Genomic DNA, 71,683 nt, shown 5'->3' with positions numbered 1-71,683 from the left:
GCGCTGGGGGGCAGGAGCCCCCGGCCGCGTGCCCCCCCCCCCACCTTGTCTTTTTAAACTGTTATGTAGTACTCCATAGTACAACTGTTCCATCTTTTGAGTAACTACTTTTCTAATGATTTATAAGTGAGTCATTTCAAATATTTTGCTCTTATGGGTAGTGCTACAATGAATATGGCTGTTTATGCCTCGTAGGCACCTGTGTAGTTAGATTTCAAAGGAATCATTGGTCATGGAATATATAAGCATTTTAAATTATAACACTGCCAGTTGCCTTTCACAATATCTGTACCAGTTTATAATCTCCTCAGCAGTGTATCATAGTAACTGTTTCTATATATTTTCACCAACACTTGATACCAAGTATTTACAACTTTTGTTGTTTTTGTTTTTATTTATGTATTTATTTAACTTAATGAGAAGCAAATGACATCTCATTACTGCTTTTCCGTGTATTTCTTTTGTCAGCAGTAATACTGCAAATCTTTCTGCAAGTATATCTCTCATTTGTACTTTTTCTTCAGTAATCTACCTGTCAAAGCATTTATAAGTCCTTTCTGGACTTCATTGTTTTAATCTACTTGTACTTTCCGACAAATATGCCACACTTGTTTAATAAAACTTATTTTTTAATAAACTTTAATATTTTGCTGGAGTGGAAATATTATTCTTCCCTTTATATAAATATTTTTACTTGAAAATTGCTTACTCAAGAAAATATCTAACTTCACATAACATTTGTGACCAAATGACAGATACTATTCTCCATATCTTAAAGATAATAAAATAAGAGCACAAAATATGTAAAGTTAGATTTAAAACTCAGATCTTTGGGTCTAGTGCAGTGCCTTTTCTTTTCTTTGTTTTTTTTCTAAATTTTATTTATTTGTTTTTGTTTTTGTTTTGAGAGAGAGATTTTTGGTAAAGGGCACATGTACTCAAAGGAGAGACAGACAGAAGGGAAGAAATCACTCCCCGGGCTGATGGCCAGCCCGCTATCCCCTTTCCTCCATTCTCCTCTGGGGATTTGGGCATGCACACAAATACTCCCAGCATGAGCTTCAAGCCCCCTAGTCCAAGGCTCAAACTGCAGTTGCCCATGTGGAAATCCAACACCTTAATCACCCTGCCACCTGCTGGTGCCCCAGTACCTTTTCTTCTGGACTAAAGTTCTGCAGTTATATCCAGGAGCTGTGGAAGTCCAGAATCCTAAAGGAGAAATAGTTTAGGCAATAATTATCTAAACTCCTCATGTTACAGATGCTCAAACTCAAGTATAAGGAAGCTAAATACCTGTGACCTGGTATTAGAATGCAAGTCTTCAGTCTTTCTCTTTGGGTGTATTTTCCACTAAACCATTTCTATAATGGCAACATTTCACAAACAGATTCTAATATTTTTCCCTGTTAGTCACTTGGAAGAAGGAAAGCATTCAGAAAAATTACCAGATCTTCACATTTTTTTTCATTCTCTTCTGAAATAAATTTCATTCTCTCATGAAGTAAAGAGAAATGGAATTTTTAAAGATGAGATTTGCTATGCTTGTGTTCTCCAGCAGTCCAAGTGTTGAGATTTGGTTGTGCAGGTAGTAAGAGGAAACGTAATCCCTTCATGGTGTCAAAAGGTGGGGTTTCAGGAGTGAGTAAAGGAGTAGGGTGGGGCCCCTGGGTGACTCCTGGTGGGCTTATAAGGAGGGAGAAGGAAAGAGGAGACATACCTGCATCACAGACCTTGCTCCCCTACCCTTCACGACCTTGTGATATAGTTAGAAGACCCCCTCAGAGGTGCCCCTGGCTCTTGGACCTCCAAACCATGAGCTGAACAAACCCCTGTTTTTTATAAATCACCCAGTTTGGGGTATTTTTGTTTATTCTCAACAGAATGGGCTTAAACAAGACTGGGCACATTAAAGTTCAGAGTCGGGTGTTCTTTACATGTCTTTTACTGACTGTGTAAGAAAGGCAAAAGAAGGAAAATATCCTGCTTTACAATAGTGCTTTCTGCTTATCTACTGCCCACCTGGTATGTAAGCATACCTAGATACTGTGTATCTCAGTATTTCATGTATGGCATGTGCGTCTCTAAGCGAGGATGGGGAAACATACTTGGAACAAGCCTATCTCAAGGCTTTCTCTGTAGCAGAAGATGATTAAAGCTTTCTCTTTGATTGGGATCTTTCATATCCTGGTTTTCAGAATTCTCAGCTAGGAAACACATGCACACTGTATTTCAATAGCCATCTTTTCTTACCAGATAGTACTTTTCTTTGCCAAGAAAGAGAGGAAAAGCAGTCAAATCTATGTCACAAATTTCAGAAGACTTGTAACTACTCCTGGAAAGTTAGAACACTGTCCTCACTTCAATATCTTTTGGACTTTGAACCAGAATGAATAAAAACCCCAGAGCTTAAAATTCTAAAAAAAAAAAAAAAGTTTGAGTCCACAGTATCAAGTTCTCCCAGATCCTCTGAGTTACATAGCAGGCAAAAGGAAGTCCATTACAGGGTCATGAGCCACATAACCCTGGGCAATTTGTGATTATTCCCGAGTCCCCATCTTGGCCACCACACAGCCTGCATGTGTTCCACCGTCGTCCTCAGGCAAATTCTTCAAGATTTTTGGTTGCATTTTCCATTTCAGTTGGTTGTAAATAATAGATCAGAACACATGTCTTAAATAGCCTGAGATAGAAAACATATGTTTGTGCAATAAGACCACAGAGGTAGAACTACGGAACCTGCAGCCAATTTTATTTTTAGCAGATACTTTACATGTCTGTTCAACACATTTATCTGAAAAGTAATTTTTGCTCATCCAATATGTCATGCTGTCAAGTAACATACCGAAGAAGAAGGCCAAGTTCCTGCCCTCCAGAGGCATATAACCTCATTCCCTTCCTCATGCACACAGAGTACATGTTTGAAGAACTATAGACATCCAAAAAAGGTATTAGGAGTAAAGTCAAGTTGAAGGGGAACACACTTTTCCCCTTCAGCCGGTCCCAAGTCAAAGAGGACAATCTACCAATATCCGTGAATGCTTCAATAGGCCTGGAGCACAGCTGTATGGACCTGCCAACTGTATGTGGTGGCCCTCTTCTAATTTATAAAAATGTTTCTGTTGGGGCTAGCAGGTGGCATGGTGGTTAAGGTGCTGGACTCTGACGTGGCTGACTGCAGTTCAAGTCCTACACACATATACACTTTCCTGGTTCTGTAGCAGAAACTTAGATTCAAATATCATTTCTCAGGCCAGACCATCTTCATCCCTGGTAAAGAAATTTTCCTCTGCTGATATACTTATCTCTTGAACTTCATGTCTTTCTTCACTAACTCAGTAGACACTTTTCTGCTCTCATTGGAGATTTCTGATCCTAGAACAATTCTACTTCTTTTTCCTCTTCTCTTTTCAAAGTTTATAGAAGAAAAGGGTCTAGGCCATATAGAAAAACTTTGAATTAAGATCCTTACTGTGCCACTTAATAACTGGAGTTTCAATGATCTTGACAGTAAAATAAATTAAAAATATTAATACCAACCTCTTTATTGATTAAATGATTCAAGTATTTGAAGTAGGTGCATCTGGAAGTGTTGCTTTCATCTTTTTTTCTTTATTAAAGAAAATTTCATCCTAATTTCATCCTCTAGGCTGCAGACTGTCCTTCTCTGACCTATGGTCACCTTTCTTACTATTTTTTTTGGAATTATTGATTTAATTTTATTTATTTATTATTATTATTTAACTTGTTATAAGACCCATGGACTCACCAGAGAAAGACAGAGAAAGAGAGAAAGTAAGAAAGCAAGCTGCCAGATCCAAGACTCAAACTGTAGTCAGCCATGTGGCCAATGCCTCAACCACCACGCCACCTGCTGACCCCACCTTTCTTACTTTAAAAAACATTTCTTTGGAGCCAGCAGAGGGTGTAGTAGTTATGTTACTGGACTCCCATGTGGTTATTCCTAGTTCAAGTCCCAGACCTGGTGACTTGAATCTCATGCCAGGCATGTGTGCATGTGTGCCCCCAAGATCCCAGGAAGAGAATGGAGGAGGAGGGATTGAAGCATGGCCATCCTCTCTGGAGAGTGATTTCTCACTTTTCCTCTCATTCTCTCTGTCTCTCTCTGTCTCTGTCTCTCTCTCTCTCTGGCAGGCACTTGCACCCTAAGGGAAAAACCTATATAAAAAGAAAATTCTTGGGGGCCAGCAGGTGGTGTGGTAGTTAAGATGCTGGACACTCCCACATGGCTGACCACGGTTTGAGTCCTGGACCTGGTGGCTTGCTTTTTTACTTTCCCTCTGTCTCTCCATTTTTCTCTCTCCCTCTCTCTGGTTCAAATTAAAATAAATGGATGAATAAATAAATAAATAATTGTTTAAAAAAAATTCTTAGCTCTAATCCCTGACTATCTCTCTGGACCAGATCTATCTATCCTGTGAGCCTTGCCTTCAATTGGCCCAACCAGCTTTATCACCAAGTGAAGCTCAGCTTTCTCCACCACTACCCTACCATAGAAGGGTGTCAAAAACTCTAAAGAACAACACCATCTTTTCAGATGGTCCTCCTTGAACTGCCCACAGGTCCTGTGGTAAGCTGTGTAGCTGCCTCTTTACTGAGGTGGGTAAAGAGGGAAGCCAGATATGCAGCAGGATGTGAGTATTCCTACTATGACCTCCTTCTAGCTAACAATAATTTAGCAATTAACTCAGAAATTTCCTGAATATTTAATAATAAATCTCACATGCTAGAAAGAGTTGGCTCTAGTACATGCCTAATAAAATTTTAACTAAATGTTCCTTCTCCTGGCTAAAGGCAATCTCCTTATATTTTGTAACCATCATCAACTTGTTTTTCCTTTTATTTTGCCAGAGGGCGTGTGTACTCACCAGAGAGAAAGACAGAGAAAGAAAAAGAGAAAGAGGGAGAATGAAAAAGCATCCCCTCTACCCCCTTGGGAACTGCCACATTGCAATCTCTTCTCTTCATCTACCATCAAACTTATAGGATCTTCTATTATGTTCTGTTTCCAGCCTTAGGAACACCTCTATTTTATGGTCCATTTGCTATGTTAATTGACATACACTTGAACTCAGTAAATTGCTTAGCCCTTTCTGGGCTAGATTACAAGACCATGTACTTCCCCAGATGGTAACCCTAGAGAAATTGATTATTGAAAAGTCTTGTCTTTTCTTTGTCTCTTTCCTTCCCCTCTTCCTTTCTTTAGTCTTTCTTTCTTAAAAAAATTATTTATTTACTTTATTGTATTTGTTATTATTATTTATTTTTAAAATTTTGATGAGAGAGTGAAAGGAAAAGTAAACAAGCATGCCGCCAGGTCCAGGACTTGAACTGTTGTCAGCCATATGGGAGTCCAGCACCTTAACCACCATGCCACCTGCTGGCCACTTGTCTTTCTACCTTAAATGTAATGTTACTTATTTAAATCCAGAGATACATGTGCTATAAACAGTTTGTGTCCCCATCCCAGATTAATATACTGAAATCCTAACACACTATGTGAGGGTATTAGGAAGTAGAGCCTTTGGGAGGTGAGTAGGTCATAAGAGCAGAGCCCTTTGTAAAAGAGCTTTTTCAAAGCACTCCCACTTCTTCCACCAAGAAAAAATAAAGCAAAGACATTTGTGGGGACCAGCAGTTGGCATAATGGCTATGTTGCTGGACTCCCATGTAGTCGACCACGATTAGAGTTCCGGACCCAGTGGCTTAAACTCACACCGGGCACGTGTGTGCGTGCCCAAGATCCCAAGAGGAGAATGGAGGAGAAGGGATTGTGGTGTGTCCATCCCCCCCTGGAGGGTGATTTCTCGCTTTCTGTCTCTCTGTCTCTCTCTGTCTGCCTGGCGAGCGCACAGGCCCTATAGCAACAACAACAACAAAAAAAAACTCTCCCCCGCAAAAAAAGAAAAAAAAAAAAAGACAAAGACATTTGTGAACCAGAAATCAGGCCATTGCCAGGCACCAAATATGTAAATTCCCTTTTTTGGACTTCTTAGCCTCCAGAACCAAGAGAAATAAATTGTTTTTGCTTAAAAGTCTGTGTTTTTTTTGTTATAGCAGCCCAGAGAGACTAAGACATACATGCATACAATTAATTTCATTTAGAAGCCAAGAAGGAAAAACTTCTCAAAATTCCCCCCATTTCTCAACTAATCTTGGAAAGAAGTAGGACAAGAAGAGAGGGAATCAAACTCAAGGGAGTTAAACAAGAAAAAAGCTTGTCCTGAAAAGACTCGTCCTACCACATGAAGAACAATGGTCTTCATAGTTTATCATCTGTGTTCCAAACTACATGACTACTCATAATTACAGATAAAAAGAATATAATATTTGTAATAATTTAAAAACTTTTCAATTAGTCACATAATGCTCCAAAAAGAGAAGCCATCCCCCCTTAATTTTTTAATTTATTATTTTATTCTGACAACTTTGGAAGACTAACAGGAAGAATCTCTTAATAAAGAATTCCAGTTGGCTTTAAATGAAAAAAATTCTTGAATCTATTTTATGCTAAGCTTTGAATTTCTGCGTTTTGTTTAATTATGATCACTTTTGAGATTCAGCAAAACTTTTGGGCTTCAAATCAAGGGTGTTAGATAACCTCATTGCAAATCTGTGCCTGCATATCCCAGTATTGCGGGCATAGTTGATCTAGTTCACTTTCCACGTTGACTGTGAACTTACCCAGGTAATTTGAAAATTTCTATCTTGCTTAGTGGATGGCCAGCTTCCGGTGCTCCTCTCCTCCTGGTGATCCTGCCCCAGTATAGCCCTTTCCTACACCGAATAGGCGTGACTTATGTAACTAATAGAATTTGTGCAGAAAAAAGACATCGCTGCTTCACTTTGCTCTCTCTCTCTTTTTTTGACTTTTATCTACATTTATTTTATGCTGACTTTATTCCCGTACCATAAGTTTTTGTTTCTTCAGTTTCTTCTGAGATATCTTTTTCTTCTGTGCAACTTCCTCTTATGCTTTGCTCTTTCTTGAATCACTCACAGCTGCCATGTCATGAGAACACTCAGCCCTATGGAGAGCTCTACACAGTGAGAACAGAGGCTTCCTGCCAACACCAGGCATTAACTGTCAGCATGTGAATAAGCCATCTTCAAAGTGCATCCTCAGGCCAACTGGTGGCCTAGTGTTTAAGGTAGTTGGATCCCACACGGCCGACTGCATAGTTTGAACCCCAGACCTAGCGACTTGAGAAACACATGGGGACATATATAAGAAACACATGAGGACATGTGCCTAAGATCCTGAAAAGAGAGATGGAGGAGAAGGAATTGCGGCATGACTGTGTCCCAAGGGGGTGGGGAAGAGTACTTTCTCACTTTCTTTCACTCTCTATCTCTCTCTATGATGAACTGACATACCTTCTGGCAAATTTTTAAAAATTAGATTTCATTTTTTATCATTTCAAAAAGGGAATCCTTAAGTGTCAATCAAGACTTGAGAATAGCCCCAAATGACACCTTGGTTGCAATCTCATGAGACATCTTGAATCAGAACCATCCAACTAAGCTGTTTCTGAATTGCTGACCCACACTGTGTGAAACAATAAGTGCTTATTTTTGTTTTAATTTGCTAATTTCTAGGATAATTAATCTATTCAGCAATATAAAACTAGCACACTCTGGTAGAAATTTAAAACCTAGCATTTGGAGAGCTAGTGTTTGTTATCCTCTCAGGGATGGTAAGTGCACAAAAGCTCCCTTTAATGCCTGTGATAGACATTATATATACTCTCTTGGTGAATTCTTCAACTGCTGGGTCCTAGTGAGAGGCAGAAGAACATTGTCTTCTACTCTAGAACCAGAAAACACAAGATACTTTTCCTCTGGCAGCTGGGATTTGAGCGAGTGGCCGGTCATGACTCTTCATGTGTACTTGCCCACCTAAGATCTTGACTCAAGAGCTAGTGGTACAAACAGGCAATGGGGAGTAGAGAAAGCATTCAATATCCAGTAGCAGTGATGGCAGTACTGTCAGCTATGGCATCTCCTATGGTCTAGTAACTACAGGAGTAACATCCTTCCTCATTAGATTGGTTTCTCCCTTCCCATCTCCCAGCACTGGTTTCCAGATACAGAAATTATATTCTTTATCTAATTTTTTTCTTTATTTTATTTATTTGTTTTCATTTTACCATAGAGGGATAGAGTGAGAGAGAGAACGTGAGAAAGCAAACCACCAAGTTCAGGGCTCAAACCGCAGTTGGCCATGTGGGAGTCCAGTGCCCTTAACCACCATGCCACCTGCCGACCCCCCCTAATATTTATTAGTAACTTTGTTTTGTACTTGCATCAGCCTCCACAGCATGTATACTATGTCATGACAGGTACAATGGAAGTCACCAAAAAAAAGAGTCAGATACATCAAAAGACTTCTGCCAACAGGAGCTGGATAAGAAAGAAAACTATTTCATTTTGGTCAGGTAAGTCTGCCTTCAGAAACACAACTGAACTGTCAGAGAGAGCTGGGTCACCATATGCAACATTTAAAGGGCACAGTCTCTAAGATCAGCAATTATAGGGATATCTTAGCTCACCAGTTGGGGATCCTCAAACACTGATAATGTATAAATGAAATTATTTTCAAAGTATAGGTTCTTTTCCTTTAGATGCTTTATATTTATATGTTGAATGAGTTACTAAAAATAATTTTAAATCATTCATGGACTTGTAGAAATAGAAGATTTCAAGAAATAGAAAATATCAAGAAATAAACATTAAATATACTTTAAAGCCATACTAGTTAAAGCAGGGACATTAGAAAATAAAATTTACACACAATTGAAAGTACTTGGAACTGAAACCAGTCACATTTATGGGACACTCCTAAATATCAGATTTTTCTCCTGTTTTCCCAGATAATTAAGAAGGCATACACATGACAGAACTTAGATTTAATGTTTTAGCTTTCTCCTCATATGCTTTTGATTAATTCTTGAGTTACACATTCTCATAAATTCTGGTACTTTTAGGCTTCTAAACAGATCTGAAGGAAGACCAGAGAAATTACCTATATGAAAAGTAAATAAATACGAAGCACTGTAGTTTCCCGTGAGTGGATTGGCCAGCTACATCCTAGCTTTATTTGGGTCTGCTCTTGGTGGGGGGCTCTTCAGCTGTAAAGCTGGCTTCTCTGCACACCCATCAAATCCTAGGACACTTTTCCTACCTTTGGGAAAAAAAGTACATTGGATTTTTAAAAATTTTTTTGGAAATTCTTATTTTTAGTTACATGGAGCATATGGAGGTATTCTTGGTACAAAATTCACACATTACAGATTAAGCTAAAGCCTCTCTTCACCACTATCTTCATTCATACTTGCAACCTTCTAGGTATTTTTCCATGTACATACTGAAATATATAGATACAGGTATAAAGCGCAGTCTCTAATCTTGTTTACAAGAGACATTATTAGCATTTAGAGTACTCATTCTAGTAGCATAGAAAAAAAAAAAATCCCCAGTCTACCCACCCCTTTTCTCTTCCCTTCCACTATAGTTGCATCTAAAGTTGATGGTAGTGAGGGAATATCTTGTCCCCCAAGTCATCTATCTTATAGACATTTAGGGGGAAAACAAACAAACAAAAAAATACCTTCATTACCATCGTCCCAGTCCTTTAAACTGGAGATCACCTTTGCCAAATGAAGACTGGAAGAGTAAAAATTAGCCTTCTACCTGTAGGGTCTGTTGAAGCAAGAGAATGTCAAGTTTTTTCTATACTGAAACTCCCTCTGGAAACTCGGCCTTTTCTGGGCTCTGCTCGAGAGAGAGGGCTTTTTAAAGGAATCCATACTTTCATCGTTTATATTTTTTGCCTTCTTCTCAGGTAAAGGCTTTTGTTTTGTTTTGTGTTTACAGTGTAGTGGAGGGGAGGATGGGCTAAAAGACAGAATTCTCCTTGTTCCTTAAGAGCTTTTATGCTTTTTTTAAAAAAAGGTATTAGAAAGAGGAATACAGGTGACATTTCTGCTTTCTGTCCACTTACGTTTTTCTTCTAAGGTAAAAGCCTATAATGGGCAAGTTAGAAATAGAAGATATAAGGACACAGTGGAGGAACCAGCAGGTGGCATAATGGTTAAGGCGCTGGACTCCCACATGGCCAACTGCAGTTCAAGTCAGACTTGGCAGTTTGAGTGAGCATAGCCAAAATTCCAGGAAGAGAGTGGAGGAGAAGGGATTGTGGCATGGCCATCCTCCCTGGGAGATTATTTCTCACTTTCCCTCTCACTATCTCTCTCTCTATTTCTCCAGCAAGCATACATACCCTATGGGGAAAAATTTTTTTAAAAAATTAAAAAGGACACAGTGGAACTGTTAGAATGATATTGCAAGAAAATAATTACTTTGTACTTACTGTATATAAATTATAATATCCTGTATGTATTGTTGTGTAACTTGCCTTTCTTCTTTTCAATAGGCCTTGAGCATCTTGCTATAGTGCTGCATACGGCTCCACATTACTCATTTGATAACAACTTATTGCCCCACTGTGTACCAGGCAGCAGGTGCCGAAGGCTGCGTATATGGCACTGGGAAAACAAAGTCCTTATTCTCATCAGCATTGCATTTTAGAGCAGAAGAAAGAACAGTGGAACTTACATACGCAATATACTAACATGACAGTACAACGGGAAAGAGATGTCCTTTAGCTCCCTTGGTCAACCAGAATGCATGCTGGGGCCAGCTCCATGGTGCAGGATAACATGCTGCTCGAGAAAAGCCAGAGTCCATATGACAACTGCGGCTTGAATCCCTAGCCTGGTCAGCCTGAAATACACCAAGCACATGCATAAGTGCCCAGGATCCCATGGCTGGAGAAACAGAGGAAAGGGACCATGATGTGACCAGACCATGTGGAAGGTACTCATCTCTCCTTCTCTCTGTACCTCCCCCCCTTAATTTCATATGCTCTAACACAAATTAAAAAAAATCCAAAAAAAAAAAAAAAAAAAAGAGGGGCTCCCCGCTAAGCCTCCCTCATTCTTTCAGGCTGCTGCATAGCATCAGGTTCTCCTAAAAAGGATAGGAGCTCCCTTTCCCTTTTGTTCTGTTTGGGTTTTGGTTTTGTTTGTGTTCTTAGTTGCCAGAAGGCACGTGTGTTTGTCAGACAGACAGAGAGGGAGAAAGCATCCCCCAAATGGGACGTAGTCATGCCACAGTCCCTTCTTCTCCATCCCTCCCCCGTGTCAGGACTTTAGGCACCAACACATATGTGCCTGATATGTTTCCTGAATCTCCTGGGCGGTGATTTGAACCTCACTTGGCCATGTGGGATCCAGCTCCCTTAACCACTAGGCCACAAGGCTGGCCCTCATTTCAAATTTTAGCTATTACAAATTATGTTGTAATATGTGCCTTCTTGTACACATCAACTGTAGTACTTGGAGTAGATACTGAAAGTGGAATTACTAGGTCAGACTTGCAAACTGCTCTTGAAATAACTGGACTAACTTAACTTCTGTCAGAAACTGCTTGTTCCTCATATCTTTTTTCGGCAGTTAATACTATCAAACTTATTAATTTTACCAATCTGAAGTGTGAAAACATGGTGTATTGAGATTTTTTTTTTTTTTTTTGGAGAGGTTTTTGCTATAGGGTGTGTGCACTTGCCAGAAAGAGAGACAGAAAGTGAGAAATCACCCCTCGGGGGGATGGCCATGCCACAATCCCTTCTCCTCCATTCTCCTTTTGGGATCTTGGGCACGCACGCACACTCATCCCATCGTGAGTTTAAGCCGCCAGGTCTGGGACTCGAACTACGGTCGACTACATGGGAGTCCAGAGTTGTACATTACACTAGCTGCTGACCCTGACTGAGATTTTTTTGAATTGATACTTTCTTGAATATTATTTAGCTTGAATATGATTTTATATGTTTATTAGTCATTCATATTTCTTGTAAAATGGTTATTCATATCTTTGCTTAGGCTTCCATAGAACTTTTTCTTTTTCATATGTTAGAGTTACTGTATTCGATGTAAAAATATTTTCTTGTATGTGTTGCAAATACTTTCTACATTCTTAATCTTTATCTTATGGAACTTTATTTATGCCTATAGTCAAATGTATCCATATATCCCTTTTAAGTTTATTTTTATTTATGATAGAGTATATGTACGAGAGAGAGAGAGAGAGAGAGAAATGCTATCCCCTTTCCTTGACCTTCCGGCTCGTCAGGACCTTGGGCACATGTGTATTCATACAGTGTGTTTGCAAAACAACTTGAGGATCCAAACATAGTCAGCAAGGTGGTTTTCCACCACTGCAGTTCTGTTTGCTACCAGATGTGTCACCAGGCTGGGCCTTCATGTATCCCTTTAATGATCATTTATTTCTATCTTTATTACTTTGAGTTTTAAAATTCGACATAAGTGCACAATTGTTTTTGATAAAAAATTGCTACACAGAAGACATGGCTAAGCAGTTTGGAAGACATCAAAATAAATGAGACCGTGGCATCTGCCCTCACAGATCTCGCAATTTAGTGTTGGGGACACATGCACATAAACACTTACAAAGACAAGTTCTTTTTTTTTTCTCCACTGGCTGGTCCGAGTTTATTTGGGCTGCCCCGGGGCCCCTGGGCCTAGAAGAAGGTGTTGGGCCTCTTGGTGGTGAAACGAGGCTCGTGCTGGCGTGGCAGGACGCGGTGGGGCAGCGGGAACTTGATCTTGGAGTCGTGGAACTGGCTGGCCGCGATCTCCCCCACCTTCCTGATCTGGGTGGAGTGGGCGCAGGTGCGGTGACGAGCACCCACGTCGCGGTAGCACTGGGTGACAGCGCCCGCCATGGTGAGGTCCGGGTGCTCGCGGTGCAGTTGTGCGTGCCGCGGCGGGAGTCGCAGTGCAGCCAGAGACCGAAGTTCTTCACCCTCAGCGGGACTTCTCCAACACCTGCCCATAGGAGACGATCTCCCCGGACTTCTTCATCTTCTTCAGCTGGGACAGGAAGTACCAGAAGCAGGACGTGGCGACCACGTGGTTCGGGGCGAAGACAAGCATGCAGTAGAGGGGGGTGTGCTGCACTTGGGGATGCAGGCAGCGCCCTGCCACCTTGTACTCGCGGAGCGTGCCGAGGCCCTCCTGGCGCTCTCTGCTCTCGCTGCCACCCACAAAAGCGCCAAGGTTCTTTCTTTCTTTATTTATTTATTTATTTATTTTTAAGAGGTTTTCGCTATAGGGCACATGCACTCGCCAGACAGAGACATAGAGACAGAAAGCGAGAAATCACCCCCCAGGGGGAATGGTCACGCCGCAATCCCTTCTCCTCCATTCTCCTCTCGGGATCCTGGGCACGCACGCACACGCGCCCGGCGTGAATTTTAAGCCACTGGGTCCGGGATGCAACCACGGTCCACCGCGTGGGAGTCCAGCGACATAGTCATTAAGCTAACTGCTGGTTCCCAAGCGCCAACGTTCTTAATAATCCACAAAAGAGTATCTTAAGACTATTGGGCCAGATGTGCGGCTCTGGAGTAACATTCTGCTCAGCGGAAGCGGTATCCCACGTGGTGGTCAGAGTTTGAATTCCGGGTCTAGTGAGCCGGAAGCACTCCAGGCATGCTAGTGAGTGTCCAAGGACTGACAGGCTGGAAGGCTAGAGAAAGGGGATTGCAGCACGACCAGACACTGTGGAGGGTCTCTCTCTCTCTCACTATCCTCTCTCTCTCATATAGCACACATGCACTTTAACATGAATAGAGAAGAAAATGTTAAAATATTTGGGGGGTTACTATGACAGGACGGTGCCTAGCTCAGAACAAAGCACCTGGAGAGGTTTCAGAGGCGCAGAAGCACTGAAGAGAGAGCAGCCTTTTGAGTTGGGAGTGATGCCCTTTGTTTCAGGAGAAATACCATAAGATAGAAAATGCAGAAAGAAGGGGCTGGAGAAAAATGGCCGGCAAAGTTGGGCAGTGGGTATGTGCGTAGGAGTAAAAGGAGCACGGAGGAGACCAGATTGAAAAGGTAAGAGTGCAATTATCTTAAGATTTAATCCATAATTTAAAAATATAGTAATACATTCAACACTTCCTAGTCTCCTTGAAAAGTAGCTGTTAAAGAAAACAACACGATGCATGATGAGGAATTAAGCAAGAATTTGGAGCGATTGGATGAACATAGATAGCCTTGCCTGACACGTAATGACAGCTGAAGACGGATGGTCGCACAGCCTGCCCAGTAAGTACTTGTGCATTGCTGGCTGATCAGCTGGCTTCCTCCTGGCCACAGCCCTTCTCCCAGAACAGCTGCAATTTGCAAGTCTTAAGTCTGTTTTACCATCCTGCAGAAGTAAGAGTTGGTTAATTTATGTATTATGGCTGCACAGTCCTCTGGGGAGGCTGCCAAAGAAAGCATGTTTTGGATGGAAATCTGGAAAACAGCAAAAATAAAATAAAATAAAAATGATTAAAACTCAAGCTCAGTTTGGCATAAGGATAAAGTTTCACATCCACATCCTCCCTGGGTTCTGCCCTTTAATCATCCTCCAGGACTCAGGGGTTATCATGGGTTGCTGTAGATAGCAGTCAGGCCTCCTTGGGCCTCATCGGCAAACACCTTCCTTTGATAGGCGATTGGAGAGTAACAGGATTTGAGTTTTAGTTTTAAGAGGATGGTGGAAAATGTTACAAACAGCTGACCTCCTCTGCCCCCACTGAACTGGCGTCATTCCTCTGCACATTTTATGTTGTTTTGGGGAGAATGACAAAAGACAGATGCTTCTCGCTGGAATGCTAGTTGTTTAATCATTCCTTCTAATCCCAAGACATTTACTGTAGCTTCTTGGAGCTGACATCTTCGGCCGCTCCTTGGTTTTCAACGTCTTGTAAATTGCAATTTTCATTTACACAAGATATGGGAAAGGGTCTTTTTTTTGAAGGTGTTATTTCTCAAATGATGTCCTTAGACCAAAAGACTTAAAATTGAAGTGCAAGAATTGTAAATAAATGGTGAACTCTTATAATGAGACACAACATACCTAAACTGGTCTTGCTGCCATCTCCCACCCAGCCTCATTCAGGTCTACAGAAGTGTTGTCCATTCCAGGGCTCAGCAGCAACATACGGGGTTAGTGTTCCTGCAGCAAGGCCTGCCACACCACCACCGTGGAGGATAGCTACTTCCTCTCCAGGTTCTGTGGCCCCCGTATCAACCCCAGGAAGCTGCCTGAAAGGCAAAATGCCCTTCAGAATTGTAATAAAACTCTCATCACAGTCATGGACTACTCTCCTCAGTTTGTCTCTTGTTTCGTGTTTTCAGAAAGATAGCCTGAAAGAGAAACTAACAAGTTGTGAGGTTCCCACGCATTTTCATCATGTAAAGGAGCAACAGTAAACAATTGATCTCATAGTTACATACAACCTTATTTTCCCAGGAGGGTATGGTCTACCAGGCAAATCATAACAATTCTGAAAATGATTTGCTTTCTCTTCCCTAAAACCAAACATCACAATTTCTCGTGTTTTTCAGTCTTATATCTTGTTCAGTTTACTTTTCTGAATTTAATACTGTGTATGCTTTTTGTCTCCCTCTTGTTAAACTTGCAAAGTCTTTTGATTAGCTCCATGACTTTCTTCTATCTGTGCAAAGATGTTCGTTTCTTTTCTTCCTGGTGAATACCATACTTCTGAAGAACCCTGTCCTTGGTGAGTGAAGAAGCTTTCTTGTGCAGGAGAGACAGTTTCAGGATAACACACCTGTATTTTTTCTATATATATATCTATCCCTGGGCATCCACAGGGAATTGGTTCCAGGAACCCTCCCCCCCATAGATACCAGAATTCGTGGATGCTTCCAGCCCTTTCTATAAAATAACAGTAGTATTTGCATGTAAATTAAATACATTCTTCCTTATTCTTTAAATCATCTCTAGATTACTTGTAATACTTAATATAATACAAATGATACATAAATAGCTATACTGTTTTCTTACTTGTATTATTTGTAATTATTATATTGTTGGGTTTTATTTTTTAATAGGAAAAGCATTGTGTGTTCCTTCTATGATTTTTATGATGATTTCTGGATATATTTGATGTACATCTTTGTAGAGTACAATATTTTTAAGGTTTTTAAAAGCATGGAAATATATGTAAAATCAAATCAAGGGTATACTCATAGTCATCTTCGATGTTGAACATTACATTGTGTTATATATATTTCATAATAGTTGTACTAGTTTGTTTTTTGAAATATGTATTGAATCATCCATATTTTCACTCTGTTATGGTGCACCATTCCATAACTTCTTCCCCTTATTCACATGCCATTTTTATGTTCATTAAAAATTTTCTCCTGAAGCCCTGCCCCCAGCCCCATGCAATTTCTGGTGTCTACCATTCCTTGCTCTAGCTATCCTTAAAAGTCCTCTGTTTCTGCAATAGACTACAGACATTTGGGGTATGTTAAGTAGGGACATACAGTATTTATCTTTCATAGTCTGGCTTATTTAGCTAAGCATTACATCTCCTAATCTTGTCCATTATGTGTTGGAATTTTTTTGTGTGTGTGTGGCTGAGTAATATTCCATTTTGTGTTTGTTCCACATTTTCCCAATGTACTCATAGGCTATTGGGCACTCAGGTTGATTCCATGACTTATCCATTGTAAATATCCTGCAATAAAGATAGATGTGCAAATGTTTCTCCAATTAAGTCATTTCTTGTCCTTTGGGTATATATCCAATTGTGGGGTTACTGGGTCAAATAATTCTAGGTTTTAGATTTTTTTTTTAGAAGTTTTTGTACTTTTTTAGGGAGACAGAAAGTGAGAAATCCCCCCCGGGGGGATGGCCATGTCTCAATCCCTTGTCCTCCATTCTCCTCTCAGGATCTTGGGCACGTATGCACACATGCCCAGTGTGAGTTTAAGCCATCAGGTCCGGAACTCGAACTGCAGTTGACTACATGGGAGTCCAGAAACATAGCTAGTAAGCCATCTGCGGGTCCCAGATTTTAAAAAATTATTTATTTAATTTTATTTATCATTTTTAAAAAATTTTTTTCTACAGAGAGAGACAGAGAAAGCAAGTCACCAGGTTCAGGACTCAAACTGTGTTCAGACATGTGGGAGTCCAACACCTATAAACACCACACTACCTGCTAGTTCATAGTTTTTAGATTTTTGAGGTTCCTCTATACATTTTCTGTACTGACTTTTCTAACTTACATTCCCACCAGCAATGCACAAGTGTTCCTTTTCTCATCAACTTTATCAGCAATTATTACTTTGCTTTTTTTTATCTTAGCTATTCTGACTAGAGTTATATAATACTTATCTCATTATGTCTCATTATAGTTTTGATTTGCATTTTTCTTATGATAAGAAATATTGAACATGTTTTCCCTATGTTTTCTAGTCATTCATGTATCTTTCCTAGAGTCATCTATTCAGATTGCTCTTTTATTTTAATTGGATTATTAGCATTTTTGAGTGTGAGTGAGCTGTTTGAGTTCCTTATATATTCTAGTTTTCGATCTCTTAACCGAAATATTATTTGCACATATTTTATCCCATTATGTGGGTTGTTCTGTACTTAATGTTTCTTTGCTGTGAAGAAGCAGCTTTTTATCTAGATGTAATCTCATTTATCTGCTTTGGTATTATTGCCATTGCTTTAGGGGTTTTATTCAATAGATCTTTGCCTACTCCAATATTTGAAAGTGTTACCTTTACAACTGACTTGTATGACTGTGTATTGTGGGTCAGGCCACCTGTAGGCGCTGGGAAGAAAAAGTTCTGAAAACCAACTCACAACTCAGAAATTAGGGGAAACAGAAATGGGAAGATGGCAACACAATGATGTCTGCACTTTCTAAATCCCAAGAGGCAGTTATTTTGACTTTGCCTCTACGTTATCAATTAGATTCTGCAATATAATACATTTTTGTTCTGTTTTTTGGTACACATAGTCACTCATAGTAATCCCTTATAATCTTTCTTTATTTCTGTGATATCTGTAGTAATGAACCCTTCTCGTTTCTGTTTATTTTTGTGAGCCTTCTCTCTCTTTTTCTAAGTTAGTCTAGCTAATGATTTTTCAATTTTATTTTCTCAAAGAATCAGCTTTGTGTTTCTTTAATTTTTTGTATTACTCTTTTATCCTATATTATATCTTTCTATTCTTATTTTTCTTTTTTTTCTTCTATAACTTTTGGACTTAGCTTGATATTGCTTTTCTATCTTTGGTGATATGCATCATTAGATTGTTTATTTACCATCTTTCTATTTTTTTTTCTTGTGAGTCTCTATAAACTTTCATTTTAGTACTGCTTTTGTTGTTTCCCAAGGGTTCTGGAGTGTAGTATTTTTACTATCATTTGTGTCAAGAAATTTCTAAATTTCATTCTTAACTTCAGTATATTTTAATTAATTCAGGAGCATGTTGTTTAGTTTTCATGTACTTGTGTATTTTTGGAAGTTTCTTTTTGGGGTTGATTTTAAATTCAATTCCATTGTGGTCAGAGAAGATGGTAGATATGATTTTTATTATTTTAAACGTGTAGAAGTTTGTTTTCTGCCCTATTACGTGGTCAGTCTTAAAAAATGTTCTATGTGCTACTGGAAAAAATGTATATTTTGTTTTTATTGAGTAAAATTCTCTATAAACGTCTGTCAGGTCTATTTGATTTGTAGTACAGCTTAATTCCAGTGTCTCTTTATTTTTTGTTTAGATGTTCTATCCAATAGTGAAAGTGGGGTGTTAAAATGTGTCAGAGTCTATCTCTTCCTTTAGGTCTAGCAGTCTTTGTTTTATGTATTTGAGTACCAAGATTTTGAGTACATAAATATCTATAATTGTTATGTCTTCTTTGTGGGTTGATCCCTTTAATATTTATAATGACTTTTTGTCTCTTTTTACAGATTTCATCTTGAAGTTAATTTTGTCTCATATCAATATAGCAACTCCTGTTTTATAGTTATTATTTCTGTTTTTTGTTGTTGTTTTATTTTGGGGTGTTCATTTGCAAAGAATGACTTTATAACATTTACTTTTAGTCTGTGTGTGTCTTTACCAATTAAGTGTAATTCTGCAAGCAGAATATAGAAGCTCCTGGGTTTTTTTTCCCACCTGTTCAGTCAATTTATATCTTTCTAGTGGAGTTTAATTCATTTATACTTAATAATATTATTGATATGTACAAATTTACAGCTGTCACTTTGTTGTTTGTTTCCTGATTTTTGTGTTCTTTTTTGTTTCCCTTTTTTCTTCTGTTACTGTTTATCTTTGCTATTTGGTCATTTTCCATTGTGGTAGGGATTGAATCATTTCTCTTTTTTTATCTTTGTGGTTAATTTACTGATTAATTTCATAGTTTTATACCTTCACATACTTTCATGGTAACAATTATCTTCCTTTCATCTCCAGATGTAGTACTCTCTTAAGTATTTTTTAAAGACCATTATCGTATTAGTGAATTCCTTCTATTTTTGTTTGTCTGGAAATGAATTAATTTCTTCAAATTAAAGGATAGTTTTGCTGGGTATAATATGCTTGGTTGAAACTGTTTGTTTCAGAATTTTGAAATGATATTCCATTCTCCCCTGGCCTGTAAGGTTCTTCTGGGAGGTCTGAAGTTTGCCTGATGGGGTATCCTTTATAAGTAACATGGCACTAATCAGTAGCCTTTTAGGATTTTCTTTATCTTTGATTTTTTTTTTTTTTCTGGAGAGATTTTTGCTATAGGCCACGCGCACTCGCCAGACAGACAGAGAGAGACAGAGAGACAGAAAGCAAGAAATCACCCCCCAGGGGGGATGGCCACGCCGCAATCCCTTCTCCTCTGTTGTCCTCTCAGGATCTTGGGCATGCATGCACACGCGCCCAGCGTGAGTTTTAAGCCACCGGGTTCAGGATGTGAATCGCGGTCGACTACATGGAAGTCCAGTGACATAGTCATTACACTAACTGCTGGTCCCAACTTTTGATATTTTGACTATAATGCACTTTGTAGACCCACTTGACATCCTTAGAATTTCCTGTAGCTGAATATCTGTATCTCTCTCCTGACTTGAGAAGTTTTTAATTATTATTTTGTGAAATAAATTTTCGGTGTCTTTTTCTGTCTTGTTACCTTCTGATATACCCATTATATGAGTATTCAGTCATGTAGTCTGGTGTCCCAGATTTCTCTTATGTTCTCATTATGAATGTTTTCTTTTTGATAATATTAGCTAGCTCAAAAGTTGTATCTTCATGTTCAGAGATTCTTTCTTCATTATGCTGTAAGCTGTTGCTGCTTCCTACAGTAATTTTTATTTCCTGTACTATATTCTTCATCTCCATGATTTCTATTTGATCCTTTAAGATGTCTATCTCTCTACTGAATCCCTCTTTCATGTCATGCATTGTTTGTTTCATCTGAAATTATTTGTTTTTGTCCTCTTGCATTTCATTGAATTTTGTCATATCAATATTCTAAAATCTATTTCTGACATTACTATGACTTCCTTTATTTTGTCTATTATTTAGGAGTTAGTGTGTTCTTTTGGGGAAAAGATATTTAATGTTTGTGTGTGTGTGTGTGTGTGTGTGTGTGTGTGTGTGTGTCTGCATTGATTTCTCAGCATCTGGTGGTTACTTCTCATTAAATTATGGATTATGTTTTGTAGTGGTAGCATTTAATTTTATTTGGTCTTTTATTTATTTTTCTTGTGATTAGTCCATTAATATTTGTTGACTAGATCATATTGGCCTTGGTTTTGGTTGGGCTTCATACAGAAGACTGTATTTTCAGAGACACTAGTGAGGCTGTGGAGATTTCTGGTTCTGTGTTTTCAGATTTCAGGTGGTGGTAGTTCTGTATTCTGGTGTTCCACTTGTAGAGAAGATCAGTTCCCTTAATCTGAAGTCTGCTATCTCCATGTAGGGTGATTGCCTGAGTTCTCAGAACCGATGTGGGAAGAAGAGTCCTCTTCCAGGGGAGGGAGCTTAGTGGGGAGATATCTCCAGGGAAGCAGCTGTCAATAAATAGTGTCTTCTGTCTCTAATGGGTTGCACACAGGAAGGATGTAGGTGTTAGCTGAGGAGTTGTGACTCAGGGAGTGGCTAGTTACTTAGTTAATCATTTGTGTGCAGTCCTTGGAGGTGCAGGAAGCTGTCCACTCCAGTACCTGACTCTTTCCACAGGCACACCTGTGGCTTGGTGCAGGCAGACAAGTGGGGTTATATTTGTTGCAGAGGGGTTGTGCACACCATCTTGCATGACTGTGGAATCAGGCAGGCTCTGCACATGCCCACTGGTGCAGCTGCAGGTCAAGGTGGGGTGTTACATGCCCATTCTCTTGGCTAGAGGGCGGAGCTGGAATTGTGCATATCTGTAGTGAGAACTATACGAGTCTGGCCATGCAACTGTGGGACTGAGCAGGTAGGTGCTCCATGTGTAAATGGTTCTCCCCATAGGACTAGGAAGTGAAGCTGGAGCTGGGCATGATGACCTATAGAAACAAGGGTCCTTGGACTGGAAAGCAGGTGGAGTAACATCCCTTTCACTTCCCCACCCTTGAAGGGGATCCCTAACATCCTCTTTGTCAGCTTCCCTCTCCACTCTACCACCCACATTAATAATTCAGGGATGCACAGAAAAGTAGCACTGCAGAAGGCAACAGGGCACAAAAAGATGCTTCTGAAGTCTTAAGTCTGTGTATGAGGGCAGGGGAGTAGAAGTGTAATCCTGCCTGTCACTCAGAGGGGAATATCCAGGTTCACCTCCCGAGATGGAGCCTTATGCCCAGGGTGTAGGTAAGAGGAATTCACTTTTCCCTTTGGGACAGCAAGTTCTTGTAGCTCCCTAACATGCACCCAAGGTCTGTGACTATCTTGGTACTCTCCTGCTGCTGGGAAGCACAGGGGTCCAAGGTAGAAGCAGGGAACTGAGAATCCTGATTCCTTTCTGAATTTGGACAATTGAACTCCTTTTTATGTCATCCGTTGGTGACACAACTCCTCAAAAACTTCCCAAAGTCCTACCATCATTTCCATCAGTCTCACCTCACTCTTTTGCTCAAGATACAGTCATCTAACCAAATTTGGGGAGCTTCCCTCCCCGATGGATGCCACAATGAATGTTCTTAGTTGTTAATATTGCACTGGTATCCCATATAGTTATTTTTATTTTTCCCAACTGTTTGCCATCCGTGGTTGGTCAAATTCATGGATGTGAGACCCATAGACATGGAAGGCCATCCACACCAGTGTGTCCATAAGGGGCATTTGGAAACAAGCAGAATTAATTTTTAAAAATGCATACTTCCACAGCTCCTTTCACAAGAACGTTTACAAGCATATAATGGCTAGCCTCAAAACTCTTTCACTGGGCTAAGGGCAAGAACTATTTTCATATTTCATGAGGAGACACTAGAATAAGGAGAATATCTCAACTCTACCAGTTTCACCCAGATCAGAAACAGAATTCCACCCTTCCAAGATCAGTGACATCATCATCAGCCTCTCCCTAACCTTTCTTTGTTCCTCTACTGTGTATAAAGCAATGTTCTTGGCTTCTTATTTGATCTTAATATCAGTTCTGGGTGAACAGTCTGATTTGGACATTCTGTTCAGAAAACGTTATAAATTTGTCAAGATGTGCTGCTTCTGCAAAACTTTCCTGGTGTTCTTAATAGAAAAGCAGTTTTCTATCCCCAGATGACTTCATAAAATGTGGACTTTGTGTGAGGAGAAAAGATAGTCTCTCCATTTCTCTGAAGTAGCCACACCCTGTCACACCTCCCTGCCTTTCTTTACCCATGCTGTCCTTTCTTCCTGGCCTGCCTTTTTCCCCCTGTCCTTATCTATCTGAAGCGTTCTTAGCCATCTTATTAAAACTCAGCTTGCCTATTATCATCTCCTTCATCAGGGCATCACATGCATACTCCAGTTCTGCTTTCCTAACAAAGCCCCAATTTTGTGCAGGTCTCCACATACTCTTCTCTCTAGGAAGTGTGCCTGGGAGAAGGTGTTGACCTTAGTTCCAGCTCCATGAAAGACTTAACACAAGCATAATCGTAGTCCCTTTTCAAGACACTGGATAAGAGTTGCTATGTGGTCTCAGCCAATCAGGCAAGAGGGGAAGCATATGGGGTCCAAGGAAAAGGTGGTCCACCCTCTTTGTTTCGACATGTCATCTCTGGCTACAGCCTTAAAGTGGTTGCTTTATTCTCAGCAGCAAGCAGAGAAGGCCAGCCTGCTTCTTAGTAACACAGCAGCCACTTAACTCTGAGAGTCTCAGTTTCCTCTTCTGTAAAATGAGGAAGTTAACCCAATTTATCTGTATTTCCTCTCAGCTTTAGAATACCATGTATGCCTCTAAGATATGATGGGGGAGGAGATATGGGGGAGGACCTAGGAAGTGGAAAAGACCAGCTTATTTTATTAGCTCTAACAGTCTGCTGTCATTAACACTAACAAACAGCCATTTGCTCTTTAGCAATTGTGTTATCTCAACTCTCCAGTTTAAAAAATGACTTCTAATCTTGGTTTAACCACCAAGATAGTCTCACATTTTCTTTTCCTTGAAGTGAGACTATTAATATACATAACTGGCTGGTTTGGTAAACAAAATGATTTTACTAAAATGAAAAGGGGGGGCACAAATAAAGTGTGGAGACTGAAAGGTTTTTTTTCTTTAATTTTAAGTTAAACATTTCCTCCCTCCTTCTGTAATTGTCCTGAAACCACACAAGAAGACTTAAAAAGAATTAGTAGATGAAGGGGCAGTTATACAAAAAAGTAAGAAAAAAAAAAGGCAGGATTATTCCACCTGCAGTTAGTAGATTTTAGCCTGTTTCAAAATGTTAAAAATTAAGTTTAAGCACCATCTAGTGGATCTAAATTGTGTTTTGCTAAAAATTGCTCCCAATTTTCCTGAACTTAAGATCACAGTTGATTCGTTGTACATGTAGTATATATGTATATGCGTGTTCAGAAAAGGAAAATACATCCGTTTTCCCCCAACTTTACATAGGGATAGGAGGATGGGGGTGTGACTGCTGTTGTTTTCTACTCAGCCAATGTAACATCAGCCCCTCCAGAAAAAAAAAAAAAAGGAAAGAAAGAAAGAAAGGATGAAAGAAAGAAAGAAAAAGAAAAAAAAAGCAGTGTGAATAGAAGAAAGAAGTAGCATGAACTCAATTAAATCTCTTCCAAGCACAATGGAGTTCATTCAGTGAAAAAAGTTTCACCCAATAAAGTTCCATAGATTTCAGTTCCTCCATTTTTCTTACGTCCTAAGAGCCTGCTATTATATCTTTATCTTTCCGAAACTACAATGCAGACATCTTCTAGAGATTGGCTGACTATTGGACAATCTTTGCACACTTTTGAATTCCCAAACTTTTTGTCACCATACACCCACAGATCTGGGATTGTCACAGAGATGGCTTTCATACCTATGATGCCTATCTCCTAAGGTTACGTCTATTTCATTACCTCTAGGAAAAGAAATGAAAATAGACTGTAACAATGCACATAAATAGCATATCCATTCCATTGCCTCTAGGGGAAGAATAAAAATAGGCCATGAAAATGCACATGACTAGAACATAACTTGTTGCAAGATTGACAGTAAACTTCATATTAACAAACTAAGAATTTGCATCAATTAGAATGAAGTTCATCAGCATCTAAAGTAAAGCCCCAAATAATAATGGCATAAACAAAATAGTTGATTCTCTCACACAAAAGAAGTCCATAGGTAATGATCTAGGGTTGGTTGGGCGGCTCCAAGGTCATCAGGCCCAGGATCCTACTGTCTTCTTATTTCCTCCACCTGAGTGAGTAGCTTCCATCCTCAATGTCACGTATAACCCAAGCTGGTTGCTGGGTCTCTGGTCATCACACCAGAGATACAGTCCAGAAGATAAGGAGAAAAGGCAGAAGGGACCTTTTCTTTCTCTTTAAAGAGATTGCATAAAAATATCACTCAAGATTTATGTTTTATCTCACTTGTCAAAACATATTCTCAGCTTCAAAAGAAACTAATAAATGTCTTTTAGCTAAGCACACCCCCACAAAGTAAAATTGGAGTTATTTTAGTTAGTAATGTGTCTATTAGATCAGCTCCTGAATCGCCTTTAGGTAATTTCCCATCAGAAAATAAGGAGACGGTTACAGCAAACTTTGACCAGAATCTTCCAGCCGGAGCCCTCTCTTAGTGACAGCTGACACCTATAGATGGGCTGAGAAGGTCACAGTGGCAAGGATGCTAATCAAAGTATCCTCCATTCTTGTGACCCTACTCCTCTACCCCTCCCATATAAATACGTCACGATTCCTTGGTAGGGTGGGCTGAAGCACCTCTTACTTCAGACCCTGGGGCACCTTTTCTCTCAATAAACTTTACTTTTTCTCTTGAGATGGTGCCTCCTGAGCCTTACTCCATACCCTAACAGTATCAGTTACCTAGTGCTACATTACTGCTGCGTAACAACCACAAAAGCTCTATGGCAATGATTACTCAGATGCCTGGCATTGACTGGGAGTCAGGTTTACTGATCTTGACCAAGCTTCCTCACATGTCTCAGAGATGGCTGACCGATCATCTAGGCTGACTGACCATCTAGGCTGACATCAAGAGAGAGGCGGAAGTAGGATTGAATTCCTCTCTGCCCCACCTTGTTCTCATTTTCCATTTGGCTAGACCAGCCATATTCTCACAGAAGAGCAAGTAGAAATACACAGGACCTCTTGAAACCTGCTCTATGCTGGTTCACTGCCACTTCTGTCACATTTTATTGGCTAAAGTTAAGTAAATGGTAGAGAAGGGGGGTTAAGTCAAATGAAGAGCTACATAGATAGATAAAGGGAAAGGTGAAGATTTAAAGTCACAAATACAGTCACCTGCCACATGAGAAAGAGCAAGATAAGCCAGGCTCTAGCAATTCATGCTACAATGTTTTTTAGTCTGTTACTGAAGTGTATTCTAGACTTCTTCCCATTCTATGTGCTGCTTAAAGAGGTGGAGATTGTGATAATAAAGAGATAAAAGAGCTCATAACTTATACACATGTGTGACATTACTTAAGTGCTAATTTAAATATTTCTTGACTCATGTTCAATTACTGAAAAGGCTGGCATTAATCCTTTTTTAAATTCTTTTTAAATTTTTTGAATTAACACATGAGTGTACATATTTCTGAGGTACTTTGTAATTTTATGCTACAAGTATATGATGTGTAAAGATTCATTCAGAGTAATTAGTATACCCATCATCTCAACCATTGGCCATTAGTTGTATGGAGAACATTCAAAGTCCTCCATTTTAGCTTTAATATATACAGCCAGTTGTTGCCATCTATGTTCTCCCCACTGTATTTTATTACACTAGAAAAGGATTAATCTTGTTTTTTTGTCCTATTCTTTATTGGCAAAGATTGCCTAAATTTGCACCAAACTTTATTTTTTTTCCTCTAAGCTAAACTGCATTTTTCAACTTCTGCTGAGCTCATTACCACCAACTGAGGACTGACCAATGGAATGGGAGCAGAATCAATTGTTACTGCAAGACTGGTCTATCTAAGTCTTCCATATAAAATCCTCCATCTTCTGTCTCTATTTCCCATTTATCAGTGAATTAAAGAATAATGTGAGAAAGGCAGAGCCAAAGGATAAAAAGATAACTTAGAGAATACCCCTGCAACCACCTGCCCCAACCCCATCAATTGCATTGAGGTTTAACATGAGTAAGAGTTAAAATTTTGTAGTATGAATACACTGATATTTAGGGGTTATTTATTTCAATGATTAGACTTCTGTATTTATATAATATCCTCCAATGTTATGCATTCATTTTCTGCCTTAGAATTTTCTACAAATAAAAGGAATAGCCTATAACCACCCCACAGCCTAGAGGTAAAGGAAGCCAGATCTCATATGGCTCAATGCAGTTCAAATCCTGATCCAGGCAACTTGAGAAACACTAAGGTATGCATGTGTACATGTTTGCCCCAAATTCCAACAGGATGGGGATAGAGAGGGAAAGGAATTGCAGTATGACATTGAGTGCTCTCTCTCTCTCTTTCTGCAGAGCCCATTTACCTCTGGAATTAAAAAAAAAAAAAGCTAAATAAATTCCAAATCACCTGAAATTTTACATAAGAAATATAATATAATTGTGGTTAAAGCACTGGACTCCCACACAATTGACTGTATTTCAAGTCCTGTACCTGGTGACTTGAAACTCTCACTGGGCACATGTGTGTACATGCTCAAGATCCCAGGAGGAGAATGAAGAAGGGACTGCAGAGTGGTCGTTCTGCCATGTGGGTTATTTCTTGTTTTCTGTCTCTCTGGTGAGCACATAAACCCTATAGCAAAAATCTCAAAAAAGAAGAAAGAAAGAAAAAGAAAGAAAGAAAGAAAGAAAGAAAGAAAGAAAGAAAGAAAGAAAGAAAGAAAAGAAAGAAAGAAAGAAAGAAAGAAAGAAAGAAAGAAAGAAAGAAAGAAAGAAAGAAAGAATACTTTTCACTATAGGATTACCATCTGTATCAACTGAAGATAAGGTTTCTGTTTCTCCCTTGAAGAAAATAATAGGATTTCCTCAATCTTACTTTCACTAGCATTAATCCATCCCAACCTCTATCACCTAGAATGTAGACAAAAAAGAGAATTGAGACACTGGAGCTTCAAAAGGTCCATCAGCAGTGTTTCCAATGGCTCTGACAGCTCCTGGCTGGGATCAACATATAAGTTCTGCTAAAATGTGGGTACTGCTAAAAAATTACTTGTAGCCATGTATTGGGTCATCAGTCCAAACTTGCAACACAACTGCTCCTCTCAAAGCCAGCAAGCAAGAAAAAGATAAAAGGTCAGCTACTGACTGACTTGCAGGTTCTGTATGTTCTGTCTGTTGCCTTTGTAACATTGACTGATATCTCAAATGGGCAGACCAGGAAGCCGGGATGGAAGCAACATCCTAAGAACTAAGGAGCATAAAAGTCCACACAGCATTTTTATTTGCCATTTGCTGAGTCATCTTCCTCTTTAGGCAGAGATGCAGCTGTGTTTTGCTTTTGCAAATAGAAATTAACTAAAGGAAAGGAGAAAGAAGAAAAGTCACTGTAGAGCATTCTAATGCAGGTACCATGCTTTTGCATAGTGTATATAATTTATTCTAAGAATTTGAAGCAGCCCTTGCCAACTATCACATTGACTGTCATAAGCACTAAAGTATTAAAGAGTTATAGGAGAGGTTAAGCTAGACTTTGAAAATGATGACTTTTTTGTGATGTTTCAAGTCTAAATTGACTTCCAGCTCTTTAGTTTTTCATTCTCTAGGGGAAAAAAAGAAAACATAAAATATATAATTAAGCATGAATAAACACCATCCTCCAGAAACAGAAATTTGGGCATGAACACTTGAAATGTCCTAAAGATTTCATTCCCCCCACCAAATTCTCAAGGTGTGGGCTAGGCTAGGTTCCTCTTAGGTCAAAACCACAATGAAGAGGGACCAGCAGTTAGCGTAATGGCTATGTTGCTGAACTCCCATGTAGTCAACTGTGGTTCGAGTCCCGGACCCGGTGGCTTAAAACTCACACCGGGCACATGTGCATGTGTGCCCAAAATCTCGAGAGGAGAATGGAGGAGAAGGGATTGCAGTGTGGCCATCGCCCCTGGGGGGTGATTTCTCACTTTCTGTCTCTCTGTCTCTCTCTGTCTTTCTGGTGAGCGCACACATCCTATAGCAAAAACCTCCCCGCCCCCCCCCAAAAAAAACCCCACAATGAAGGGACCTGAAGTTAGCATAAGGGCTATGTCTCTGGACTCCCATGTAGCCGACCACTGTTCAAGTCCCGGACCTGGTGGCTTAAACTCCTGCCAGGCGTGTGTGCGTATGTGCCCAAGATCCCAAGAGGAGAATGGAGGAGAAGGGATTGCAGTGTGGCCATCGCCCCTGGGGGGTGATTTCTCACTTTCTGTCTCTCTGTCTCTCCCTGCCTTTCTGGCGAGCGCACGCGGCCTATGGCAAAAACCCCTCAAAAAAAATAATAAAAAACACAATGAAGAGGCCAGCAAGAGGCACAGTGGTTAAGGTGCAGGACTCCCACATGTCTGACTTGCACTTTGAGTCCAGACCTGGCAGCCAACCATGTTGGGCACATGCACATACATGCATGCCCAAAATCCCAGGAGGAGAATGGAGGAGAAGGGATTGCAGCATGGCCATCCTCCCTGGGGCAGAGGGTGACTTCTCAATTTCCCTCTCACTTTCTGTCTGTCTCTCTCCAGTGAGTACAACATGCCCTATGGCAAAACTCTCTGCCCCTGAAAAAATAAAACACATACATAGAAGCAGAAGTTCTTGCCCCAGTATTGCGGGCACATCTGCCTGGGCTCTCAGTTGTTAACAAAGCTTTATGTTAAAGAAGGGGCTGGGAAACAAAGATAACATAACGGAAATGTGCTCAGCTTTTCCCAGCACACTATAAATTCAAAGTCTTAAATATCTTCCTCCTAATGAATCAAATACTTTCCAATCTTCACTTCCTACCTGCAATTTTTTATCCTCTGGAATAAAATGAATCCCACGATGACCACCAAAATAAAAATTTTCATGGAGAAGAGGTTGATGATAAAGGAAAGTAATGAAGATTCTGACATTCTGAAATCTTTAAATACAAGAAGGGGTGAAGAATTATTTTTAAGGATTCTTCTAATTAGCAAGTTAGAGCCAATAGTTTAAAAAAGCATTTTTAAATACTGCTAAAAGTTCACAAACTGTCATGATTAAAAAATCCTTCTAAACTATCATTCAGTAGTTACTAATGCATTATTCTTTCACAATCGAGTGTAGGAACCACGTCAATGTTTTGTATATAGTAAGTCTTTCTTAAGTTTATGTATTTCTTTAATACGAGAGACAAGAGGAAAGACAGAGAAAGCACTCCGATAGGATCTTGACACTGATCCACCTGCAGCCTCGGCCGGCACCATACCATGGGCATGTGTGTGCCTGGGGTGCTCAGAGAAGGCCCTAGTTGAGAACCGGGGATCCGCCCATATGGATCAGCCTCACAGAGCACTATTCCATTGCTGTGCCACCATCCAGACCAAAGCTTTGAACAATTTTATTCTGAACAAATTCATGGTAAGCAATTTTATAAAAAAGAAAAGGTCATTTCTAACATACTGGGCAAATATTAAGTCTTTTGAAGAGCATTATTCTTAATATTTCTAGCATGATATATAACATTTTTCACACAGTGAAGTGATATTGTCACTGAGTTATGTAACCCTTTTAACTAGGTGTTTCAATGTCTTCCAACATCCTTGCATCTGAGAACTGTTGAAAAGATAAAATGTGGCCCAGTCCGGTACTTCAATTGGTAGCAAACCGAACTGAGGTACTGGAAGTCACATGGCTGCCCATGAGTTCAGATACCCAGGTCAGCCTGAAAACACATTGGTTGCATGGACTTATGCCCAATATCATGACAAGCTGGAAGGCTGGGGAAAGAAAGAGCAGCATGATGGGACTCTGTTGAGGGTCCTTCTCACTCTCATTCACAAGCATGTACTCTCTATCATGAATAAAATAAATAAAAACTTCTTTTAAAAAAGAAAGAAAAGCATTTTCTTTTTTTTAAAAAAAAATGAGGGGCTAGCAGGTAGCAGAGTAGTTAAAGGCCCTGGATTCCCTCATGACTGACCACAGTTTGAATCTCAAATCTAGCAGCTTGCTTTCTTGCTTTCCCCTTCTCTCTCTTTCCCTCTCTCTCTTTCTCTTTCTCTTTCTCTGGTAAAATTTTAAAATAATAATAATAATAATAATAATAAATAACAAATGGAATTAAATAAATAAATATGTTAAAATAATAATAAACGAGACTTATTAGGACATTATTCTGAATTCTTTTTTCTGATGAAAACAGTAGCTTAAACAGTATGCGAACTCTAAGTGCAAATTTGGATACAAAAGGTTATTTCATCCTGTTAAATAACCTGCTCAATGATTAAACTAGAAGAATGTCCTTTTCCAAGTTGCATTGACCTGCATGGTAGGGACCTAGGGAGGCGGCTGCTAAAGGCAAGTGGCTGAGAAACTCCCTGTCAGTGTTCTGCTACGTAGGTCTGTACTTTTGGATCCTTTCATGTCCCACTGTCTTTCCAATAGCTTTCCAAGTTCCATCTACCTGTGCATCTGAGACCCAAGAAGCCAGATACTTTCAGATTCCACATTTCACCAGCCCATGCACTGTATGCAGCATACTATCCATGGTGTGCAACTTGTAGCTCTTTTACATATTTCCAGCACAGTTCCAAGTGCATCTCATCCTGAGAGGTTGAGTTTTGGGTGCATAAATATTTATATGTGTTATATCTTCTTGGTGAATTAGCACTTTTAGTACTATATAGTGTCCCCCTCTGTCTCTTCTTACAGTTTTTGTTTCAAACTCTATTTTGAAGATATAACACATATAAATATCTAAGCATTTGAACTTGGCTAAATACACCCTACTCTGTTTGAAAGACACATCCCTCTACCTAAGAACACACTTGGGAAGAAGAGCTCTTCTTTTCCCCTGACACTACAGCACCCATTCAAAAAAAGTAGGAAAAGTTTGTACTTCATCAGATGACTAAAAACTAGCTCAGAAGTACAAAAAATATGAAAAACACGGAAATACTTCTTCCTCAAAGGAACAAGACTATTAATCATCCACAGACAGCACAATAGAACTCTCAGCTATATCAGAAAAAGAATTCAAAATATTCATAGCAACAAAATTAAATGATACACAAGAAAAAACTAACCAATTCCAGGAAATAAAGAAGTCTTTCCTTGACTTGATGGAGGCTATGGATACCATAACGAATAATAAAGTGGAACTTCTAGAGATGAAAACGGTAATATAAGAAATCAAATACCCCCCTCAACAGTATTAATAGCAGATTAGATCATGCAGAAATAGAATCTCTAGGCTAGAAGACAAAACCTCTGACCTAAACAAAATCATCCAATAAATGAACAAATAACCAAAAGAAAAAATGAGGATAATATATGGAAAATACTAGACACCATTTAATACCCAAACATCTGAATAACTTGTATTCCAGAAAGAGAATAATCTAATAATGGCATTGAAAATCTATTCCATAAAATACTTGCAGGAAACTTTCCCAGTCTAGAGAAACATTTGAACATCCAGGCCCAATAAATATAAAGGACCCCAAATAGAAACAACCTAAGAAGATCCTCTACATGGCACATCATAGCCAAATTGTTCAAAATCACAAAGACAAGATTATAAAAATAGCAAGAGAGAAACATCAAGTCACTTACAAAAGTTATACCATTAGACTAACATCAGATCTCTCAACTGCAACAATGCAAGCAAGGAAAACTATGGCAAGATACATTCAAAACTCTAAAAGAAAATAAATTTCAACCAAGAATTTTATACCTGGAAAAACCTTCCTTCATATGGTAAAAACAAATAAAAATCATTTTTGGATAAACAAAAACTGAAAGAATTCACCAACACTAGACCAACTCCTCAAGAAGTACTGAATGGAGTACTATTTCAGGAAAACTAAAGAGAGAAAAACATAAATGAGAGAGCAAAGACAACCAAGAAGACGGCTAACAAAATTGCAAGGACAAGTTCACAAATACTGATAATAATGTTGAATGTTAATAGATTAAATTTTCCAATCAAAAGACACAGACTGACTGAATGGATAGAAAAACAGGAGCCCTCCATATGCTGCCTACAAGAAATGCACCTAATGGAAAAAGACAAAAATAGACTGAAAGCAAAGAGCTAAAAATATAATCCAAGGTAATGGAAATTTTAAAAAGGCTGGAGTGACAATATTGATATCAGACAAAATAGATTTTGAAACAAAAACTGTAAGAAGAGACAGAGGAGGACACTATATAGTACTAAAAAGGCTAATTCACCAAGAAAATATAACACATGTAAATATCTATGCACCCAAAACTGGAGCACCCAAATCTGTGAAAAATATATTGATGAATCTAAAAGGAGAGATTGACTGCAACACAATAATTGGATCTCAACGTTCCATTGTCTCCTCTGGACAGATCATCTAGACAAAAAAATAAGCAAAGAGATATAGAATCTAACTGATACCATAAATCAAATGGACTTGACATACATCTATAGAACTTTCCACACAATCACAAAAAATACATATTTCTTACCTTACATGGAACATTTTCAAAGATTCACAACATGATAGGGCACCAAACAAGGCTCTACAAATTCAAATGAATAGAAACTATATCTAGCATCCTCTCTGACCACAATGGAATTAAACTTGAAATTGACTGCAAAAAAAAAAAAAAGTCACAAATACAAAAAACATAGAAACTAAACAAATTATTCCTGAATGACTTCACAACAATTGAAGAAATTAAGACTGAAATTAAAATGTTCATTGAAAGCAATAATAATGAGCACATGAGTTTTCATAACCTATGGGGCAGAGCAAAAGCATTTACAAGAGGGAAGTTCATAGCAATCAGCGCGCACAAGAAAAAAATGGAAAGGTGGCAAATAGACAACCTAACAACACACCTCAGAGAACTGTAAAAACAACAACAGCAAAAAACCTTGAAAATGCCAGGAGAAATAAATAATGAAGATTAAAGCAGAAATAAATGAGATAGAGAATAAATTAACTATACAGAAAATAAATGAAACCAAAAGCTGGTTCTTTGAGAAGATAAACAAAATTAACACATTCTTAGCTAGACTAATTAAGAACAGGAGAAGAAATCAGATAAATCTAACCAACAATGAAACAGGCATTATTACAACAGGCATAACAGAAATCAAAATATCATCAGAGAACATTATGGAGACTATATGCCAACAAATACTTGGATGAGATGGACAAATTTCTGGACACATATAATATACCAAAATTGAATCAGGAAAACATAGAAAGCCTTAATAGACCAATAACAAGCAATGAAACTGAATCAGTAATAGTCTCCCAAAAAAGAAAAGCTCAGGTCCCAATGGCTTCACTTCTGAATTCTATAAAATATTTAAAGAATAGCTAACCCCCATTCTACTTAAACTATTTCTAAAGATCCAAAAGGAAGGAACTCTCCCAAATTTATTCTATGAAGCCTCCATCACCCTCATTTCAAAAACAAAGACATCACAAAACAAACAAACAAACAAACAAAAAAACTACAGACCAATATCCCTGATGAATAATGATACAAAAATTCTTGACACAATACTAGCAAATCATATCTCAGGACACATTAAAAAGATTATACACCTTGACCAGGTTGGCTTTATTCCAGGGATGCAAGGGTGATTCAGCATACACAAAACCACAAATGTAATACATCTTATCAATAGAAGAAAAGCTAAGGGCCAGCAGTTAGCATAATGGCTATGTCACTGAACTCCCATGGAGCCGACCGTGGTTTGAGTCCCAGACCCGGTGGCTTAAACTCACGCCGGGTGCATGTGCATGCGTGCCCTAGATCCCGAGAGGAGAATGGAGGAGAAGGGATTGTGGCGTGGCCATCCCCCCTGGGGGGTAATTTCTCGCTTTCTATCTCTCTGTCTCTCTCTGTCTTTCTGGAGAGCGCACACGCCCTATAGCAGAAACCTCTCAAAAAAAAAAAAAAGATAGAAGAAAAGCTAAAAATCATATGATCATATCAATCAATGTAGAAAAAGCATTTGATAAACTACAACATTCCTTTATGATTAAGACTTTCAGCAAAATCAGCATAAAAGGGACTTTTCTCAACACAATAAAATCCATCTATGACAAACCCATAGCTAACATACTGAATGAGAAAATCTGAAAGCTTTTTCACTAAGAACTGGAACAATACAAGGCTGCCTGCTTTCTCCACCCCCTTTCACTATAGTACTAGAAGTCCTAGCCAATGCAATCAGACAAGAGACTAAAATGAAAAGCATTCAAACAGGGAAAAAAGAGGTAAAACTATCTCTATTTGTTTGCAGATGATCTAATTATATACATAGAACATCCCAGCCTACTGAAGTGGAGGGTGTGTGTGGGGGGGCGTGAACCCCTAGTGGAAGCTGTGGTGGATTTAGAAAAGACAAAGACACACAAGTAGGGAAAAGTGGAGTCTGGGTGTTTCTAATGGAGAACATCATGGCACTGAGATGTTCTCAGGTTTCTTCTTATATATGGCAAAACCAGGTACTTTCTATTAACAACTGCAGCTATGGAGTTTCTTGCATCTCATGATCTTAAACAAGCCTCCTCTGACCTTCTCTGGCTGGCACATAGCTTTCTTCGATCTATACTGCCCTATAGTGCAGATCATATCTTTATTAGTGCATTTACCTACCCTGAAGTATCAGCACTAAGACCATCTCTTTTTTAAATATCACTAGTTTTTGCCTATATATAACTGCTCTCTGCAATAGAAAACCCAAACAAATATGCAAAATACTTCTGCAAGTGATAAATGAATACAGTGACGTGGCAGGATGCAAAATCAATGTACAAAAATCTGTAACATTTCTATACGTCAACTACTACTGAGATAGAATTAAAGGAAGCAATTTCATTTACAATAGCCACAAAAGAAAGAAGATACCTAGAAATAAACATAATTAAAGAAGTCAAAGACCTCTACAAGGAAAACCGTGAAATACCCTAAACAAAAAATTGAAAATGATACAAAAAGTGAAAGAATATCTCATGTTTCTGGATTGGTAGAATTAATATAATCAAAATGTCTATTCTACCCAAATTAATTTATAAATGTAATGCAACTCCAATCAAATTACCAGAGACATTCTTCACAGAATTAAAAAAATAAATCATAAATGTGTCTGGAATCATAAAAGGCCCTATATAGCCAAAGCAGTATTTTGAAAAAAAAAAAAAAGGAAGTAGGAGGCATCTCACTCCCTGACCACAAAATATTTTACAAAGCTATGATAGTCAAAATAGCATGGTACTGGGACCAGCAGTTAGCGTAATGGCTATGTCACTGGACTCCCATGTAGTCAACTGTGGTTCGAGTCCCGGACCCAGTGGCTTAAACTCACACTGGGCACGTGTGCGTGCGCGCCCAGAATCCCAAGAGGAGAATGGAGGAAAAGGGATCGCAGCATGGCCATCCCCCCTGGGGGATGATTTCTCACTTTCTGTCTCTCTGTCTCTCTCTGTCTTTCCGGGGAGTGCACGCACCCTATAGCAAAAACATCAAAAAATTTTAAAAAATTTTAAAAAGTGAAAAAAAATAGCATGGTACTGGCACAAAAACAGGTATGTAGACCAATGGAACAAACTAGAGAACCTGGAAATAAACCCCAAAATACACAGTCAACTGATTTTAGACAAAGGGTACAAGGTAATTCAGTTGGAAAAAGAAACTATCTTCAGCAAATGGTGCTGGAAAAACAGATATCCATCTGCAGAAAAACGAAACCAGACCCCTATCACTCACCATTAATAAAAATCAACTCAAAATGGATCAAAGATCTAAACAAAAAACCCTCAAACTATGAAACTACCAGTGGAAAACACTGACTAAACTCAGAGTTGGCAAAGACTTTTTAAGTAAGACCCCCAAAGCACAGGCAATAATCCCAAACATAGACAAGTGGAATTATATCAGATTAAAAAGCTTCTACACAGCAAAAGAAACAATAGTTCTAGTAAAGAGACAACCCCTGGAATACAAGAATATATTTGCAAACTATGTCTCAGATAAGGGACTGATAACCAGAATATACAGAGAACTCAAAGAGCTTACCCAAAAAAGAATAACCAATCTAATTAAAAGATGAGAAAATGAGCTGAACAGAAAACTCCAAGGAAGGTTTATGAACAGACAAAAAGTATATGATCCCTTATCATACGGGAGATGCAAATCAAAACCACATTGAGGTATCATCTAATCCCAGGCTAAAATTTAAAAAATAGAGAATTATAAATGCTGGAGAGGCTTCAGTGAAAAGAGAATTCTGCACTGTTGGTAGGAAAGTAAATTAGTACCACCACTGTGGAGAACAACATGGAGATTCCCCAAAAGCCTACAAATAGAACTACCATACAATCCAGTGATTCCACCCCCGGGTATCTACCCAAAGGAAAGGGATACACTCAGGCAAAAAAGTACCAGCACATCCATGTTTATTGCAGCATTTTTCATAATTGCTAAAACTTGGAATTAATCCAAATGTCCCAGAACAGATAAATGGATTTAACAGTGTGGTATATATACGCTATGGAATACTACTCAGTCATAAAAAACAATGAGACCCATGATCTTTGATCAAAAGTGGACAAATATAGAAGATTTAGTGCTGAGTGGAGCAATTCAGTCTATGAAAGAGAAGCATTAATATATACCTAATGTCAGCACTCTGACAGAAACTGAAAGACTGAGGGGTATAAAGGCATGGAAAGCAATTGTAGATACTAAGGACAGAGTGAGAAGAGGGTGGATAACTGGGGAGGGTGGGAAGGAGAGAATAAAGGGGAAAAATGAAGCAAAACATTTCATTAACACAAAAAATGGAAAATTGCTGATGATAATGTAGTATCTTTGACTGGAGTAATATATACATTGTATTAATTCGTGGAAAATCTCTTTTGTGTGCTGAAAGATGTAAAGTGATGGAGACCAGCAAATGGCATAATGATTATGTCACTGGACTCCCACGTAGTTGGCCACAGTTCGATTCCCAGACCCAGTGGATTAAAACTCATGCTGGGTATGTATGCATGGCCAAATTCCCAAGAGGAGAATGGAGAAGAAGGGATTGTGGTATGACCATCCCACCTGGGGATGATTTTTTGCTTTTTGTCTCTGCCTCTCTTGTGTGTGTGTGTGTGTGTGTGTATATATATATATATATATATATATATATATATAAAGAATGTCAGGCAATCTCTCAGGAATTGTGAGAGAATAAGAAAACAACATGGTGTCAGTCCCCTAAAGGCTCACAACTCAATAAGAGAAATCAGATCCATTCAAATGATAAGATTACTCATATAAAAGCAAACAGTGCTAAGAATTACAGATTATATGTCATCTAAAGAATAAGGAAGGTTAATCAACTCTAACTGGGAGGCTGGAGAGAACTGCGATTTGAGCTAAGCCTTATTGGTCTGCAAGCATAGGTTAGGAAAAGGAAGGAAGAACTTTTCAAGGGAAAGAAACAACTTCAGGAAATATCTCACAATTAATTTAAATCAAAATTAGAACACAGTGAGAGGACCAGCAGATGGCAGAATGGTTAGGTCATTGGACTCCCATGTAGTTGACCACGGATTGAGTCCTGAACCCAGCAGCTTAAAATCACTCAGGGTGCATGTGCATGCATGCTCAAAATCCCAAAAGGAGAAGGGATTATAGTGTGGCCATCACCCCTGGGGGATGATTTCTGTCTCTCCAGAGAGTGCACACACCCTATAGCAAAAATATCTCTTTAAAAAAAGAAGAGAGTGATGGAGTTTGTGATGATCTGAACTTAATTCTGCAGTTCTTTTTATCTGTCAGGTACTGTGGCAGACCTTGAGGATATTGAAATAAAAGAAGCGGCTCCTACTCTTGAGGAGCTTACATTGTATTAGGAGTCAGAGAAGTAGGGGCTGTGAATATGAAGAAATACATATTTAATCTTTGTTCCTCAGTTTCTGACACAGTTCCAAGAGTTTCTCCTAAAATCCTTGGAAGCTAGATGGTGATAAAAGTGTCTTTTGTATGCTAATGAGATAACCAGTGACCAGGAGCCCCTGGAGAACCTCAGGATAGAGGTTGGTCACTAGAATTTTTAGCCCCACAACACTGCCCCACCACTCCACTGGGATAGTGTAATTTTTAATTATAAATATAATAATGATTATAAGAGCTAATGTATATTAGTATAATGGCTAACTTTCATTAGTGTACATGTGATAGTTAATGTTTATTAATATAAAGAAATGCAATACCTAATATTTATTGAGTACCAATTATGTCATTGACATAGAATTATATATACTGTATTAAGTATGCATATACTTTTATTTAATTAACACTATAAGCCTCTCAAGTGGATACTATCATTCCCATTTAACACACGAAGAAAACATGGGACAGAAAAATTAAGCACTGCTTAAGGTCTCACCACTGCTGAATGAGAAACCATGTTGCCCCACAAAGAATATTTAGAGAATATACTGATAAGAGGAGTAAAAGTTGGAGATTGAGTTAATTGCCAGTGTCCAAAGACTTAATCAATCATGCCTATGTAATGAAACCTTCATGAAAATACCTAAATGACAGAGTTTAGTGACTACACCAAGATCCTGGGAAGCATTCCCAGAGATGGTAATGGAAACTCCATGCCCCTTCTGTCAGACCTTGCTCTACTCATTTCTTCCATTCAACTGTTCCTGAGTCATTTCCTTTATAATAAACCAGTAATAGTAAGTACCTTTGTGAATATTATGAGCCATACTAGCAAATTACTGAGCCGGATGAGGAATTGTAGGAACCCCCCCAGATTTATAACCAGTTGGTTAAGGCCTACTGGCTAAGAGAGCCAGATCCCAAATGGCTGACAGCAATTCAAATCCTGGCCCAATGGCTTGAAAAGTTACACCAGGCGCATGTAGATGCATGCCCCAAATCCTGACAGGATGGAGAAATGGAGATGAAGGGATTATGGCACAACCATGTGCCACTGGGGAGTGCTTTCTCCTTCTCCCTTTCTTTGCTCTCTGTCTCTCTTAGGCAAGCACACATGCCCTCTGGCAAAATTTTTAAAGTAATAAACAAGTAAAATATAACAAGTTGGTTAGATGTGCAGGTGACAGCCTGGGCCTTGTGACTACCCCTGAACTGGGGCAGTCTTGTGGGATTGAGCACTTAATCTGTGGAGTCTGGGCTAATTCCATATAGTTAGTGTCAGAATTTAATTAAATTGTAGGACATCCATTCTCCTCTCAAGGTTTTGGGCACACACATACACATGCCTTGTGTGATTTTTCAAGCCAACAGGTCTAGGACTCAAACTGCAGAGTAAATCATGTGGGATCCAGCCTCCTTAATCTCCATGCCACCTGCTGGCCTGGAATTGTGCACTTTAAGTGGATGAATTATATGCTATATAAATTAGATCTCAATAGTGTTATTGTAAAATTTAAAAGGTGCTGATGGTGGCACAGTGGGAAAACATAACACAACACTGAGCAAGGTTGACTCACAGGGTTACCATTTGATGTCCAGAGACCTCCTTGTGTTCACAGTCTGGACTGGCTAAAGCTAAAGTTGGGAGTGGATTGGGTCATCAAGAATCTGTCAGTAGTGCTATATCTCTGTCTCTGTCCTGTATCTCTCTCTCTCTCTCGCTATCTTTCTCACTCATGGAATAAATGAATAAACTTTTAAAAAATAAATTAGAATTTTGGGGCTGGCAGTTGGTGTGGTGGTAAATGCACTGGACTGCCACATAGCTGACCACAGTTGGAGTTCCAGACCTAGCAGCTTGGTTTCTCATTTTCTCTCTCTCTCTCTGATCAAATTAAAAATAATAATTATTATAATAAATAAATTAAATTAAATAAATAATCCCTTAAAAATAAATAAATAAGAATTTTAAAGTAACAAAGAATACATGTGAGAAAAGGTATGAGAAATAACTAACGGGATAGTATAATTTTTAGTAATAAGTATATAATGATTATAAAAGCTAATATATACTAATATAATTAATATAATGGCTAACATTCATTAGTGTAAATATAATGGTTAATATTTATTAATATAAAGAAATGCAATACCTAATACTTATTGAGTACGAGTTATGTAGTTTACATGGCCTTATATATACTGTATTAAGTACGCATATACTTTTATTTATTTAACACTATAAGCCTTTCAGGTGGGTACCATCATTCTCATTTAACACAGGAAGAAAACATGGGGCAGAAAAATTAAGCACTGTTTAAGGTCTCACTGCTGCCAAATGAGAAACCATGTTGCCCACAAAGAATATTTAGAGAAAGCCCAATAAAATTAGCTTTGGGGAGGGAACATAATTCTACTCAATTAAGGCAAACATGTTTATAGACAACAGATTAGTTTATTTTTAATAGACCATGGATTATGAATTCATAGGGAATAGGTTCCAGTAGCTCAGGCTCCTTTCCATTGGTTCTCACAAAGTGTGCTTCTGTGGGTGGAGCAGGCTGGTGCTTTAGTTGAACCCAGGTACCTTTCTCTTTGGCTTCTTTCTTTTTCTGGTCATTTTCCTTCACACGTTTGAGGAAGCTATCTCTGCTCTTAGAATGTTTAATATGCTCAATATGCACATTGATTCTCTTGGCAAGAATCTTGCCCTTAACTTGTTTGTTCACAACAATGTCAACAGCATGCTGGGTAACATTGTAGACTCTTCCAGTTTTGCCATTGTAACATTTGTGGGGCATTCCTTTTTGAACAGCACCCATTCCCTTAATGTCTGCAATATCACCTTTCTTGTAGCTTTGCATATTTTTGTCGCCAAAGGAACAACTCCATAGATTGAGTTAATTGCCAGTGTCCAAAGACTTAATCAATCATGCCTATGTAATGAAACCTTCATGAAAATACCTAAATGACAGAGTTTAGTGACTACACCAAGATCCTGGGAAGCATTCCCAGAGATGGTAATGGAAACTCCATGCCCCTTCTGTCAGACCTTGCTCTACTCATTTCTTCCATTCAACTGTTCCTGAGTCATTTCCTTTATAATAAACCAGTAATAGTAAGTACCTTTGTGAATATTATGAGCCATACTAGCAAATTACTGAGCCGGATGAGGAATTGTAGGAACCCCCCCAGATTTATAACCAGTTGGTTAAGGCCTACTGGCTAAGAGAGCCAGATCCCAAATGGCTGACAGCAATTCAAATCCTGGCCCAATGGCTTGAAAAGTTACACCAGGCGCATGTAGATGCATGCCCCAAATCCTGACAGGATGGAGAAATGGAGATGAAGGGATTATGGCACAACCATGTGCCACTGGGGAGTGCTTTCTCCTTCTCCCTTTCTTTGCTCTCTGTCTCTCTTAGGCAAGCACACATGCCCTCTGGCAAAATTTTTAAAGTAATAAACAAGTAAAATATAACAAGTTGGTTAGATGTGCAGGTGACAGCCTGGGCCTTGTGACTACCCCTGAACTGGGGCAGTCTTGTGGGATTGAGCACTTAATCTGTGGAGTCTGGGCTAATTCCATATAGTTAGTGTCAGAATTTAATTAAATTGTAGGACATCCATTCTCCTCTCAAGGTTTTGGGCACACACATACACATGCCTTGTGTGATTTTTCAAGCCAACAGGTCTAGGACTCAAACTGCAGAGTAAATCATGTGGGATCCAGCCTCCTTAATCTCCATGCCACCTGCTGGCCTGGAATTGTGCACTTTAAGTGGATGAATTATATGCTATATAAATTAGATCTCAATAGTGTTATTGTAAAATTTAAAAGGTGCTGATGGTGGCACAGTGGGAAAACATAACACAACACTGAGCAAGGTTGACTCACAGGGTTACCATTTGATGTCCAGAGACCTCCTTGTGTTCACAGTCTGGACTGGCTAAAGCTAAAGTTGGGAGTGGATTGGGTCATCAAGAATCTGTCAGTAGTGCTATATCTCTGTCTCTGTCCTGTATCTCTCTCTCTCTCTCGCTATCTTTCTCACTCATGGAATAAATGAATAAACTTTTAAAAAATAAATTAGAATTTTGGGGCTGGCAGTTGGTGTGGTGGTAAATGCACTGGACTGCCACATAGCTGACCACAGTTGGAGTTCCAGACCTAGCAGCTTGGTTTCTCATTTTCTCTCTCTCTCTCTGATCAAATTAAAAATAATAATTATTATAATAAATAAATTAAATTAAATAAATAATCCCTTAAAAATAAATAAATAAGAATTTTAAAGTAACAAAGAATACATGTGAGAAAAGGTATGGGAAATAACTAACGGGATAGTATAATTTTTAGTAATAAGTATATAATGATTATAAAAGCTAATATATACTAATATAATTAATATAATGGCTAACATTCATTAGTGTAAATATAATGGTTAATATTTATTAATATAAAGAAATGCAATACCTAATACTTATTGAGTACGAGTTATGTAGTTTACATGGAATTATATATACTGTATTAAGTACGCATATACTTTTATTTATTTAACACTATAAGCCTTTCAGGTGGGTACCATCATTCTCATTTAACACAGGAAGAAAACATGGGGCAGAAAAATTAAGCACTGTTTAAGGTCTCACTGCTGCCAAATGAGAAACCATGTTGCCCACAAAGAATATTTAGAGAATATACTGATAAGAAATTATTGAATTATTTCCTTCTATTGGTTATGGAGTACAGATGATTTCTATAGCATACTAATATATTTCCCAGCCAAGTTTTTTTTTTTTTTTTTAATACACCATGGATTATGAATTCATAGGGAATAGGTTCCAGTAGCTCAGGCTCCTTTCCATTGGTTCTCACAAAGTGTGCTTCTGTGGGTGGAGCAGGCTGGTGCTTTAGTTGAACCCAGGTACCTTTCTCTTTGGCTTCTTTCTTTTTCTGGTCATTTTCCTTCACACGTTTGAGGAAGCTATCTCTGCTCTTAGAATGTTTAATATGCTCAATATGCACATTGATTCTCTTGGCAAGAATCTTGCCCTTAACTTGTTTGTTCACAACAATGTCAACAGCATGCTGGGTAACATTGTAGACTCTTCCAGTTTTGCCATTGTAACATTTGTGGGGCATTCCTTTTTGAACAGCACCCATTCCCTTAATGTCTGCAATATCACCTTTCTTGTAGCTTTGCATATTTTTGTCGCCAAAGGAACAACTCCATGTTTTCTAAAAGGCCTAGAGAACATATATCGGGTGCCTCTCCTCTCTCCCTTTGTGTTCGTCATTTTGGTTAATTATTGGAAGATGGCGGTTCCTCCCAGCCAAGTTTTGAATAATACCTTCATATTAAATTTTCTTATCTTGTGCTTCATTACTCACTACCTTCTAGGGAAGAAAGGTTGAGCACCAAGTTTTACTCTTCTAAAAGACAAATGCGCTTACCTGGACCCACCTCTTCAGACAGAGTCTTGTTGCCAGCCAAGTGGGAGACCGAGCAGGTCACAGCAGACACGTTGCTGTCTGACCAGTGGCAAGTGCTCCGGACAGTCACTGTGCCATTGTCCAGAAGTTCTTGCTTAGTGACGCAGTGTCCTTCTGGGGTCCAGGAGATTTGAGCAGCTGGCTTGCCCCCCGCTGCCTTGCATGTTGCAGTCCTGTTTTTACTTGGAACCAGGGTCACTTCAGGGGGCACTGCAGAGATAAAGGGAGGGAAATACTTCAGTTTTAACATTAGAGTTACAGAATTTAGAGAGACATTTGCTTCAGTCACAAATCTGGTGATCTGAAATACTGCAGTACATGATGTTCCTTACCCAGCACTTGGAGGCGATAACCACACTGGAAATTCCCTTCAAATGCTGCAACTTCACACCTGTAATCCCCATCATGTGTAATGGACACTGGATCGATTCGAAGGCTAAGATTCTGATCGGGTCTGGAGACCCAGGTTATTCTCCTGTCAGTACAGTTGACGTCCTTAGTCTCATTGCTATCTGCCTTGTAGGCTTTTATGCAGGCAGGCTTGTCTCTGAGAATTATTTCCCATGTCGCCCCTATCATATACGTCCGTGAGACAGGAGGGCAACAGAGCACGGCCTTCGAATTCATCAGCACGAAGAGTGGAATATCAACTGGACACAATAAAAGAAGAAAAATGATGAAAACTTCTATGTGTCAATTCCTTTAACTGAGTCTTATTTAAAGCTGCATAAAACCCTTCTTTCTTTTGACTATTTTACCAAACCTGGATAAAAGATAATTGAAGCTAGTTATGCAATTGATACAAGTGCTTTTCCTCAAGATTACAGTCACGGGTGGGTATGCAACAAAATTACATGGCACGTATTCTTAATTTCATCACATAGAGTATTTGAAAGATGGTATATTCACATTAGAGACTGAGTAAAATTGATAATTTTACTGATTAATCAAGGATTTTTTAAGTGAAACTGGCAATGACTATGTGTTTGTGTATGTATATGGAATACATGGCTATTGGTACATCCTGGTACTTCTTCTGAGTTAAAAATGCGTAGCCTAAAATTCATACATAGAAATCCTAACCCCCACTACCTCAAGAGGTGACATTTGAAAATTGGGATATGCTAAATGTAATTAGTCAAGGTTAGGTCATCCTGAAGTACAGTGAGCCACTAACTTAGTATGGCTAATGTCTTTATAAAAAGACACCTGAGGCCCCCTCCCTTTCTCCATCCGTGTGTGTGCAACAAAGAGGGGCCATGTGAGTACATCGCTAGAGGGAAGCCATCACCACCAAGTCAGCAGAGAGCACTCCCTGTACCCGAGTATCGGCTGGAACTTTAATCATGAGCTTCTACCCTACCTAACTGTGAGAAAATGCATTTCTGTTGTTTAAGACAACCTTCTGTCATAGTTTATTATGGTAACCTCAGCTAAGACAATATATATATGTATATATGTGTGTGTGTGTGTGTGCGAACATGCATGTATATTTCTTGTCTAATGTCTAAAATTATATAACATAATGGTAATGGCAGGTATTTTTGTCTAATTCCTGGCTTTAATGGCTATAATTTCAATGTTTCACCATTAAGCATGATAAGATTATTGTTTATGTATATGGAAATTTCTATCAAATTATGGGTGTATCTTTCATACTAATTCACTAAGATATTTTTAAGTTGTGAATTGATGAATTTTAGTTCATCATTATGATATATACTAAATAGTTCATGAGATTTTTTTTCCTACTATAGTAAAATAATGAGGTAAAATATAGAGGTTGTTTAATATAAATTATTTTGCCTCTCTGGAAATATTGCTTTGTCTTTGGTTTTATTTGTTAAGAATACTATAGATTTAATATGCTAACATTATACATGGAGTCTTAGTATATACATTTATAGGAGAGATTAGCAAAGAAATATTTTTATATGCTAACTTTGTCAGGATTGTGTATCAGCACTATGTTTATAAAAATTTACATAACATTTCTTCTTTGTCTAAGTCATACAATAATATAAACAGCAAAAGTACTATATTTTTCTCAAAAGTTTAAAGGACATTGGAGCCAGCAGGTGATATGGTGGTTAAGGTGGTTGGACTCCCACATGGCTGACTGTGGTTCAAGTACCAGACCTGGCAACTTGCTTTCTCACTTTCCTTCTCTCTCTCTCTCTCTCTGTCTGTCTCTCTCTGTCTCTCTCTGGTCAACTTCAATAAAATAAAATAATGACAATGAATAAAATTAAATAAAATAATTCTTTTAAAATATTTCTAAAGCTTAAGGACATAAAATACTTCTCTTACATAGTGGTTGGAGGCCATGCACTTTCTGGCAGTAGCTTTCCATTTCTCCTCTGGTTATTGATCTATTCATGATTTCTATCTCTTCCTAGAGCCAACTGGTAGTTTAGTTTTCCCTAGAGAATTTGTTACATCAAATTGTTCTAAGTTAATAAAAGAGATTTATACAAAATACTCCTTTATATTTATGTTATCTTATATATTTCTGTTTTTTAAGCAGAAATATGGGTTATTCTCAGTACTAAAAATCAAATCTTAGTAATAGCAATTATGTTAATTTTATATTTGTTATTTTATATCAATTTTCTCTAGACATATATTGTATATTCCTGTTTTCTTTTTTGTTTTTAGCTTACTTATTTATTTATTTCACAAGAGAGGGAAAGATAGAGAGAGAATTCAAGAAAAAGGGAGAGAGAAAGACTTTAACCAGCCCCTGATCATAGGCAAGTGCATGCCCAGCATACTCAGGGTGGTCTCCAGACCTGAACCAGAACTTTCTCATATGGAATCGCCTCACAGAGCATTGCATTTTACTGGTGAGCCATTATCTGACCTGTAATTTCCCTTTAATTCCCGTTTAGAATACTCTTTTTTTCCATCAAAAAAACAGTTTTTGGAATTATTAATAAACCCTGGTCTTCTACTTTTTTAGCCCATTTAGTTTGCCTTTGGCCTTATTATTACCCTTCCAATGACTTTGCACTATTCGACCACAGCTTGACTTCCAAGGCTCCCCTCTCTCTGCCTTTAGCCTGCCTACTAACCTCCTGCCACCCCAGGCTGCTTCCACTGGCCAAACATTCGTGTATCTTTCTCCCTTTTACTTTAGAACACAGTGACTCACCAGCCTTATTTTCTCATCATTCATGCTTCTGGGCAGGCTCACAAGCCACACTCTAATACATGGGTTTTGTTTATAGCAATCTTCTTATTGCACCTTGTAATGTAATACCCAGAGTCTCAGTCCACCTTCAGGACTAGACTATATATACTACTTGAAGATAGCATAAATTTTCTTCACCTTTGTAGCTTCTATTTTACCAAGCATGTTTCTCTGTGTTGGTAAGAAATCTATAGCTTATCTTGTTTTTTTTTTTTTAATTATTGTCGAATTAAATTAGCCAAGTAGGTCCTTGCATGATCTCAAGCAACAGTGTATAGAAAGGAGTATCTATGAAAATTACTCACAGAACAGAACCAGCAGGTAACCAGTGGTTAAGGTGCTGGACTTCCACAAGTCTAACATGGTTCAAGTCCCAGACCTGGTGGCTTGAAAATCACACTGGGCGTGTGTGCATGTGTGCCCAAAATCCCAGGAGGAGACCGAGGAGGGATTGCGTCATTGCCATTCCCCTGGAAGGGTGATTTCTCACTTTCCTATCACTGTCTCCGACTCTCTCCTGCAAGTGCACATGCCATGCCCTATGACAAAAGCCTTAAAAAAATTATTCACAGGCAAACCATAAAATAAATATTTCTTCTACTGGTCCAACTCTCTCCCCCCAACTATCAAACAAAATCAATTAAGATTAAATGAGCACTTTACCTTCAGCAGAAAGCATTTTTTGCTTTGGATATTCCGAGTGTGTTGTCAGAGATGAATTATTATAAAAAGCTGAAAGGAAATTTAGAGAAGAAATAAGGAGAAAATTAAGAAAAGAGATTTTCTGCAATGAATGGAGGTTCCTGGTTTTATGTAAGATAATCATACAAAAATTCAACTCTTTAAATTAATAACCATCAATCTTTTTATGAAAGTCTTCACAACTACGGTAACTACATAAACACATGCATATCAAGATTTTTAAATTCCTTATACACAATTATGAATAAATGATGCATCCAGATCAGGCCCTTCTAGTCTTTTGACACTCACTCCCACTTCTAATGAGTGGAAGAGTTCACAATGCGGTGTCCAAGGGGAGATTTCCATTCCCAAAACTCTTATGGAAAAGACCCTAATAAAATTACCTAGATTGTTTTCCTATTATGGAAAAAACTCTAGTAAAATTACATCTCATATTGTTGAATAGATATAAAAATTCCTGTTTCAAACATGTAGCTGAACTTGGAAAAACAGAAAAGGAAGCCCTCCAAAGTCAAAGATGATAACGGATCAGGAAACCATGAGCTCTTTTGTTGATCTCAGTACAGTAGATATTTTGTTTTTAATTACTTGGATGGGTTTAAATTCATCAAGACCTATTTCATGACTCACTATATAGTATACCTTGGTAAATATCCCACGTGTAACAGTAAGGAATGTGTATCCCCCCCATGGCAGTGCTATTTTTTTTTCTTTTTCTTTTTTTTTTTGGAGAGGTTTTCGCTATAGGGCATGTGCGCTCGCCAGTCAGAGAGAGAGACATAGAGACAGAAAGCGAGAAATCACCCCCCAGGGGGGATGGTCATGCTGTAATCCCTTCTCCTCCATTCTCCTCTCGGGATCTTGGGCACGCATGCACATGCGCCCGGCATGAGTTTTAAGCCACCGGGTCCGGGACGCGAACCGCGGTCGACTACGTGGGAGTCCAGCCACATAGTCATTACGCTAACTGCTGATTCCCTATTTTTTTTTTCATTTTACTCATTTCTTCCATGAGAGACAAAGATACAGTTACCCCCAACAGGGCTTTTATGCCATGATCCACTCCAGCTTCAGCCAGCCCGAATGAGGGGCAAGCACGAGCCCAGCATGTTCAGCAAGGTCCTGGGACATAAAACCAGAACCTTCCCCGTGTGACTCAGTTTTGTCACCACTGCATCACCGCCTGCCCCGTGAGAGTTCATTTTATGGGTCACCTTGGCTACATCAATCATTCAATAAAACACTGATCTCATTATTGCTGGCAAAATATTTTGTGAATGTGATTAATATCGATAATCAGTTGACTTAAAGTAAAAGAGATTACCCTCAAGAAAGCAGATGGATGGGAATCAGCAGTTAGCGTAATGGCTATGTCGCTGGACTCCCACGTAGTCGACCGTGGTTCGTGTCCCGGACCCGGTGGCTTAAAACTCACGCCAGGCACATGTGCGTGCGTGCCCAAGATCTCGAGAGAAGAATGGAGGAGAAGGGATTGCGGCGTGACCATCCCCCCTGGGGGGTGATTTCTCGCTTTCTGTCTCTATGTCTCTCTCTGTCTGTCTGGCAAGCGCACGCACCCTACAGTGAAAATCTCTCAAAAAAAAAAAAAAAGAAAAGAAAGCAGATGGACTTCTCCAATCAGTTGTAAGATCTTAAGAAAAGAACTAAGGTTTTTCTAAACAAGAAAAAAATTCTGCCTTAAAACTATAGTATTACTTCCTGTCTAAGAGTTTCCATATTGCCAGCCCACCATATACATTTTAAACATAGTCTCTACAATAGCATACATCCACTCCTTGAAAACATATACACATACACAGAGACACACACATATGCATGTGTGTATATATATCTGTGTGTGTATATATATATATACACATATTATATATACACATTTGTATATTTCCCACTGGTTATGTTTCTGTGGTAGGACCCTAACTGATACAGATCTTGGTAACATGAGTAAGTCTAGGGGAATAGAATATTAAGAGTCAGTTTTCTGAATTGGCTTTGAGTTTTTGTTAATTGACTTTCTAATCACTAATTGATTTAAAATCACTAATAACTCCATTTCTAGTGGTAAAATGGGCACTGATAATGCATAGCATAACATGTCAGAGATATGCAAAGTATCATCTTTGGATATACCAAATCAAATACTTAGAAAAGGCAAAGTTCTGGTTGATCGTGAATTTGAATATCTTAGTATAAGATTGGCTGGTTTTGCCTAACTACAATGGACAAAATGGGGAGAGGGCAGGAATGGATGAGTCCAGGACTTTGAATTTCCACCTTAAGTTCCACATAAATGTCCTAAAATTTTCTATGTCTATCCTAAGAGAAATTATTGTGACATTAGTGCTGATATTTCTCATAACTAAACCTTATCCTGCAAGTGGATGAATTACAAACTGAATTCCTGACCTTGTAGGGTGTCTTCTGTTTTAGTGAGGTTATTGATTGGGAAGCAATGGGATCCTGAAAAATTACATGGGGACATATGATCAGATCCCACTGAAACTGAGGACATCAAATCCCTAATTTTTGCTTTTATTTTTTCCCCTAGAAGCCATCCTTTCATCTGCATCTGAAAAGGTTGACCATATTTCACCTGAAGAAATTGTAATGACTTTCATAAGGAAATTGCCATGAATGACACAATCTATTCTCCTCAGGATCTGCTCCTTTCACTCCTCATTGCTTACAGACCATAGAGTCAAGTTCCATCAGGGTGTGATATTATCAAATATAGCCTTTGGTTGACTACTCATATGTATACTCTGAAACAGTTTAGCTGTAAAATTTGCTCACAGATTGTGTTTATGTTCAAACTAATTATCAGGTTTAAATATAAAAGTTGACCCTTTTTGTTCATCTTCTAAAATAAAAATTAAGACTTGGAACCTACAAACACACTCTAACATAGAATCTCATGCTTCCCGTAAACTAACATAATGTGTCCTAATAGGGGTTTGCTGAGAAGTAACTGGTCAACCACAGTATCTGTTACAATTCACCTATAACAGAGGTAAGTGTCAATGGTGCCATTTTAACACGAGCAGAACCAGTTAAGGTTGGCAAACTTTTCACATGGATGAAGTTTGTTTTTGCCAAACTCTGCATGTAATCTTTTTTCTCTCCTGGGTTGTTTCACCTATTTCTTCTGTGGTACTCATGCCCTCACATTTCATGGCCAAATAAAGATCACATAACTAGATGAAGAAAGAGGTAATACTTTAATTCAGATCTGAGAGGCAGTTAAATCCTCACTCCTTCCATTGCTTCAACATGACAAAGGTTTAAAGGCAAGCAAGAATGAGGCTTGTGAACAGCTAGTGGTCGGGTCATTCAGAGTCCATTCTGCTTCAGTACTCACCATAGTCTTTGACTAGACAAGGCTGGCCTTCAGCTAGGCCATCAGCTAATGTTTCTAACAAAGTCCAAATCTCCAGTCCCTCAATGCTGGCCACTAGATAAGGAGCATATTACCTTCTGCTGGAGGTACTGAATTATTCAGTATCTTCTCCTTTCCATCCATTCTGGAACCATTTAAAGCTGAAAATTATAAACAAGAGTAAATAAAATCAATGTGATATATTGAAATAGAGTGGAAGTCATTTTTTTCACAAAGGTTTATTCAATATAACAATCGGTTAGCCATAACTAAAATGATACAAAATGGAAATTATAGTTATGCCATCATAAAAGGAAAAAACATGTTAACATCTTAAAGATAGCATCTTAAAGATAAGCTACTAACTGATGATTTCTCATTTAGGAAACACCTTATTTTGTTAACAATTGTGTATAATGTAATCCTGCTTCCATTCCATCCTCTTTCTCTAGCCACAATGGATTGGTCCAGTGTGGTCACCTTAAATCAGCTGGTCTGATTATAATCCTTTCTCTATATGCCTCCTCCAAATTGAAGTTGGGTCCAGTGGTGGGCACCTAACTCAGATGGACAAAGTCCTTTCTCAAGAATTTTAGAATCAGGACTGAGAAGAGTTCATATACCTCTCCTCCTCCCCTATTTTTCCCGGCTTATAAAAGAAAAATGGGGGAAATGAAGCAGAAACAGAGAGAGGACTTTAGATGAGAGTCTTCACCTAGTTCATCTTCTAATTCTACAGTTCCTGACAGTCACATGCATTCTTTTGTCAGAATTCCATAGAGTTTTTACAATCAGGGTAGTCAAAATCTACTTCAAACTCTGTTTCAGAAAAGCCATTGAATGTAGTGAAAAAGAAAAAGAAAGAAAAAAGAAAAAAAAGAGAAAGAGAGAAAGAAAGAGAATGAAAGGAAGAAAAAGAAAGGAAGAAAAGGAAAGAAATAATGCCTAAGATTTTTCCCTAATTAACATCAGACACCAAAACCACAGATCCAGAAAGCTCAGAAAACACCAAACAAAATAACTGCTAAAAAAGCTATACCTAAGAATATCATTTTCAAACTACAAAAACTCAAAAAAGAGAAAAAATATTTTCCAGAGGGGTGAAAAAATCTTACCTAAAAAGAAGTAAAAAATAATAGTATACCCAACTTCTCAGAAACCATGCTAGCAAGAAGGAGTAAAGGAAATACTTAATGTTAACAGGGAAAAAATCAGCAACCTAGAATTTCATATACTACATGATTATGCTTCAGAAGTGCAAGACAACAAAGATTTTCAAAAATGAGGGAAATTTGTTGCCAATAAACCTACCTGGGAAGACAATGTGAAATGTTAAGAGAAGTTCTTTACAGAGAAGGAAAATGACATAGGTCAGAAACTTAGAAACTATCTGTGGAAAGGCAGAATGTTGGAGAAAAAAAAGAAAAGTCAAATAAAATGTATCTTTCTTATTCTTAATTAATTTAACAGACAGTAGTTTATTCAAAATCATTATAACAGAAATGAAAATGATTATGTGTGTTGATGTACATGTACTTCAAAAAGTTCACAGAAAAAGGAATTTAGTAAGAGTTTATTCTGGTGCAAAAAATTGAAATTCATGTATAGTAGTTTCATAATACACACTTTACATAATACACAAAATATACATGTATCTTCAGGAAGTTAAGAGTTAGAGTTAGGGTTAGGGTTAAGGTGTCCTTTAGCAGGCAATAGATAATTAACCTATGTACATTCAGCCAATGGAACATCATGTACTAAAAGGAAATGAGCTATCAAGACATGGAGGAGCCTTAAATGCATATTATTAAGTGAGAGAAGTCAATCTGACAAGGCTACATATTCAACTCTTTTAACTACATAACACTCTGGAAGAGGCAAAACTATAGGAACAGTGAAATATCAGAAATTTCCAAGGGCTAGAAGGAGGGAAACCAAGAAAGTGAAACCTAGAGGATTTTTAGGGCAGTGAAACTGCACAGTGCGATGCTATTACAGAACAATTGACACATGTCATTGTACATTTGTTGAAACCCATAAATATCTAACACCAAGGGTGAACGCTAATGCAATCTACAGACTTTGGGTGATAATAATGATGTGTCAATGTAAATTCATCAATTGTAACAGATATACCACTCTAGTACAGAATGTCGATAATGGGGGAAATTTTGTATTCGTAGAGGAAGAGGGTATATGGGAATGAAAATTTTACCAATATCCTTAAATATAATATCATTTAGATAATACAGTCTATAATTACACATAACTAATTCAAGCTCCTAAAATGTAAAAAATATATGTGATCCACTTGTGGTGGTGAAAGCAATAAGGTGTCATTGCACAAGGCTGGGGCCATATGGAAGGACCACGTTCAGCTCCCAGACTAACCTAAACAGGCTGAATACCTGGTGGTACAAACCCATAATCCTGGCTAACTGGGAGGCTGGGGTAGAAGGACTGGAATACACAAGACCCTATGAAAAATATCTCTCTTTCTGTCATTAAAAAGACTGTATGGCCATAATCATTCAAAGAAATGCTACCTGGAGCCAGCAGGTAGCATGGTGGTTAAGGCACTGGATTACCACATGGCTGATCATGGTTCAAGTCCCAGATATGGTGGCTTGGAATTCATCCCAGGCATGCATGGATGTGTGCCCAAAATCCCAGGAGAAGAATGGAGGAAGAAGAGATGGTTGCATGGCCATCCCCTGAGGAGGATGATTTCTCAATTTCCCTCTCAACTGTCTCTGTCTCTCTCCCTGGAAAGCGCATATGCCCTATGGCAAATACTTTTTTAAAAGGTAAAGAAAAGAAAGAAATGTTACCTAAAGTGCTGTTGTCCTTCCTTGTTTGTGACATTAATGAGTTACTTTGTTGAACAGCACCTTCCACTTCTGAAAAGAGATGCATGGTAGGGAGAAATACACACCAATAGATCTGAATCCTAGTTACAATCACATATTTTCACATTCTTCAGGTCATATTTGGGTTGCAGTTGCCAATGAGCACATACATTATGAATGAAAAACAAAATTAGCACAGCAGTTGTCTAGTGAAATTCTCCCTGGAATGAACTTGGACTCACTCTCCCTACTTGTTCTGCCCTCCCGTGCTTTAGTCCCATGGGGCCCCCACCACCATCCTGCTTTAAATCCCTGGTGAGACTGTGGGGAGATAGGCATGCCTCTAAACTGCCAATAGGAATGAAAGATGTTGCAACCTGGATGGAGGGAAATTTGGCAATATAGCAAAGTTACGCATGCAGTTTCCTTTTAACCCAGCAGTTCTGCTTCTCGGAATGTATCCCAAACATACACAGGCAGGGTATGAAAAGAAAATATGCACAAGGCTGTGCATTACAATCGTGTTCGTAATAGCAAAACTTTCAGAATTAACCCAAATATTCATTCACAGGGGATTGATTCACTAAACTGCTCTATACACAAAATGAAGTATAATAAAAATCTTAAAAAGAGAGTGTGGAATAGCTCATAAACTATCATATCGTGCTCTCCACGATACATCGTCAAGTGACAGAAACAGAGAGATGAAAATGCAGATAGCACACTACCACTTACGTAAGACAGGCTGGAGGAATGCGTGTGTGCGTGTGTGCGGTGTGTGTGTGTGTTTAGGGTTTTTTTTGTGCTTATAATTTCAAAACTGAAAGTGTGTGTGTGTGTGTGTGTAGGTTTTTTTTTTTGTGCTTGTAATTTCAAAACTGAAAGTATAAAATGGGACAGGAATAAAATAAGATGCCTATAAATATACCTCATTTTATAGATTTGACTTTGGAACCAAATCATCTTTTTATGCAACTGTAAATATACTATTAACTACATTGGCCTAGTTGATGTTTACTGACAGTTAACCAGCATCTGCAGAATACACATTCTTTTCAAACACTCATGGTATAATCACTTCGTTTGACCACATTATAGGCCACAAAACAAGTCTCAAAAAACTACACAACTGAAGTCATACAAAAGATATCCTCAACCTAAACAGAATTAAGTTGGACATTAACCGTAATATTTTAATACCAAATATTTGGAGATCAAACATGTTTCTAAGTAGTTCTTTGGCAGAAAAGGAAGTGCATAAAGAAATTAGAGAATATTTTGACTAGATGATGATAAAAGTACAATATACTGGGCCAGCCTGCAGTCTAGGGGTTAAGGTGACTGGATCTCACATGGCTGGCTACAGGATTTGAGTCCCAGACTCAGTGGCTTGCAAAATATGCTGGGCACATGTGTGTACATGCCCCAAAATTTCAAAAGCAGGGAGAGATGAGGAAGGGTTTATGGCATAAGAGTGTTTTCTCTCTCTCTCCCTCTCTCTCTCTCTCTCTCTGTTCCCCTTGCAAACACATGCACCCTCTGGCAAATTTACAGCATGCCAAAATTTGGTAGGCAGCAAATGCAGTCTTTAGAGAAAAATTAGTACCTCTAATGCTAATCAATGAAGAAGACACAGGCACCGTCAACATGACGTGGGCTACTGAGATGCCGGGCCCCACAGGCCAGGGCCACACGGGACGCCTCCACTCAGTACCAGACCTAACCTAAGTCTCGGTCCACTGGGGTGAGCCTATCACCCTCCCCGAGGACGTCAGGTACACGCGTAGCCTTGATCCGAAGCTAGCAGAGGGGCAGATCTCAGCATCAGCACACTATTGGGAGTGCTGTATCTTTGTCTCTCTCTCTCTGTCCCCCTCTCTGTTTCTTTCACTCCTGGAAGAAAAACATAAACTTTTTAAAGCATTTGGTAACATAGATGAAATGGTCAAAACTCATTGAAGGATACAGCATTCAAAGCTTTTTTTTTTTTTTTTTGGAGAGGTTTTTGTTATAGGGCACATGTGCTCACCAGAAAGACAGAGAGTGAGAGGGTCAGAGAGACAGAAACTGAGAAATCACCTCCCCAGGGAGATGATCATGCCGCAATCCCTTCTCCTCCATTCTCCTCTTGGGATATTGGGCACGCACACACACTCGCCCAACATGAGTTTAAGCCATGGGGTCTGGGACTCGAACTGCGGTCAACTATGTGTGTGTCCAGCGACATAGCCATTATGCCAACTGCTAGTCCCAAAGCTTTTTAAAAATAAATAGTTTCAGCCAGCCCTACAGCTCAACAAGTAAGCACAGTGTATTGGGAACCAACTCCTACACAGTCAATCACAGCTGAAATCCCAGCCAGGTGACTTGGAAAACATGCTGACACATGTGGGTATGTGCCTCAAATCCTGACAGGACAGAGAAATGGAGGAAAAAGGATTGCAGCATGACCTTGCTCTACTGGAGGATAGTCTCTCATGCATACATATATGCAAACATACACTCGCTCTGGCAGTTTAAAATAGAACAAATCATCTGAGGAACCTTACATCTTTAAAGAACCTGAATTTTATTGTCAAAAAATCTCCCCATCATATTAGCTATGCTGACAAATTTTTTTTAATTATGTAAGGAAAAATTAATTCTAATTTACACACAAACGCTTTCAGAAAATCAATAAGGAGGGAAACATTTCCAGCTTATTTTATGAGAGCAGAATTAACTATCTATGGAGCAAAGTATCTCATTGACTGGGAAGACTCAATATTGTTAAAATGCCTGTTCCCCTTGAATTGGTTTATAGATTCAGCCTCCATCAAAATACAATAAATTTTTTATGGAAATTGAGAAGGTGATTCTAAAATTTATATGGGGATACAAACCTACGTAACCAAAGCAATTTTTTAAAAAGAACAACTACAAAAAAGCAAGCAAAAACTCTGAAATCTACCTAAGTTCAAGCTTCACTTTGAAGCGACAATAATCAAGGCAGTTTGCTATGGGCTAAATGATAAATTTTGTGATAAAATACTACTCAGCAACGCAAAACACTGCAACATGGACAAATCTCAAACTCATTCTGTTGAACAAAACAAGACAGATACAAGTATGCCCTATATACCACATGAAATTCTACGAATAGCATAACATTCTAAGTAAATTATGGTGAGAAAAAAAACAGGTCAGTGGCCGCCTGCAGATCGGATTAATCACAGGATTGAACTAAAAAGACATATAAATAATATTTTGGAAATCATGGAAATACTTCCTATCTTGTTTGTGACAATGACTGCCAGGTATATACAACTGTCAACACTCACCAAACTGGTACACGCCATTTTAAATCTGAGGTATGTCCTGGTGTGTTCAAGGAAGCTATGCTCTAAACCCCATCTTCTAGATCCCCAAAATACTCAGACAGGAAGTCATCTTAAAGCTGAAATGTGTAAAGATATATGTGATTCAATGTAATATTTAAACAATTATGATAATAAATACAATTAAATTTAAAAATCAATTAATTAAGTTAAAATATACTACTAATGAAAAAAAGTTGAGATGTGTCCTGGTGTGTTCAGGGAAACTATGTTCTAAAATCCATCTTCTAGACACCCGAAATATTCAGACATTGTAGGGTGAACTCTGTCCTCTCTCTGTCTCTGTCTGTCTGTCTCACTCTCTCTCTCTTTAGATTTTTTTCTTTTTAAATTTTTAAACAACTTATCTTATCCTCAGGCCTTTTCTTTCTCTTACTAATTTCAGAAGTCATTTTAAAGTTGAGGTGTGTCTTGGTATGTTTTTTTATTTTTTCATTTTTTACCTTTAAAATTTTTTTGTTCTCTTTTTTGGTTGTTTTTGTCTACTTTTTTTCTTTGTTTCTTTTCCTTTTGCTTTTTTTTAACCTTACTTTCTCATTCTGCTCTTCACTTTCCACACACAGAATGTCTACATAGACCTAGGTACTCAATAGCCAAGCATCTGAATACTTTTAGATTCAATGAAATCTTCAATGCTTATTGAACCTCCTGCTTTAAGGAAGAAATTTCTTTTTATAAATCTGAAGTCATAATCTCTTTCTGTGGATTCTGCATTGCAAAGCACAGTGGAGGAAAGATTTTTGTCACAGAATGACCAGAAACTACTGCAGGGGCACAAGAAATATAAGAAACAAAAAAAAAAAAAAAATCTCTCCTCTAAGGGAAAAGAACAATCCTTCATCATCCACAGACAGTAACAGTAGAACTCATGGAAATATCTGATAGAAAATTCATAATATTCATAGTGACAAAACTAAATGAGACACAAGAGCCGACACACAGTGAACTCCAGAACATGCAGGAGAAAAGAGACAACGAGTTCCAGGAGGTGAGGAAATTCTTGCACTATCTGAAAGTAGAAATATCAAATTGAAGGTACAGTTCAGGAAATCAAAACTTCCCTCAAAAGTATTAAAAGGAGATTAGTCCATGCAGAAGACCAAATCTCAGATGTTGAAGGCAAAAACCTCTGATCAAGAAAAAACAACCAAAAAAAACTGAGAACCCCCAAAAATGAGACTACTATACAACAAATATTAGACACCACTAAGAGCCCAAACATCCAGATAATCAGTATCCAGAAGGTGAAGAAAGTAATAAGAGCATTGATAATCTATTCCATGAAATCTTGGAAGAAAACTTTCCAAATCTAAAGAGGCATTCAAATAGACAGACCCAAGAAATACAAAGGACCTCTAATAGAATCAACCCAAGAAGATCTTCTCCAAGGCACATCATAGCTAAACTAGCAAAATCCACAAAGACAAGATACTAAAATTGGGAAGAGAGAAATGTCGGATTACTTGTAAAGGTTATCCTATTAGGCTAACATCAGACCTCTCACCAGATATGATGTGAGCAAGGAAAGAATGGGAACATATATTCAAAGTGTTAAAGCAAGATTATCCCTCATAGGGAAAGCAAGGATAAAAACATTCTCAGATAAACAAGACCTGAAAGAATTTGCAAATACCAGACCCACTCTTCAAGAAGTTCTGAAAGGAGTGCTCTACCAGGAAAACTAAAGGCACACATACAGAAATAAGAGAGTAGAAAACAACCAAAGAAATGACCAACTTAATGCTAGGGACAAGAAATATCAATAATAACGCTGAATGTTAACTTCCAGGATTTAAATGGAAAGATCAGAACACAGTAACACTGCAAATTCAACAGAAGAGAGATTGAAGGTAAGACTGAACTGGTGAAAAATAATTTTATGACTTTTGAGTAAAACGTTACTGATTTTTTTTCTTTACTATGCTTTGCTTTCCCAATGTAAGGATTTTGCTTTCTTCTGAGCTGTTGATAGGGTCATATATAGGTTCAAATATTTTTTCTTCTTGTTAGTTTTTTCTTTAAATGGAAACATAAACTTTTCTTCCTTCCTGACCCCTCTGGAATTGGAAAATATTTGGGAGTATTCCTATTTTGTGGCAGAAGGATTATTTGCATAAGTTCAATAATACCTGTTGCATTGAATCAGAAACTAGAAATACTCATTATTGGACAGGGCTTTGACTGAATGTCATATCTGAAGATTAATCAGAAAACTATGAAACTAAGGTAGGTCTCAAGTAAGCCAACAGAAGCTCTTGGAAAGAAGGCTTAGCACCATAAACAGTTCTGCCTTGCAGAGAGGATTAGAAAAGCTATAAAAAAGAATTCATACCATAAAATAACCTGGACTTTTCCAGCATTATATTCAATAGAGACTACAAAAGAGCAAACACAACCAGATCATCTTGAGGAAGACTGTGAAGGAAGAAAAAAAGGTTGATCTTTGCTAGCAGATGGTATGTCACATAATACTTGGTAGGCAGAGCCGAATTGAGGTTTGTGTGTGATTTGTGTGAATTGAGGTTTGTGTGTGATTTGTGTGCTGGGCCATTTGTTTTTCAACAGTCCAGTAGTAGACATGTAAATATTTTCTCAAAAATATTTTAAACCATACTGTTTCTGTTGTTATAGAGTCACAAAATTATAACAAATATTTAGAACATTATTTTTAAAATTCAGTATTTTTAAATTTTGAAACTTGTTTAGTAGCTGTCAAGAACTATGGAGCATGAGTAAAAAATATTTGGTATGTAAGGTAAATGGGAGAAAATGTAAAAGTAAATAAATGATTAAAAATTAAATGTTTAAAATTTAAAATGATATAGCAAAAAATAAATAAATAAATAGAAACAAAAAAACTCACCAATCCGTACTTTAAATGGATGCAGTTAATTTTACATAAAGTATTCCTCAGTGAAATTGAAAGGGAATAATTAAAAATACTATCAGATACATCAGGTTTTAACTCACATAACTTGAGAACTTGGATCCATACAAATAAAGACAAAACAAAATACAAGCAAAAAAATCTCAACACTGAAGAAGCCATGGGCCTTCAGGACAAGGTTCCACATGGCTATAGTGAACTAGATTTTTCGCGCGGCGTGCAAGCGCGCCGCGCAGTTTTCTATTTTGTGATTTTTTTTAAAAAAGAACCGTAATTACAAATTTTTAATTTTTTTAATTTTTTTGTCTTTTTTTCTCTTTTTGTTGTTTTTCTCTGTCTTGTTTTCCTTTTTCTTGTCTCTTCACCCTCCAGTATCCTTTCAATGTGTTTTTAGACAGATCTAAGAGCACTGTAGCTAAACATCCAAATACTAATAGGGTTAAAATATTCCCCAATATCTACTGAATCTGCTGCACCATCAAGCACAGTAGAACAGCAAAGAGATTCTGGATCACCTCTGTCTGCTTGCTCCTGAACATTAAGGCTGCACTTCAAGAATTTGAAAGAAACGCAACATTCATCAGATGAAAAGAAATCACCGCTGGATCATGAGAAATATGGGAAAACAAGAAAATGCCTCCTCTCCTAGGGAAAACAGTAACTCTTCATCCACAAGCAGTTCGGTGAAAATCATGGAAATGTCTGATAAGGAATTCAGATCATTCATAATGTCTAAGCTAACAGAGATGAAAGAGAAGAGAAATAATGAACTGCTAAAGAGAAAGGAGAAAGAAATTGACGAGTTCCAAGAGATGAGGAAATTCCTGCAAGATCTAAAAGTGGAATTACACACTTTACAAAAGACTCAAACGGAACTGCTAGAGATGAAGTCTATAATACAAGAAGTCAAAATCTCCCTGGAAAGCATTAAAAGCAGACTAGATCATTCAGAAAATAGAATCTCAGATGTAGAGGAGAAAATGGCTGGCCTAGAAAAATCCACCATGAAGGCTGAGAAAATGGCACAAAAATTTGAGAATAATATGCGAGAAGTACTGGATACCATCAAACGTCCAAATATCCGGATAATTGGCATTCCAGAAGGTGAGGAAACCCATAAGGGCATTGATAATCTATTCCAGGAAATCCTGCAAGAAAACTTTCCAAACCTAGAGAGGCATTCAAAGATCCAGTCCCAGGAAATACAACGGACCCCAAATAGAATCAACCCTAGAAGATCTTCTCCAAGACACATTATAGCCAGGTTGACCAAAACTGCAGACAAAGACAAGATACTAAGATTAGCAAGAGAAAAACATCAAGTTACCTACAAAGGACATCCCATCAGGCTAACAGCAGATCTCTCATCAGAAACAATAAAAGCGAGGAGAGAATGGGAAAATATATTCCAAGTGTTAAGAGAGAAGCAGTTTCAGCCAAGAATACTGTATCCGGCAAGATTATCTTTCAGGTGGGAAGAAAAGACAAGAACATTCTCAGATAAACAAAACCTGAAAGAATTTACCAGCACCAGACCAGACCTCCAAGAAGTTCTCAAGGATGTGCTGTATCAGGAAAACTAAACGCAGATACATGGAAATAAGAGTCCAAAAACTGAGAAAGTAGCTAACTTAATCATAGGGACAAGTCTGGAGTTGAATACTATATCCCAGAATTTAATCAGGAAAATTGAACCAGAACAGAAGATAAAAGTATATGAGACTGATAGGTTCATGCACCTACCATTTGAACAGAATCCTAACCTGTTTCCGGGCTTTAAGCAAAGTTCCTTGGCGGTTCTTTGATTTAAGTTAAAACTGGTTTTCTTAGTAGTAACGAGGGAACTCACCTTTGAAAGTAGTCAGGTTATGTAGGAAATTGTGTGATCAATGCAATGTGGGTGGGAAGGGAATGGAGGACAATTTTGGACACTAGAGGTGGTGTGAGAGGAGGGTGGGAAGGGACAGAGGGTCAGAAAGAGGGGTGGAATTAATTCTAGCAACTAGAAGTGGAAATTTATATTTTTTGTAATGTGCATGATTGAGTCACTATGCAGTGTGTACTGGATGGGAGATCGCATTTTGTGTGCTGTGATGATGCCTAGAGAAGGAATGTAAATTGAGTTACAAAAAAGAGTTTCAGGAAAACAAAATATATCTATTCAATGACTGCAGTAGGATATGTAGCCCCAGTTAGGTGCTACTTGATAGGATGCGTAAAGTTAGACTTGTGCTCATGGAAATGTGTGTGTCACATGTGTTTGCTAGGAGGGTATTTGGATTGATTAGGGTCTTTGGTGATTCAATAAAATGTGGGGGGAAATGGTATAGAAAGCAAACATAGATAACAGAGACAGTGTGGGAGGAGAACAGGAGGTGGCAGAGGGTAAGAGATAGGGAACCAAGGATGGGGGGAAAAAGCAAAACATACAGAAAACAAGAAATGGGAGATCATTTGCTAAGAATAACATATTTGTTGATGTGCTTGATTGAGACAATATACAGTGTACTCTAGATGGAAAATCTCATTTTGTATGCTGTAATGATGTACAGTGAATGAATGCAAATAAATAAATTGGGAAAAAAAAACCCACAAAAAAAAAATCTCAACACTGAAAATGCTAAAAAAAAAAAAAAAAACACTTTTCCATCTAAGTCAAAATCACCAGTAGAAGCAAGGATGTGTTGTGGTTTTACTACTAGTGAAACCTCTTACTTTGAGCACCAGAAGTTTCCTTTCCCCATCCATCACTGGCATATACCTGAGCAGGCATATAATACACTACCACACAGCAGACGTCGTGCAGGCATGACTGTGCAAACCAGGCTCCACAGAGGCGTCCTCAGCACACACACACTAAAAAGCACATGATTTTCTGATGATGTTAGATAGTTATTTTCTCTTGTGAAATATTGTGCTATGCATGCTTTACTCTAAAAAAATCTTTGAGGTAGGCATTTCTGGAATTTCACCATTCTCAATAGGAATGCCTATTAACCAAAATAGATCATGGATTATGCCATACTTCAATAGTTCACATTCTTAATAATAATCTTTTGTATACCTAATGTACAGCAATGGAAACAAAGAAAACTGATTTTCTGTTCTTTCACTTCCTGGTCTTTTGAAAAATTCAAAAACAGTAGTCAAGAGTCTGATAAATGAACTTCAAGCTAAAACCCTTAACTTGGGGAAAAACTATAGATTAAAAAAATGAGACTGTGACTTACTAAGAATCATACACAGTAGTCCCCTCCTAACCACAGAGGATTGGCCCCAGGGTCCCCAAAAGTATCCCAAATTCACAGATACTCAAGTCCAATGTATAAATGGCCTAGTATTTGCATATATCCTACATGCAAACTCCCAAGGACTTTGAATCATCTCTACTTATAATATCGAATACAATGCAAATACTATGCAAATAGTTGTGCTGTATTGTTTTAAATTTGCATTTTTATTGTTTTTTCCTCCAAACATTTTGAAACTTATTTTGTAATTTCTTATTTGTATCCAGTTATTGTACATCTTTGTGGAGCACAATATGAACCTTCAAAGCATGCCTATAGTGTGTGATAGTCAAAGCAAGGATTTTACCACATTCATCAGCAACAAGGAACATGGCATTATGTCGTGCACCTCTGGAGATTTCTTATTCTAAGTCATATTTGCTATTTCTGCATCATAATTTGGGAGGGAACAAAACAATTTCATGAATAAATAGGTTTGAAAGTTTAAATAGATTTGAAATTTTGGGATAAAAATTATTTATGAGGGGGCCAGCCAGTGTCATGGTGGCTAAGGTGGTTAGATTCCACATGGCCGAGGTTGTGCTTCAAGTTTTAGACCCAGCAGCTTGAAGAACATGCTAGGCACTTGTGCATGCATGACTAAAGTCCCGAAAAGGAGAAATGGAGGAGGAGGAATTGCAGAGTGACTATCCCCCTTGGGGGAGGTGCTTTCTTGCTTTCTTTCAACCACTCTATTTTTCTGTGTGTCTCTCTAGTGAATATATTGGCAATATTTTTTTAATTATTTATATTACTAAACCTCAACTACAAGCACAAACATGGATAAATCTCAAAAATAATATTGTGTAAATAAATTATAAACAGATATACACAGTACAATTCCATTTATCCAAAACCTCAAACAAATAAAAAATTAATTCTACTGTTGAGAACCACACAAATACATATGTGATAAAATGTAAAGAAAACAGAGAATGACTATCCCCCAGAAGAAATAATTATCCTAAAAGACAATGGCTATATTTAGAGCAGAAGTCAGAAGATGTAACTGGGAAGAACTTGCAATAATCTCTTTCTCAACCTACATAGGTATTTTTGGTGTAATTAAGCTTTAAAATTTATACATAGAAAACTACAATATATATTATATATGTTAATATAAAAGAAAATTAAAATAAGTACAAAGAAATACAAGAATTACAACTTAGTATTTTTTATCTTTAACGTAATTTGAGTGATTGATCATGCTATATGTTTCATGTTTTTATACCTCACAAAACTGCTTTTCGTTTTTATAAATATCAATTTAGTAGCAGACAACACTGATATTAGGTGTTTAATAAACAAAATATTAAGTGGAAGCCCAAAGTTTTAAAGGAGACAAACATAGGGGGAAAAAAAATACCAAAATTATAGCTTAAAAAATTGACTAACAGAGACCAACAGATGGTTTAATGATTACATCACTGGACTCCTACATAGTCAACTTCAGTTCAAATCCCAGACCCAGTGGCTTAAAACTCACAACAGGCGCTTATGTGTGGGTGCCCAAAACCCTGAGAGAAGAATGGAGGAGAAGGGATTGCAGTGTGGCCATCCCCCCTGGGGGGTGATTTCTCACTTTCTGTCTCTCTGTCTCTCTCTGTCTCTCCGGAGAGTGTATGTCCCCTACATACAAAAAATATCACTTTCTAAAAAAAAAACATTGACTAACATTTTGTATTATTCCATGTATTACCTCAATAATCTTCCATGTATTACCTCAGTAATCTTCCACAGGTTACTCTAAGAAACTCAGTTTCTTCATATACATGTGAGAATTTGGTATCTGATACCAGTGGTCACTTAAATTTCTAAAGGGAAGAATGATTATTTACATCGATACATATTAGAGAACTAGCTAGGCATGTAGAGGAAAATGGAATCAGACTCCTATCTCACTTCTCAGGCAAAAATAAAATGAATCAAATATTTAAAAATAAAAAAAAATACTGAAAGAAAGTATGGGTCATTTTGGTTTTTTAACCTATTGATCAAGCTATTTTGTTATTTTGGGTTTCTTTTGTTGCTTTTATTTTTTTCTTTTTAATGCCAGAGGGCACACATGCAACTGAGAGACAGAGAAAAAGAGAGAGAGAAAGTATTCCCTAATGGGACCTGGTCACACTGGCTTCCTCCCCTTACCCCCATTTCTCCTCCCCAACAGGATTGTGGGCATTAGTGTGTTTTAAAGGCCAGAACTAGAACTTAAACCACAGTGAGCCATGTGGGACGGAGCTCCCCAAACACAGTACTTAACCACTGCACTATGGGCCAGTCATCCTTTTTCTAATCTTGAAGGAGATGGGATGACCAATATCTTAGTTTAATGGGATTGACGGGTTTCCTAGGATGTAAGTCATTCAGTGCTAAAACTTTGGCGGGGAAACTTTGGGGGGGGGGAGTCCCAGGCAAACTGTAAGTTGCTCACCATTAATGAAAGAGTCTTTTTAACCCTGATGCAAAACATAGACCCCATCAAAGAGACTATTGAGAAAGTTGAGTTGACTTCAGAAAGAACTTAAAACTTATGTATAATGGGACCAGCAGTTAGTGTAATGGCTATGCTATGTCACTGGACTCCAGTGTAGTTGACCACGGTTCAAGTCCCGGACCCAGTGGCTTATACTCACGCCTTGTGTGTGTGCGTGCGTGCCCAAGATCCCAAGAGGAGAATGTTGGAGACGGGATTGTGGCCTGGCCATTCCCCCCTAGAGGGTGATTTCTCGCTTTCTGTCTCTCTGTCCTCTCTCTGTCTTCCTGGCAAGCACAAGCACCCTATAGCAAAAACCTCTCCAAAAAAACAATAAATAAATAAAAAATAAATAAAAAATAAAACGTATGTATGATAAAATAATACACGAATTGATGTTGGCAAGCAAAAACCTGGGGGAGATGTGCAACACATTTAATAAACAAATACTAATTTCCATCAATATGTATAAAAAAAAGCATCAATATAAAAGAAACAGACAGCTGAAAAAATAATATTGTATTAATTTTTAATAAAATTAAAATAGTTCCAAAAGAAAACAGTTCATTTTGAAAGTCTCTATCTAAAAGCCAATGCTTTGTCTGGTTTCCCATAGGGCTGCTGCTGATTCCAGCTTTAAAATGCAAAGTATCCACCTCGAGTGATTGACTCAAATTGTACTGACACTGGACAATGTTTACAATGCTTCACCACAAAGCATAATAAGATTATTCTCTATGTGTATGGAAATCTTTATCATATTACGGGTATATCTTTGATCCTAATTTCACTAAGATTTTCTTAGTCATGAAGTCATAATGAATTTATTAAATCTTTATGTCATATATGAATAGATTATGAGATTCTTTTTCTCCTTTAATCTAACAATGAGGTAAAGTACATTAATAGATTATTAATGTCACCTAGTGTACATTCCTGGAAACATTATTTTGTCACTGGCTTAATTCACTTAATTTACTTTAGTTTTAATATGCTAACATGATATATGGGAACTGTGCATCAACATTTATAAGTAAGATTGGCTGGAAATATTTTTTGTATGCTAACTTTGTCAGGATTTTATGTAAAACTTATACTTGCAGAAATTTAGAGAACATTTCTCCTTTCTCTGTGCTATGGAAGAATATAAAAATGCCATAGATATTATCTTTTCCTCACAAGCTTAAAGGATATAAAATATTTCTCTTATGTAGCAATCTGAGGCCATATGTTTTCTGGCAGTGACTCTCAGTTTCTTCTATGGCTATTGATCGATTTATGTTTCCTATCTCTTCTTGAGTCAAAATAGTAATTTAGTTTTTCCTAGAAAATTTATTTTATTTGAGTTTTCTAATTCAATACAAAAGAATTGCACTATACATTCTTTTGCATTTGTTTTCTCCATATTGTTATATGTCCATTTTCTCCCCACATTTTGTATATTTGTGATTTTCCTTTTTTGTTTTTAGTTCATTTATTCATTGCTTCCAAGAGAGGAGGAGAGAGAGACAGACAGAGATAGACAGACACAGCACCTCCGGGCTTTAAGCAGCCCCAGGTCATGGTGGTTCCCAGACTTAAATGAAACATTCTCATATGAGAGAGGGAAGGTGAGAAAGCAAGTCTCCAAGTTCAGGACTGGAACTGTGGTCAGCCCTGTGACAGTCCAGGGCCATAACCACCACACACCTGCAGGCCTCAAGAAAGCTCATTTATTAAAATGGGACTGAAGTTCCTGATTTCATATATGATAATCACACAAAATTTATCAAATATGTTAATTTTATCAAATATTTTAAATTAATAATCACAAAAAAATGTTTAAAAAAGCTCTGACCAAAGCAATCAGAAATAGAAGCAAGCATATATATCAAGATTTTGCAATCCTTTTACACAGTTATAAATAAATAACTTGTCCAATCACATCACAACAGAGATCAAGCTCTCCCAGTCTTTTTTTTTTTTTTTTTTTGGAGAGGTTTTTTCTATAGGGCGTGTGTGTTTTTTGGAGAGGTTTTTGCTATAGGGCGCGTGTGCTCACCAGACAGACAGAGAAAGATAGGAAGCAAGAAATCACCCTCCAGGGGGGATGGCCACACCGTAATCCCTTCTCCTCCATTCTCCTCTCAGGATCTTGGGCACGCACGCACGCACACGCACCCAGAGTGAGTTTAAGCTACCGGGTCTGGGACTCGAACTGCGGTCGACTATGTGGGAGTCCAGCAACATAACCATTACGCTAACTGCTGGTCCCAAGCTTTCCCAGTCTTTTGACAGCCACACCCACCTCTAATGAATGGAAGAGTTCACAATGCAGGGCCCTGGAGTCAGTTTCCATTCCAGAACTATTATGGAAAAAATTGTTCCCATATGGGACTGCCTTGCAGAGCATCCCATTTAACTACTGCATCATCATTCGATCCCTTTGATTTTTCCTTAATTCTTGCTTACCATAGTCCTTTCCCCATTAAAAAACCAGTTCTTAGAATTATTTATAAATTCTGGTCTTCTAGCTTTTAGATCATTCAGTTTGCCTTTAACTTCATCATCTCCCTTCTTACCAGTTTGCATAATGCGACTATAGCTTAACTTTCCAGGCTTATCTCACCCTGTGATTACCCTGCATACTAACCCCCTGCCACCCCAGACTGCTTCCACTGGCCACGCAGCTCACGTATGTTTGTTCTTGTGCTTTAGACCGCAGATTTCACAAGCTCCTCTTCTCATCATTTGTGTTTTGGTATTCTTTTAGGGCGAGTTTATAAGCCATGCTCCCTAATACACTGATTTCATATTACAGAGCTCATCTTTACCTTGTAATATTAAGTCCCAGTGTCCCTGTTCACCTTCAAGACTAGACACTATATACTACTTTAGGATAGTGTAGATTTTTTTCATCTTTGTAGCTTCTATTTAGCAAATATGTAGCTCTATACTAGTAAGAAATCTATAGGCTGGATTTTTGTTGTCCTTTAATTAAATCGACTAAGTAGATCCTTGTATCATTTTCAAGTAATGCTGTGTAGAGGAGTGCCTATTAAAATAACTCACAAGGAAAATGATTCTATTAATGTTTCTACTGATGATCCGACCCTCTCTCCCTCACAGAATTGACTAATCAAGTGTGTGGGCAGTTTACCTTCAGCAGAAAACATTTCCTGCTTTGGGCTTTCCACTGTTGTCATTGGAAATGCATTTTTATCCACAGCTAGAAATAAAAAAACAGAGAAGAAATATGGAAAAAATTAAGAAAACATATTTAAGTTTTAAGAATTATTTACTTTCTATTATTATTATTATTTTCCAACTTGCTATTAGGCATGCGCACTCACCAGAGAGAGACACAGAGAGAAAGAGGGAAGGTGAGAAAACAAGCCACCAAGTTCAGGACTCAAACTGCGATCAGCCATGTGGCAGTTCAATGTCTTAACCACCATGTCACCTGCAGTCCCCAAGAAAATTCATTTATTGAAATGGAACTGAGGTCCCTGATTTCATATATGACAATCACACAAAAATTCTTAAATTCTTTAAATTAATAGTCACAAAAAAATCATAAAAATCTTTGCCAAAAGAAATTGGAAATAGTACCATAACTAAGTAAAAGCATATATATGGAGATTTTAAAATCCTTTTACACAGTTATAAATAAATAACTCACCCAATCACATCATACTAGCTCTGGCTCTCCCAGTCTTTTGGCAGCACACCCTCCTCTAACGAGTGGAAGAGTTCACAATGCAGGGCCCTGGAGTCAGTTTCCATTTTCAGATGATGGAAAAGATAGATTTCTCACTTTCCCCCCCAACAAATAGAATTGTTGGATGTTATAAATGCATAGCTGAACTTGCAAAAATAGTAGGGGAGACCTCACAAAGCCAGAAATAATAAGAGATCAGGAAACCATGAGATCATTTGCTGAGCTCAATGTCCTAGTGCTTTAGGGTCAGCACGTAGTGTGGTGGTTAAGGCCCTAGACTGCCATTTGATGAACCACAGTTCAAGTCCCAGATCTGGTGGCTTGCTTTCTAACTCTCCCTCTCTCTCTGCCTCTTTCTGGTGAGGTTACATGGTAAACATACATTGCGAGCATAACAAATTTTTAAAATAATAATAATAAACAAAATTAAATAAATAATTCTTTAAAACAAATAGCCTAGAACTTTTTTCTTACCCGGTTACTTAGATGAGGTTAAATTTATCAAGCCTTAGAGTCAGCAGGTGTCCCGACCCGGGGGGACAGCCAAATGGGTTTCCTGAGTGAAGGAGTGAGAGCCGGGACAAGCAGCGTAGTGTTACAGCACGGAGACGACAGTGTCATCCGTTTATTGTGGGCAGCACGGTACAGCACAGAGACTGCACAGTGTCACAGCTCTTAAGGGTCACGTCATCTACCGTGAGCAGCACGGAGACGACGCAGTGTCACAACTCTTAAGGGTCGCGTCGTCTACCATGAGCAGCACGGAGATGACGCAGTGTCACAGCTCTTAAGGGTCGTCTGGAGACAATGTAGTGTTACAACTCTTCAGGGTCTCCCAGGTCATCTGGAGACTGCGCGGTGTTTCAGCTCTTTGGGCTCTTCAGTCATCGTCTTCCTGGTCGTCATCGTCTTCCTGGTCGTCTGCGTTGTCTTCCTGGTCGTCTGGCTACTGTGAGCCAGGCCTCATGGTTATATACACGCTGGTGGGCCGTGATTGGTTGTAAATGGTGGGTTATGATTGGTTGCTTTTGGACCAATCATGAGGTGTCGGATATACAAATTTGAAGGATTCTAGTGGCCAATCAGAGCAAGGTTTTGAAGGGCAGGTTTTTTGAAGGTAACCAATCATGGCAATTGTTTGCTCTCTGAGGAACCTCCCACAAGCAGGTGACATGCTGGTGAAGGCACTGGACTCCCATATGACTGACTATGGTTCAAGTCCCAGATCTGGTGGCTTCAAAGCACACTGAATGTGTGTGCATGTGTGCTCAAAATCCCCAAAGGAGAATGGGAAAGGGATTGCGGCATGGCTATCCCCGCTGCAGAGTAATTTCTTACTTTCCATCTCACTGTCTCTCTCTGTATCTCTCCAGTGAATGCACATGCCCTATGGAAAAACCTTTAAAAATTAATCAATTTAAAACCTTGTTTTATGGTACACTTTATAGTCTACCTTGGTAAGTATCCCATGTGTACTTGTAAAGAATGTATTCTCAGGACCAGCAGTTGGCATAGTGGCTATGTCACTGGACTCCCATGTAGTCAATCACAGTTTGAGTCCCAGACCCGGTGGCTTAAAACTCACGCTGGGTGTGTGTGCGTGCATGCCCAAGATCCCAAGAGGAGAATGGAGGAGAAGGGATTGCAGTGGAGCCATTTCCCCCCTGGAGGGTGATTTCT

At 38.3% G+C, this 71,683-nt stretch overlaps 1 protein-coding gene and 1 pseudogene across 1 annotated transcript; both read right to left on the bottom strand.

The window, feature by feature from the left end:
• Positions 1-12,622: 12,622 nt before the first annotated feature.
• On the bottom strand, positions 12,623-14,877 carry LOC102481707 (60S ribosomal protein L18a pseudogene; annotated as a pseudogene).
• A 169-nt stretch (positions 14,878-15,046) lies between these two features.
• LOC102481289 (cell surface glycoprotein CD200 receptor 1) lies at positions 15,047-51,584 on the bottom strand. The gene is made up of 6 exons (XM_027774452.1): positions 51,523-51,584; positions 47,992-48,060; positions 44,468-44,785; positions 44,097-44,345; positions 42,540-42,597; positions 15,047-15,200 (listed from the first exon to the last, which is right to left on the bottom strand). Exons 1-6 carry the CDS (start codon positions 51,569-51,571, stop codon positions 15,047-15,049), a joined length of 897 nt encoding a protein of 298 aa, XP_027630253.1. The 5' UTR covers positions 51,572-51,584.
• Positions 51,585-71,683: the final 20,099 nt, after the last annotated feature.

The sequence above is a fragment of the Tupaia chinensis genome, unplaced genomic scaffold (assembly GCF_000334495.1).
Source record: "Tupaia chinensis unplaced genomic scaffold, TupChi_1.0 Scaffold000437_1, whole genome shotgun sequence".
Lineage (NCBI taxonomy): Eukaryota > Metazoa > Chordata > Mammalia > Scandentia > Tupaiidae > Tupaia > Tupaia belangeri.
This window is presented reverse-complemented; position numbering and strand designations above follow the sequence as displayed.

Excerpts from the sequence above, each read along its gene's own strand:
- LOC102481289 (XM_027774452.1), bottom strand. The coding sequence starts at position 51,571 with ATGGATGGAAAGGAGAAGATACTGAATAATTCAGTACCTCCAGCAGAA. Across the intron at positions 44,786-47,991 it reads AAAAATGCTTTCTGCTGAAG|TTGATATTCCACTCTTCGTG; the intron begins GTAAAGTGCTCA and ends TATTGTGTCCAG. Across the intron at positions 42,598-44,096 it reads GTCTGAAGAGGTGGGTCCAG|CTTTAGCCAGTCCAGACTGT; the intron begins GTAAGCGCATTT and ends TCCCAACTTTAG.